Source organism: Neltuma alba, unplaced genomic scaffold, assembly GCF_004799145.2.
Source record: "Neltuma alba isolate B1F8T4 unplaced genomic scaffold, ASM479914v2 tig00011679_pilon, whole genome shotgun sequence".
Lineage (NCBI taxonomy): Eukaryota > Viridiplantae > Streptophyta > Magnoliopsida > Fabales > Fabaceae > Neltuma > Neltuma alba.
The window spans coordinates 159,042-228,106 of record NW_021636318.1 but is presented as its reverse complement, the minus strand read 5'-3'; the positions used below and the strand labels follow the sequence as shown (position 1 = coordinate 228,106).

Genomic DNA, 69,065 nt, shown 5'->3' with positions numbered 1-69,065 from the left:
CCAAATCAAAGGACCAAATTAAACTACATATTGTGTATATGAACAGTTAACTAACAAATTATATGTAATTCTAAGAATGACGATAGAGGCAACAAAAGATTTACTACATATGAACAAGCAACAAGAAAGATTTGACGCAGTTGCAAAATGATCTCTCTAATTAACTTATTTCCCCTGTTCAACATGTAAGCCTGATCCAAACGATTAAACAATCAAATCAAACTTTAGGTTTGAAAATGCGTAGCTTATCCGTGAAGCAAGATAGGATGGGTTCCAAATGTAAACATAAATATGTTTCCGCTAGCTAGTTTAATTGAAACTTGGCTATTGTCATTAATTGAATAAATTAACTCGGGTCTCACTTGATCTTTTGCTAGCGAGAATATCCAACAATTTATAAAACACTTGGCTTGTAACAAGCAACAACCTTTTTGGTTTAATTTTATATATGCTGCTTTTGAATTTGATTTAAAAAGAAAGAGGATCCATATTCCATACCATGGCAGAGAAGACATGGAAGAGAACAAGGAACTTGAGGACAAGACACCAACAAATGCCATTGAAAAGGTTCAATGTTTTCTCAACCGTGCATGCGAAGAATGTCTTAAAGGTCATAACGAAAAAGAAAATATTGTATGTGAGCGTTTGCTGCACCAAATTCTCCTTCACGTCTCCAACTGCACCACCCTCCGAGTCAAAAACTGTCACATCCCTCTGTGTCTTTTTCAGAGACAATGTGAAATCAACCAATATCGATCTACTATGCAGTAGCTACTACCTCGGCTTTCCTCTGACTTTTTAACCTCCACCCTTCTCTCTCTGCACTTTATTCATCTACAACGACTTCCCTTAGATCTTTTAGTTTACCTGTTTGGATATTCAGTTATATATTTACTCCTCGAGTAACCAGCACATGCGGATACAAACAATACGCACGCATGTATATATATCACATCCCCCTATATATGTATCTTCGTCTGTATATATACATATATAGGTAGGTTGATAGATTAGTGGAGCAATTCAAACAAAAAAATAGCTAGGTATATGACTGGCAAGGAATATTTGTTTGTACATTAATTAAATGCATTGGCATAATCAAATACTTAAAATATATTAATTATATATATTATTGTGAATTGAGTATTTAATTTTAAAATTAAAGTGAATGTCTGAATTACGTGCATTAATTTATTTTTTGTAAGATGCTTCGTGTGAATGCATGTTGACCTACGATACCCTTGTATACGAATAATTTCGTGGTATTCTCCTAAATATGAATAATTGCCAAAATATGTAATAAGGCCGCAGGAAATCCAAGAAGAGAGGACGTAATGAGTCATTCGAGGCCATGCAAATTATGACGAATGGGACAAAACAGCCTCGTTGCGTGCATGGAAGAAGTTCTGCCGACAAGCGCTCATTCGCCACGTGTTACGTAATCTGATGTGAAAGCTTCGTCCTGTTACTGATACTTTATTGCTAGATTAATAAAAAATTCATCTTGCAATTACCAATTTGTTCAGTTTATTTTGCATGGCTAGATCATCACATGATTCGCATCAGAAATCACGAAAATTGAACGATCAGACTGCTGGCGAGTCTATCGTGCTTTATATATGCAAATCATTTTTGTACCATTTTTTTATGCTAGCATTAGGTGCGTTTTCAACTATTAACTTGGATCTTTTTTTTTTTTTTATCGTGGTAATCATATATGTGTATTAATGTAGGAAACAAAAAATTGGAATTATAGTGGAAAGAGTCGTTAGTTGAGTCGGGTTTTTCGTTTGTATGTTTAGTGAACGGGGGATTACATATGTGATCTAAATTAAAGTTTGTGTTGTCCAAAAAAAATATGTGCATATTTCTCAAAATATTTGTGATTTCATTTATTCTATCAAAGAAATTGTATGAATGCTTCCATGGGTATACTTGTCAATTGCTGTGGAGGCGTGAAACTGCGCAGTACTTTATTAATCATATGGAAGTTTCCTAATATCTTTAATAAATAAAATAACTTTGAAAGGCAGGTCATTGACGTACGGCAAGAAGCAAGCAGGAAGGTAATTGGATATAAATAGTTCGCCCCAGCCCCTTGTTTAATTTGGTGGTAAATAGTTAGAGAGAGATAATCTAGCTATATACAGAATGGGAAGATCCCCTTGCTGCGATGAGAATGGCCTCAAGAAAGGACCATGGACTCCGGAGGAAGATGAGAAGCTTGTTCAGTACATTCAGAAACATGGCCATGGAAGTTGGAGAGCTCTTCCCAAGCTAGCAGGTCTGTCTCACTTAGTTATATGTGTGTGTGTGTGTGTGTGTACGTATTGATCCAAATTAAACTAAATCTCTCTGCATCTCTCTTTTTAGCGCTCCCTCATTTCCTCCTCTGAACAAAAATTTGCAGGTCTGAATAGATGTGGAAAAAGCTGTAGGCTAAGGTGGACCAATTATTTACGGCCTGACATCAAGAGAGGCAATTTTTCTGAAGAAGAAGAGCAAACCATACTGCATCTCCATTCCATCCTTGGAAACAAGTACTTCCAAGTTTTCCCTTCCTTCTTATTTTACCTTTAATTTGATCTACATTATGACCCAAGACTTTCCTTTTATCTGTTCGTGCATTCCAATGTTGCTTCAGTATCTATCTGTGAATTTTATTTTATGCTCAAATTTGAATTGTTATGACATATATATGCTCTTATATACGTTTGCTTCCTCTGATATAGATGGTCGGCAATTGCATCCCATCTTCCGGGCAGGACTGATAACGAGATCAAGAATTTCTGGAACACACATCTAAAGAAGAAGTTAATTCAGATGGGTTTTGATCCAATGACCCACCAGCCACGAACAGATCTTGTTTCCACCTTGCCGTATCTGCTAGCTCTGGTCAACATGACAGACATTATGGATCACCACCACCTTCCTGCTTGGGATGATCAGGCTGTGAAACTTCAAGCAGAGGCAGTTCAGTTGGCAAAGCTTCAATATTTAAACTCCTTACTCCAACCCACGACTTCCTTGAACACCACCAACTCCTGCGACCAAAATGGCTTCACCACAAGCATGGATACTATCAATTTGTTAAATTCAATGGCTGATTTGAAAGAGAACCCAGGTATGAACTACCCACAGTTGAATAATCCAGGCTCATTAGCTTCTCAACCACTCCACCATCACCCCACCATGTTATCTCACATGCCAGACCCACCACAAGTCCCTTTCCGCTCCCAATCATGTTTGAATAGTGATCAGGGTCAAGGTACAAACTTTACAATGATTAGTCAAGGGGATCATACGACACCTGATTTTGAATCTTCATCAATATTGCCATCTATGCCCCCTCTGGTTGGAGATGCCACCAGCAGCTCTTCTAGCTATGGAGGAATTTCCTCGTCTTATTGGTCTGAACTATTTTTCGAGGACCCTATTACGCATGAGCTATCTTAGTATTTCGTTTCTGGATCTGAGATATGCATTATGCTGTGTGTTAACTAGTACGTACGTACGTATGCCTTCATTGTTTGCTTATCGCAATACTTGCATATATAGACTTTAAAGTCTCTCTCTTTATGTACATACATATATATATTCATCTATATATATGTGAGCATACTAATGCATGTATATGTGAGCATATTAATGCATGTTTTTGTACATACAGCTTTCGGACAATTCATCGAGTTAGTTTAAAAGTCATTATCATTTTAATAGTGCGTCTTCCAGTTGAAATTTGGCTTTCCCTGCTTCTTACTTTTTCTCCCGTCTTTGTTAATTTCATCGCGTAGCCTAGACTCCTGACATTTCATTGCAGATCATTTCTAGGATCGGGATAAAACTGCCTAGGATGAGCAGGGAATATAATTACATGAAGGTTAAAAATATTGCAGAGGGGATCTGTATAATGGTTAACAAACTATCCAGGAATAATAGTTTCACAAACAGAGAATTACAATTTAATAATGTAAAGAGCGAGGCATCCTTCACTTTCATTTAATTTTCTAGTCATTGTGAACTTTCAGCAAGCCGAAGTGGATTGAAGGCTGAATTTTCTCGTAAATGAAACCCCGGGGAGGGGGGAAAGCATATTGAAGAAGTCTATGATTTTAAAAAATAAAGGTCTCAAGCCTGAACTGAATATGCATGTGGTCTGAAACAACAAAAATAATCGAAATACAAAAATCAGAATACATAGTCATATGCAATCAAAGGACCACGATGGTGTATTATACATAGGCCTTTTTGAGTTGAACCTGATCTTAATAATGTATATATTCCAAATCAAAATCTGTTTCATATGTATATGTGAAATACTTAAAAGTCATGAGAGTCATTGCTCATATAGAAGATAATGGCTACTGGCTAGCTGGAATAAAAATAATTTATCCCAAAGTTAGAATATCTATGCAGTCTATAGATATATATATTTATATACTGGGATATCTAAGAGTTTGTGATCGCCCTATATATATGCTTAATTAATGTTTGGTTATTCAGAATCAGAATCCTACTACTGGAAGGAATTGTTTCTTGCAAAAAGCTTTCCCTCCTCTCGTTCCATATTTTGAAGGAGAGATTTATCTGCAATGCAACCCCATTAATGATTTAATTGAGCTATACTATTATTCAAGAGCAGAAGAGTGAACCACACAAAGCCAAATATCTATATATCCCGACTTACAGCAGCATTATCCCCATATTCTGCGCGACCCCCCCCCCCCCCAAAAGAAAAAAAATTAAAATCGCGAGTAACGGGACCTTCGATTGGAGAAAAGAAGGAAGCTTGAAATGATTGTGGACGGATTTATATGACAATATTAGCTGGAAATACCAACAGTTCCAATATTCTTTTGTTGTTGCAAGTTTTGAAATATTTTGAATGAGTTGAAGAAAGAGGATTAGTACTTATTTCTATCATGAGTGGTTGGAGATTTGATTCTTTTTCCATCAAGAAGTTGACTGGTTAATTAGCCTCCAGAAAAACAGGTCGTTAAATTACAAAGTCTTCTCGCTGAAGCTGATACCCTACACGTCTATGCACCACTGGGATTATGCCATTATATATATCTACTACACGTACCTCTCTCTATAATATAAATAAATAAATATATATAAGCCTTTTGTCAAAGGTGCTTTAATAGTTCCATTGGTTGACATCAAAGTAACAGAGAAAATTAAGACGTGGTTAGGTTTCCTCTCCTTTATATTACGCCCTCCGCATTTTAAAAGGGAGATATCTTAATTTCACCACCTAATCCTTCCTCGCTGTGCCGCACATTACTAAACAATTCTTACGTCGCTGAAATTATAAATTAGATATGGTTTATAACGCCTGAAATAAGCATTCAAACTCTTGGTTAATTAGTGGTGGAGTGATATGATTACATGACAAGCATGTTCACATTAAAGCACATAATTATTAGTGGTGCCCCTGTGCTGTTATGACGACGTATCAATCGAGCGGAGGAATGTGATGAGATTATTAAACACTCAATCTTAATTATATTATAGTAATAGTTTTATTATTTGCTGGGTGTGCAGCCTCTGGCCACAAACGTACATGTCCATGAAAATTTTTCCTTACGTTAATGCTTTTTCTTAGAAGGCACGACACATTTCCTAGACCAAAACATTTTGAGAGTGACTGTGACGGAGTAATTAATTTAAATAATTATATATTGATTGGTGTTTTCTGGGAATTGGTCTAATACGCTGACAGTGTGCTTCAGCAATCACTTTGGGTTGGAGCTGTAACTTGCTGGATTTGGATGAAGCTCGTAATTAGCCGTCTAGTTTTAATACAAAAATTGAACTTTCGAAATCGAATCTTTTCATTGGAACAGTTTCTATCATCTAGATATAGGCCACCATGTATGCACAGATCATGGTTATGGCCATGTTCGCTGCAAAAAAAAAAAAAAAGTTATGTAATTACCGATGAGATTTCTCTTACTAGCTAGTGAAGTTAACGACGAAATATGACTATTGCCTTTTTCTTGCAGGGCCCAAAAGGAAAGGCCCATCAACGTATCTGCGAACTGCGTGCCGTGCTGCCTTATTGATCGCCAACTCGCGCCCCATCGCCTCGCGTGCGGCCTCCTAATCCTATATTTTATATTTTATAAATTATTAATTAAATATTACTTTTTGTTTTTGTTTTGTTTTTGCCAGCAATATAAATATTACTGATATTGATTTCCAAGTTCGGTGTGTGTGTGTGTGTGTGTGTGTGTCTATATCCAGTATCAGTTAGCGCCAAGGTCTGTATTTCTTTCTTTTTCGTTGGTCGTTTTTCGGCCAACAGCTCCAAGATAAGGGCCGAAAACTCAGCATCAATAACTTTGGTCTTCGTGGTAAGCCCATCAAGTGTAATTTGGAGTCTGGTCAAAAAAAAGAAGTGTAATTTGGAGGTCCCAAATTCTAAATACTCATCTGGTCCTTAATATAGGACTCAATTATTGAGTTAATTTTAATCTTAAATATAAGATTCATTTTTTATATTTATCAATTTTCTCTAAATTACCCTTATGCATACTCCCTCAATCATAATCAAGTAGAAGAGGAAAATGGGTATTAAGAAAAATGATTATGATATTTTAGAAAAAATGTGTCACATTTCTTATAATTAACTAATTTACCTAAATTTTTTAATCTAATCAAATTAGTTAAATAGGTCTTATATTAAAGACCGGAGGAGTAAAAAAAAAAAACTTGCCGTTCATTTTGTTAATGACTCCCTTTAACATGTCCTTAAAACGATAAGATTTAAGATACTTAGAGAGAGTGGAAAAAGGAGTGGCCGAACATTATGATTTAACAAAAAGTGAAGGATATTTTGGACCTTTCATCCGTCTCTCATTCCCGGCCAGTAGTCTTTACCTAAACCTTGAACGTAACCACTAACCAGTCATGGAAGAAAGTGAAATATTGATTCTAATCCGCTGTCTGCATCGCACATTGGCTCCAAACACACATCAGATATCCAAGCTATCCCGCGTCTGCATGTCGTCTTCTTTTCATCAACCGACAACGGACGAGGATAAACGGTTCGGTAATTGGGGTCGTTCACGTGTTAGACCCATTTTGAAGGCGGGTCGGACAAGCCGGATCACCTGTCCCGTGATGAGCTTTCGATGAATAATTACAAGTCGAAACCCAAAAGTCTCCTAGAGACGAAAAGGTGTGGCTGCAATTTGTCCATCAATTCATTTCATTGCACACCCCAGTTCAATTAATTAATCCCTCCCACTCAATTAGTTCCTGTGGGTGAAATTCCTTTCCCACGAGTTCGTATTTTGGTCCCTTCACCTTTTCGCAGCAAAAGGCAGTGAAAGAGTATGATAACAGACATGATATTATGGAGTTAAGGCAAGTATATGTGTGTTGTATAGTTTATAGTGTCCAGGAGAGGAGGGAAAGAGACGTTATATACACTCGATTCTGACAAGTAACGATTTGTTTTTTTTCCCCCTATTAATTTGTACATGTGAACAGATCCTGAAAGAGTTTCATTATGAGACTTCGCCCTAAATTTTGAAGCTCTCCCTACTCCCATTCTATAGAGGAGGTTTCCATCTTATGTTAGATTTCGATAATTTGAAATGAAATGACCGGGAAGGGGAAATAAACATGGTTTGGATGCCTGCAGATGCGTTGGACGCGACATTAACGGCTCTTGTCTCGGTCTCTCTCTAAAATAATTAATCTCAAACTGAGATATGAAATCGCGTGGAAAGAGACTGTGATTATCCCGATTAGTATTTGACAAAATACTCACCCAAGCTTGATGGAGACTGTGTTTGTTGGGTTGCAGGTAATGTACAATCACTCCATGGACGACGGTCTAATTAAGTTTTGACATGTTCGCCATTCTTTTTAATTATTCTCTCTATTCTTAATATAAGAGCTAAATAACTAATATACATCCTTCAGATTCATTAATGTGCGTTGAAGGTACTTAAAGTCCCGTTTGGTACGAAGAATTAAAAATGAGAGATACAGATTAAAACTGAGATTGAGAAAATCTATTAAAAAAAGTATTTAGTATGAGAGATTACTTGTTATATGAGATTAGACAAACTCATGTTTGTGGGATTGGAGAATACTATGAGGGAAGGTAATGTTTCCCAATCTCACCTCTATGGGTTTGCCTAATCTTATATAAGAAACAATTACTTATGTTAAATACTGTTTTAATGATTTTTCTCAATTACAATCTAATTCCTATCTCTCATTTTTAATGCTTCCTATCAAACAGGACTTTAGTTCTTAGTGAAAACACATGATATTATCAGGCGCTTGTCATGCAATAGTAGATATGGCCTATGGGCCATCGACATAGTTGTTCTTGGTGTTGACTATAATTGCAGCAATAATTCAAAGTGCAGGTCCTATAATATCGAGCACCCTAGTCAAATCGGAATATAGAATATACACGCGTCGTGAGGCAAAGTCACATGAACGGAGTCATCCCACTCGAATCGTAATCCGCGTTAATCTGCATGTTATCTGCAGCACACTTAGGTACTGTTTGAGTCGGTGGGATATATGTAAGAATCGTTGAATAAGGCGCGCTGAATTATTTAGCTCAAACTTCACATGTATGCACCATCAAATCTTTGCGGTGATTGCTGCCCTGACCATGATTATAACTTACTTATTGAATAAGACAATCAGATTGGTTAATGAATTGAATTGCATACGGATAGTGAAAATTGCGAAAACAATAATACAGAAACTTTCTTGTGATTTTCGAGTTGGCTTCGTCAAATTCAAATGTAGTCCTTGTAGACCTGGGTTTTGCTCCAGATCTGCCCAAAAAATTGCATGCCGAAAAAACAAATCCACGGACACACAAGTCCTAAAACTTTTGGGTTTCAAAGGGGCCTGGGTAGAAAGGTAAGGATGGGATAAAGAATGATAAAAAAGTGTTCTGATCTGGGCAAAAAAATTATGACAGTAAATGATCTCTTTATCATTTTCAAAGTTGTTAGGTTTTACCGGTATCCTTTTTGAAATCCTGACGCGCCCATAATTAAAATGACAAAACTTAATGTAAACATTACTTTAGGTCTAAAAGGGATAATTATATCCCAATTTGGAATTTCAAAGATGGTGTGAAATCATATAAGAGGGGAGGTTTGGCATGATAGAAGAAAAAAGGATGAGGTCCCCCATATATATGATAAATGAGTTTTGCAACAGCGACGCGTGAATGGAATCTGAGATTCGTGAAGAGTACAGAAAAAGACGTGAAGGAAGAAAAAGGCAAAATCCCAGTAGGTGCCTGCTCTTATCGTCCACGCTGGCCTTTTCCCTCCTCTCTGGGATATATCTTATAATATATAGTATGCCCCCTCATGCAATTAAATTCCATGATATTTCTTGGCCCCAAAGGGATTAAAAATTAATGGAATGCCTCAACCTCAACTGGCTCTATAGAAAGTGACCCCAGAATCAGATGCCCATTTATGATTGATTATAAAGAACTGCCTTAAATGATATACCCACCCCACCTTCAAATATACCTTCTTTTATTCGAACTATATATGTTTCCTTTGACAATCAATGATCCCGTACATGTAGGAATATATTTCTACTTCTGGCCCCAACAAATTGTCCTTCCATCTTGTTTACAGAACTGTGTGATTTCAACCTTTCCATCCCTGTTCATTTTTAATTGTTTATAATTCCTAATTCTTACAGTTTCAAACTCAATGATGCATTTTTTGGTTCTTAAAACTTCCTTTCTTCTCATATTTCCCTTTCTGTGAATTTGATTTCTTTTTTTTTTCCCTTTTTGGCCAGATTTTTAAAAACGAGTAATCCATTTCCTCTAGCAGGAGATAAGTTAGGTTGGGTTGGGATCTTAAGTCAGCAGGAAGACACCTAACATTGACAAAAACATCACCAGCTACGCTTTTAATATCTTATAATTGTAACTAGTTTTCAGTTTTACGTGAGAGAAGACTTGAGATTTGAGAACATACAGCATCAAACTAAAAAGCCAGATAGTTAACATGCAAGCACCCACAATTAAGAATACATTTCACACTTTAGATATAAATATAAGTTTGATGACAATGTAACTTCTTTTTCCTTTGTTTAGCCAACATTAGCTAACTTTTTGACAGCGTCGGAATTGAAAGATCATCGTCATCGCGTTGGATTTTGAGAAAGAATCCTCTCTTTCGATCACACACAAGAAACACATTTGCATGCACAAAGATAAGATTCGCAGAGAGGACCAAGAGACGATCGCAGTTTGACAGCGTTGGAATTGGATGGTAAAACCTCAAAATCCGGTGGTTCGATGCAACTGTTAAGACTCCGTCAATACTCAATACAACAAAAAGGTCTGAACCGGCGACTTCGAGTTGGAAAGGAAATGGTATGAATTTTTTCGGAAAAATTTCTGGAAAACATTTCACCATAAGCACACACATGTCGTGATAACTTTGGGCGTAAACCAAGATCACGAGTACATGTTATTGATTTACAATAAATTTTGTTAATATTTTAATTTGATTTTTTTTCAATTTTTTCCCGTCCTGTCAATTTAGCGAGGGAAAATTCAATGGATAGGATTTCTTATGCAATTTTTTCTTTTTAAAAAATCTGTAGAAGAAAAGTTGTGGCTGCAATTCGCCTGTCAATTCGCGGCATCCCCAATAAGCTAACCAGTCATCTTTACCGTGCCTGGCTGGCTCCTATTTCCATCTCTCTTCTCTCAGGCTTTTAGCAACAACTAGATTGTGTGAAAGAACCAAATTGCGAATTTACAGGAAAAGAATTTCATTCCTCCAGCAAAAAGTGGGAAAATGATTTAATGGGAGCAACTGAAAGAGCTAGAGAAGTAAAGGCAAGTGCCAAAAATAACCAACCCAAATATCAATTTTGCTTTTTCTTCTCTCTATGGCTCAAAATCCCCATCATTAAAACAAAAGAAAAGATAAGAGTAACTATACTTTCTTGATATGTTGGTTCGTCACTCGTATGGAGAGGGGGAAGTAGTGATACGGTACGCATAGCTAAGAAGGAAGGCGTGTGTGAATAAGGTGGGATTCACTCAGGTTGTGAGGTAATAAATCTGTTGTTTTTGGACATGTCTGGTGGGGGTTGTAGCATAGTGTGGTTCAGAAGAGATCTGAGGGTGGAGGATAATTCGGCCCTGACTGCGGGAATGAGAGCCGGAGCTGTGGTGGCGGTTTTTATATGGGCGCCTGAAGAAGAAGGTCAATACCAGCCAGGAAGGGTTTCCAGGTGGTGGCTCAAACACAGTTTGGCTGACCTTGATTCTTCTTTGAGGAATCTTGGCATTTCTCTTGTCACCAAGCGATCCACTGATAGTGTTTCTTCTCTCCTGGACGTTATCAACTCTACTGGAGCCTCTCAACTCTTTTTTAACCACTTATATGGTATGTTCATATTTCTTCCTCTCCTGGTTGCCGTTTAAATTCCCTTTTGTTTCATTCGCTTTATCTGTTGATATCTGGCAATACCCATGTTTTCTTAGGTTTATTGCTGAATAGCCAGCAGCGTCATATGGGACTGCAAGGTCCTTGATTCTATCAATTGGAATCTTTTTTTTTTTTTTTTTTTTTTGCCGTTATTGTTTGGAAAACTTTGTCCGAGTTGTGTTTTTAATCAGGTATTACTAGATTTTAGCATTCTATGGTTAATCATCACTTTGTATTATGGTGGTCTCTGATGACTTCTTTCATATGAGCCCTTTATCATCTCTCTTTTCAGATTTCTTTTTGATCATTTCAAAGGAGAAGTTAAGTTGTATCTTGGCTTCGTCATGTGATATGTTGCTTGAATTGATCAAATTCTAAGTCACGCCCAATTTAGGAGAAATAGTTCTGTCTAAATGTTTGCTTGTAATTTTCTGCATTTCAGATCCTCTATCACTCATCAGGGATCACCGGGCGAAGGAGGTGCTGACTGCTCAAGGCATAGCCGTACGTTCCTTCAATGCAGATTTACTGTATGAACCTTGGGATGTGAATGATGCACATGGCCAGCCATTCACAACTTTTTCTGCTTTTTGGGAAAGATGCCTCAACATGCCTTATGACCCCGAGGCACCTCTTCTCCCGCCTAAAAGAATTATTGCAGGTCTGCCTTTGTTCATCGTTTCTTTCTTTTACTTCAGTTCTCTTCTAAACTTTCTTTGATTAAAATGTACGCTGGTATTGCCCATTGTTAGTCCATGCTTAATTAAACCAAAATAACTTTTTTTGTTTTTGGTTATAGGGTTTGAAATTTATTAATAATATAAAATATTGATAATATAAAGAAGATGCGGATATTGTAGTGAGCTACCACCGAGGCTTAGATCAACTGGTAATGGAGTTGTTCTAGCTTAACTAGAGGTCTCAAGTTCGAGCCCTGGGTATGCAACAGCAATAATATATAACTCGGTGGGAGCAAGGTGCCCTCCATAGTGAGCTGCGATCCGTATTATTTGGTTGCCGAAGGTGCCGGATACCGGAGGTTATCACTGGAAGAAAAAAAAGATATTGTATTGAGCTAATAGTGGCTTTTAATAGAAATTTAAAAAAAAAAAAAGTGTGGTCAAGTCGTATGGCAACGGATTTTTGGTCTTTGGAAATAAAAATGAATTGATTTGGAGAGTACACGCATGAGTCGTGTTTAAACTGCTTGTTATACAACTGGTGGCGAAGTGGTGCAAAGGTAAAAGCATATTTTTCAACGAGATGTAGTTCATTTTCAAGTTCTAATACTGAGAAACGGAAGGTTGGTCTTGTGAAGCCTACTGTTGGGAACTTGCTAAATTCAAGCAATGTTCTTTTGAGCATTTATCAAATTCTGACTTGTGAATGTTGAAATTGACACTTGCCACTACCACACTTGGCCTTCGATATCGGATGATCAAATTTGATTTCAGTTGGCTGTTCTTCTCCACTGTCAATTTCTTTCAGGTGAGGTATCGAGGTGTTCTTCTGATACACTGGTGTTTGAAGATGAATCAGAGAAGGCGAGCAATGCACTTCTTGCCCGAGCATGGTCCCCTGGATGGAGCAATGCCGACAAGGCTTTAACCGCATTCATAAATGGCCCATTGATTGAGTACTCAAAAAATCGCAGGAAGGCTGACAGTGCCACAACCTCATTTCTTTCCCCTCATTTGCACTTTGGGGAGGTGAGTGTGAAAAAGGTGTTCCATCTGGTACGAATCAAGCAAGTTTTGTGGGCCAATGAAGGGAACAAGGCTGGTGAAGAAAGTGTCAACTTGTTTCTTAAGTCTATTGGTTTGAGAGAGTATTCAAGGTACATCAGTTTCAACCACCCCTATAGTCATGAAAGGCCTCTTCTAGGCCATCTCAGGTTCTTTCCATGGGTTGTAAATGAAAGCTACTTCAAGGCATGGAGGCAAGGAAGAACTGGGTACCCCTTAGTAGATGCTGGGATGAGAGAGTTGTGGGCCACTGGTTGGCTGCATGATCGGGTACGTGTTGTTGTTTCCAGTTTCTTTGTGAAGGTTCTGCAGCTTCCATGGAGATGGGGAATGAAATATTTTTGGGACACTCTGTTAGATGCAGATCTTGAGAGTGATGCTCTTGGTTGGCAGTACATATCTGGTACTATCCCTGATGGCCGTCCATTTGACCAAATAGATAACCCACAGGTGCACTTGCTTTTGCGTACAACATACATTAGCTAATTGCAGGTTCATGTCTTTTATTTCCGAGTCTGGATACCATATGTTCTGTTGCATAATCCTGTTATACAATGTTGTTGATAGTTATTACCTCTGCCATTTATTTCTAATAACTTGATGTATTGTATTGACCCGGATCTAATTTCCGTTATCTGGGGCTCTTCAAAGTAGGCTAAGGAATAAGTGCAGCGATGCCTTTTTTAGTTTTGACCCTGTTGGCCCTTTTTTGGTTTTATGTGCTAAGCGCCTCACCATTGGAAAACAGAGTCTTTTACTCTCCTATTGGCATAAAATAATCAAAATGCTCTTGTACCTTGGTTTGCCCTCTAATTTTTCCTATTAAAATACTGTAAAGTTTAATTTTTCCTATTAAAATACTGTAAAGTTATTTTTGCTTTTTATATAAACTTGAAAAAAGTTGTGTTTTAATTTTTTAAGTTTTAAAAGCTTAACTAAATAGTTTTAAATCTAGACTGCTTAAACTAAATTTAGATGGTTAAATCTTACTGCAATACCGATTCTTGAGATGAACTATGGATTTCAGGTCCATAATTATAAGCTTAATCAACAGTAAGTATGGTTGTTTATTCCCGGGGGGGGGGGGTTTACTCTTGTCTAGTTCTGTGCGTTACAACTGGACTGAACTTTGAGATGATGATGATTGTCAACATTGGTATTAAAATTTTGATCTCCGCACTCGCATAAGCTGTTAAAATGTTAGTAGCCGTGGAAAGACTCAAATCTGTTACTGGATTTTTACAGTTTCAGGGATACAAATTTGATCCAAATGGAGAATATGTACGACGTTGGCTTCCAGAACTTGCCAGAATACCCACCGAATGGATTCATCACCCATGGAACGCGCCAGAACCTGTGCTACAAGCTGCTGGAATTGAACTGGGGTCAAATTATCCTCTTCCTATTGTTGGAATAGATGCTGCAAAAGCCAGATTGGAAGAAGCACTGACAGAAATGTGGCAACAAGAAGCAGCTTCAAGAGCCGCCATTGAAAATGGAACTGAAGAAGGACTTGGAGACTCGTTTGAAACAACCCCTATTGACTTTCCTCAAGACATACAAATGGAGGAAATTCATGAACCTATTAGACGCAATCCCCCTCCTGTTGCTCGCCCCTACGAGGATCAGAGGGTCCCAAGCATCACTTCTTCCCTTTTGAGAGTGGAAGAGGAAGAAACTTCTTCAGATCTTCGAAACACGACAGGAGATAGCAGGGCTGAAGTGCCAATCAATGTAAATGTACGTCAAAATGCAAGGTCAAGAGAAACATTGAACCAACGGATGTTGCAGGCTGTTCAAGGAAATACCCGAGTACAGAATACTGCAGTGGAACTGAGAAATGCAGATGAAGATTCCACAGCAGAATCTTCAAGTAGTAGTAGGAGAGAAAGGGACGGAGGTGTAGTTCCAGAATGGTCCCCTCCAGCTTCTGGTTACTCAGAGCAAATTGTTGGAGATGAAAATGGTAGAGGAGCTAGTTCATCTTACTTGCAGAGACATCCTCAATCTCACCAACTTATGAATTGGAGACAGCTGCCTCAGACTGGGTAATTACTAAGTTCTATTTAATATAACACTGCGCCCACTAAACAACTTCATTTCAACTTTACTAGGATTGTAGGTCCATGGATGCTTGCATCTATCCATTTGTCAGGCCTCAGTGAAGTTTATACAACTCTCATCTTCACCCTTTTTTTTTCTCTTTCGTTATATTTTTTTCCTTGTGTATTTTTGTTTTTTTTGTTCTTGGTTGGCTTTTGTTGTTACATGATACATTATTATAATTAATTTTTTGGTATCAGGTAATCTATATCAAATATAAGCAGAGTTGGAGAATTCAGTGGCGCTCATGTGGGAAACTGGGATGAGGAAGCCTTATTAGACGGGGATCTACTGTGTTCATTTCCTGCACCTTTTACCAGTCTTGACATGATTAACGGCTGACTTCAAATGTATATGAAATATTTGATTCATGTAGGCCGATCATCTTCAGCCCCATTTGGTTTTTTGTAAAATATGTGTAGCTTGAGCCGTTATTGGATGTTTATCCTTCAGTAAACTAAGGCATGCAGCTATTATTAGTTACTAATCACGCTTCATTTATATTTTATACCAACACCCGCGCAAAATAAACTTGATGAAAAATACATGTTTATTGTCTGGATACTTGCACAAATTTTTTTAACGAAAAAAGAACCTTTTTTAAATTTCACCAGCTGTATTGTGGACTCCACAACTTCTATTTCGTGGAAAGACGAGAAGCGGATGCCATCGGTCGAAATGAACGGCAAAAAGAAACATCAACAGTAGTGATGTTGCGAGACATGCTTTGATTTGTATAACGTAAGGTCACAGCAGATTCTGAGAATTTGATCATTGCTGGGGGAGCTTATCCCTGGTGAATCAAAAGCAACTAAGTAAAGAAAACATCCTCATGTGCGGCTTAATTTTGGTGCGATCCTCAGGCTTTTATCTGATTTGGGTACTCTAAGGAGGCTGTAAACCAGACTTGCGGTGGTGGCTCCCATGATAGGGCTAATGATATAGATCCAATATTTTTAAAAGACGCCGGAGACAATAGCTGGGCCCAAACTCCTTGCAGGATTCATGGAAGCTCCAGTAATAGGCCTGCGAACAGAGAGCTCGGTTATATAGGAAGCACTTTTTTTTTTTTTTGGTCAAAGATATATAGAAGCACTTGAATAGAGAACACCACCGCTTTTATTTTCTTCCCTTTTCGCTCTGGGATTAGCAAGCCACTGACATGATCAAACCGTGAAAGAAGAGAAGATAGGCAGTTTATTTATTACCCAACAGCGATGACGTTGATAAGAACTGCCGTGCCTATTGCAAGTCCAGCGAGGTCTTTGCTCTGTTTCAATCAGCGCATGAACCAGAAAAGGGGATCAATTTTCCAACTTCAAGTGTTTTAAAAATAACTAATGACAGCAAAGGACGAAGCATCCAAAATGCAAGAAACACACCCCTCTGTGATCAGTGGCCACACCACAAATGGTGAACATCAGGATGAAAGTGGCCATGAACTCCCATGCAATAGCCTCAAGATGACTCGTTGAACCCGAGTACTGAGTCACCACCAATCTAATGTCTGCCTGCCCCTCATACAACACCTTGAGGGTAAGACTTGCCAGTGTAGCACCCATTAGCTGGCTCATCACATAGATAGGAACCTGAGAACCAGAAAATGGTGTGAATCGCAGAAGAGAATGTATTTGTATATGCATCAGTTTGTATTACAACACAGGCTTACAAGTTGAATGGAGTTTGCGAGCAACAGCAGCGGCTATAGATACTGCAGGATTGAAGTGGCCCCGGAGATATGACCAACTGAATATATGGCCACGTCAAAGAAAGACCCGCCGCAATTGCTACTCGTACTATATTGGGCTGCTCCGCCTTACTGACCAGCCCAGCCCCACATCCCACAATATGAGAACATAAGTACCCGCCAGCTCTGCTAGGCCCTATTAACACAAGCTTTGGATTAAACATATTGCTACTTTTGTACATAATCAGCAGGCATCGTTTTTGGTTTAGAGCTACCTTTTGAAAACTATTTGGTGAGGGTTCTTCGGCCTCTTGGGTACTTCTTTGGACGTCATCAGAGTACTTTGCTTCTCTCATAGTTTGTTCGAAAGATACTCCAAACTTAGGTGGCGGGGAATCAACTCTAACTGAGAGTGAATCAGCCATGGGTCAGTAGGATCCTGATAGGCCTGGGAGCATAAAGTGCACCTGAGAGTACGTATTCTCATATGCAGGCGAGGCACTCTTTGTCTTTAGCAGCGAACTGCCGTATTCGTCTCTCTTCTCGGGGAATGCCACGTTTATTTATAATAACAGCCGATGCACTTTGTTCTGATGTCATTGGAACTAACTTATTCAACAACAGAATGGTTATAAAATGCTCATATACGAAAGTAAAGCTGGCAGGCGTTGGAGTCTAGGACTGAAACGTCTCGAGTTAATATGGAAATCCCGCTTGTAGCTAGATAGAAAAATTTGTTAGAATGGCTGTGCAAGTCAGCAATGGAAGTCCCATCGCAGGCCGGCAAATTTTGAAACTAAAGCGGATCGGATCATTCTCTAGGCTTGTTTTGCAAGCATTTAGACGCATAAGGACACGGAAGAGGCAAGTCGATTGACTGTGGGTTTACGGTGATAATCAACTAGCGATACAAACAAACAGATTACGACTTATCACAGAATGAATTTCCTACGACAATTATTGCTAACAATCAAAACGCCGCGATGCCAAGAGATTCCTGTTTTGGAGCATACAATGGAGGGAGAGGTACAATATTAATAGATTTGTTGTGTTTTGCCGTTACAGAAAATCAAAATTGATGCGTTATTTGTTTGTTCCTTTTGTAATTTTCACGCGCATTTCGTACCAGTTCATCCTTCACCTGAAAAAAAAAAAAAAAGATGATGAGATAGGGATCCATCTCGCATTAAGAGATATAATTAACTGAATTTATTTATGACTTCAAAGTTGAAATGCTTCTATATAATTATAATTAATTAACCGAGAAGACAATTTGTGGATCCAAGTAGCCCTTTCCATTAACCAAGAAGACAAACGACGGAGAAATACGGTTGTTCAAGTTCAGTTGTTTTATAAACATTTTTTTTTAATGTTATAGGTAAATAATTGAAGGGTTCCCTCTTTTCCTTTTTTCTTTTTGGCCCCCTTAAAAGGTGAATAGGCGTCTAAGTTCTTGCCTGTGTCCTTCGTCACACACGGTTTAACAAAGCACTAAAAGAATATATATATTTTTTTAGTTTGCTCTGACTACATCTGGATTCGACCCGCGTGTGTACCTGGTTGTGGTGAGTGAGTTCCCAACGGAAATTTCTGCATACACTGAAGCTCGAACTCGAAACCTTACTTAAGCGATACCAAACCGTTTACCACTTGGACCAACCCCGTTAGTAAAAGAATATTCTATTCACATCTAATGCCATGGTCTCTTTTGTATCATTTTTCCCGGTAAACGGTCTCTTTTATTTGCTTATTTTTAACAAATAACACACTGTATATTTTGTTCTGTGCCTGATATCATATCTTTTAATTTGAAGTTTATGTCAATTAAGTCATGGGTCTAGCCAACTCAATTATTTTGTGCTTGTGTGTGTATGATATCAGTAACATGTCTTTTCCCGTATTACATTGAATAGATGTTTCTTTAACTGTTGATTCTTTTTTCATTATTTGGTACCTGCGGTCGATGAGGGTCAATGCCAGTGTACGTTTTAGTAAAGATGCTTTCCAAAGTTGGGCGATAACCCAAAAGATTAATCGTTAATGGTCATGAACATTAATAGTGGTGGCTGTAACGCGCTTATGACATCAGGATAGAAACTTTTCTTTCTGGAAGAAAGATCAAATATAATACGAACTCATTTGAAAATTAAATTTAGTCATAAATATAGATCCTCAATTTAATTTGTAGTTTAATTAAAATGATACTTTAAAAAAATTAACTCATAGTTTTCTTACAAATAACTAATTTAACTAATTTTCTTAATATACCTTAATTAATTAGGTAGTTATTATATTAAAAATTAGAGGTAGTACAAGATACAAGAGAAGGATTCAGTGTTCCAGGCGAAAAGCTAAAATAATGAACATTGAAATTTTCCTGCGAAATGCTATGACATCAAAATTACTAAAGTTGCGGAGCAGATTTGAAAAATCAATGACCAATTAAATTGACGCTACAGGACTTTTAAAAGCCAGCAACTGGGTTTAATATGCAAGATTCAAATTTCTAAATAGCGTCTTCTGACTTAGATAAAAGCGTTACCTCCCCATAAAAGTCAGACGATGTCTTCTATAAGAACCCACTACGATCATGCGTTGAGATTTTTTTCCATGTATATGCTCGTAAATAGGGTAGGAAAAGAAACCTTTCTTATAAATATGTAATTTTAATCTTCATTTAATATTGTGTTCACTTTGTAATTCCTATGACGTATAATGCATATTAAATAAGAATAAAATTTGTTAAATTTTAAATTAAATTTAAATTTTAAGATTTTTCTTAATATATTTAAGATATGTTTGAAGTGATTTATTTGATTAGAGGGGTATTTTTTTTCCCATGATTTTGTAAATGTTAATTAACAAAGACAAATTGATACTCTTAAAATTCATACAGTAAGTTGTTAAATTCATGTAAAAGCATCTTTTACATGCTTGGAGATAATTTTATTTGGTCTTTCTTCAATTTGATGGTAAATAGAATAGATATTTTCCATTGATTTGCCATTATTGTGAAACTGTACCATCTTTAAATCAGTAGAATATTAAATTTTAGGTCAGGGCAAAATAGAACAACATCACAGCACAAATAGGTTAAAAAGACGAGGAGTAAATTCAAAGGAATAATTTTTGGGCCACGAATAAAAAATTATCCACTTATGTTAGAAGCTAAAATGGGAATTTCATTTATTATATATGTTAGGACAGCTAATGTTAGGAATGGAAGACGTGGACGGCTTTGACTTGTTCAATGATTTCAAGATGTTAAATGAGAAAGATCTTCACCGATCAGTGCCCTAAACATGGACCATGCTAAAAAAAATCTTGTTTGAACCAATCACATTTGTGTGGAAGGCCTGGGTATCCTTCTCACGCAAGTAACGTGTGAGGAGTCCAGATTATTGACCAATTCAAGTTGGTGGTCAATCTTCCTGCGGCCTTCATGGCTCCATTATTCATTGAAAGCTTGCTCCAACCACTCGATGAGGCATCACAACTCAGTGTCCTTTTCCCTTTAAATTTCCATTATTCATTTATTTGATCGTGTTTCTCTGTGTGTTTGTATGTGTATTTCCTACCCATGGATGGTCGCTGGCCTAGCCAGTGGCTTTCCCCTAGTATTCCAACTACTCCACCTTTTGTCCCATAAAAACACAGCTTTATTAAAGTAAGATAAATAGATTTCGTGGTGTACCAATAAGTTGTTGATTGAAATTATAAACTGTCTTATTTCGTAAAAAAGAGAACATAAATTCAAATATTGATAGAAATTAGTTTTAATTTCGTGGTCTACCTATACTTGTTAAAAATTGGGATGGTTTTAATTTTAATGTTCTCAATTTGATAGAGATTAGTTTTAAGTTCAAAATGTTGAGAATAGTATGAATTATACTTAAAAAAAAAAATAGAGAGACTCCACGTTCCATGTTAAATTATTTGTTAATCCTAAGGGCTTTAATTTGTAAAATGGTACGTTTCACGGTTTCAAACATTTATGACGCTGTTTAAAACTTGTATTTTAGGATGTTACATTGCCACAAATCCGAGAATGATCCAAGAATTTGGTTAATTCAGGTTTCATATCTCAGTTTGTATGTGTTTCTGTTCATTGTATGTCGTTGAATGATTATTTTGGCGTCACTAATCGAGTATGAACTTAAGATGGTACTCTATTCTTCGGGTAACATAAGAACTTACCGTCATTTTCATTTTTTTTATATTTTTCTTTAATTGGTGTTTAGTGACCAATTTCAAATATTCAAAATAATCAAATGTCTCCTGAATATTGCAAAATAGCATAATTTTATATAAACTTGACAGCTGACCAATCTTTTAGAGGATGATACATAAATGTTTAAATGAGCTGAGAGTTTCTCGAGCTCAAATCTTTTTATTATTCTAGTACTATCAGTATGATCATCAATATGAGTATTAATATCAAATATAGCAATTTTAGGAAATTGTATATTTTTTTCACAAGTGATTTATTCATATTGAACTTTATACAAGCACTCGATGTAAAATATAAAAATTCACTGTTTTTATTTTTTGGCCTGAAATAAAAATTCACCGTTAGTGCAGTTCCAGTTCATTTCTTTTGGGTTCTCCACAAATACATCGACCCACTCGCTTTATTTTCAAAATCTGGTTTGAGGACGCGAGGCAACTTTTTCTTCTTGTTTTTGTCAAGGACTTGAGAAGACTCCGAAAACGGTTTCATAACAGAGCATTGCGTTCTTAGGTTCCTCTCACGATATTTTTCTCCCCCTTATCATTTGTGTTGAAGAAAAGTTTGTACATGTTTTGCCCCTTTTATGGTTTTTGAATGTCACGCGTTTAATTAATTTCATGTACAAACTGATTAGGAGGGGAAAGAGTAGAAGAGAAAGAACATGAACTATTCAACTAAGGAAAACCCAGTCGAAACCTTATCTAAATTTTGATTGGACCCGTAAGATGAATTTCTCTAATACTGATCTGTATCTCCCTTGTTTTTTGGATTTTGTTGTGGTATGTATCTTTCTGGGGTTTTAGGGTTGTTTTTTGAAGGTTTTCATCTACCTTCTCTTTATCGATTGGCTTTCGGTTTTTGATTGTACAGCTCGTGATTCTGGAAAAGTTTTGTGACTGCGGCAGGTGGGTCTGCTTCGAAATTTTAATTCACGCTGTCAATCGAGTGGTCTATGTTGACAACTAGTTCAAAATTTGAACCAGTTGTTCAGCTTTTTTCATGGATAAATTATGCTGTTTTAAGTCTTCCTACTCTCAGGTAAGAATGCAATATTTTCCCAATTCGTCTCTTTCTCGGATGTTCCTGCTTTAAGCATTGTGTTCAGCGCATTGAGTCTCGAAAAGAAATTTGATTTTCGGTGGGGTGATGGTGAATTTGAATATCCATTTCTACATTCTTTCTTGTTATTGGTGACCAGCTTTGCTGAAACCTTGAACTTCGAATTCTGAGATGTGAATCATGCGGTAACAGTTAATTTAGTCGTCATCATGTTTGAAAGGGGAGTTGCAGGAAGTCTCCAATTTGCAATTTGTATGCGGAAGCATTTTGTTTTGGGGTATTTTTGAACAGAGTCTCCGTGTAAATGCTTTTAGAAATCTGAAGGCGCTGTCTTCTTGACAGGGAATTTTAGCTGGTTATTTATTCTGGATGGTTGGGAAATGAAATCAAATGCTTTTTCTCGCTTAAATATATCTGTCCCTAGACTTGCAGGACTTTTTTCTGATTAGTTTTGATTTCTTTACAGCTTGTGGCCTCACGTTCTTCATCAAGCACTGGTAAGGGGAAAAATAATGAAGGATCAATAAAGTATGGTTTTTGCCTAGTAAAAGGGAGAGCTGATCACCCTATGGAGGATTATCATGTTGCCAAGTTTGTGCAGATTCAGGGAAAAGAGTTAGGGTTGTTTGCTATCTATGATGGCCATTTAGGAGACCGCGTACCGGCTTACTTACAGAAACATTTGCTTACTAATATCATAAAGGAGGTGGATTCATCCTACCTTCTATGCTAAATTTATTATATATTAGACCAATAAGGTTAAGTTCTGATACTTGATGTAATATTTAGGAGGAATTCTGGGAAGACCCCACTGGATCCATCTCAAAAGCTTATGAGCGAACAGATCAGGCAATTCTAGCAAATAGTTCTGATTTGGGCCGTGGTGGGTCAACTGCTGTAACTGCAATATTGATCAATGGCCAAAGGTTGTGGATAGCTAATGTTGGAGATTCACGAGCAGTTCTTTCAAGAAAAGGTCAAGCTGAGCAAATGACTATAGACCATGAGCCCAACACAGAACGGGGCATCATTGAGAACAAAGGTGGTTTTGTTTCCAACTTACCAGGTAATTATGCTACAATTATTTCATTTTCTGGTTTCTGTGCCTCCGGGTGCCAGTTTCTTGAGAGGTTCTTTTTTCTAACCTGTAGCCACCTTTCCAAAGTGTTAGAAATGTATGACTATGACGAGTAGTTTGAAATGAGTGTGCTGGCTACTTGTAGGCTGGGCTTGCACCAGTTGTCCTATCCTTGTATTTGACATGACTTGTTACAAATGAGCACGGGGTAGCTTGACTTATGAAATTAGCGATCCCATTCAAATTCTTCGGTCATTCTTTTCCATTAAAGTGGTATTGGAGCTTAGATTACTTTAGCAAGCCTTCAATAACTAGTTTTTTTTTTTTTTTTGGAGCTTCAACCACTTATGCAGGAGAGTTCTTGTCCCATTTCTTCATCGTAGCTCCAATATTAATTTTCCAACCTTTAACTAGTGAGTGAACCATTTTTTAGTAGCTAGAATGTTTTTCACTTGGTTCCTTTTGAAGAGATACTTGACTCCAGAACTATAAGAACAGCTCATATGGTGCAATTAGACACACTTGTGTCCACTAATGGCTGAACGACCTTTTATGTCCCTTGAGGCCTCAATATGGTGTAGGTCATAATATTCATAGTGTTGTTGTTTTTGCCTGGGCTTTCATAGTGTTTTACTTTTTTTTTTTGGTAGTTTCCTAGTATGAATTAAGTGATGTGAGGTTTTGGTCTGTCCTGTGGCCCGAAACCTTGGTTGGGAAAAAAAGAGGGAAATGGAAAATTTCAGCTCTAACATGTTGTTTTGTCTGGTGACTTGTGTAACTCAAGTAGTAGAGATTAGTTTGAACAATCTTCAATTTAGGAGTGTTAGAATAGCGTGAGAGTGTGATGGCTTGGTTAAGTGTAGTGGGTTGATTGCTTGAATGGCCCTTGTACTTGGCCTAATTTAAGATTGTTGATGGACAGGAGCCTGACTAATAAGGTCAGTAGTCTCATTCAAATTCTTGTTTCATTTTTTTTTTCAAGTTACGTCAAAGCAATGAACCACGTTCAGGTTGCTTGTGTAGGAATGTATTGGTTATTGCATGCTTATGTCGCAAATGTATTATTTTTATGATGAGAGTATGCCGTTGAGTACGTATGAACATATATACAAACCCTAGTACCCTACCATTAATGATGATCTCTGCTGCATCTCAGGTGATGTGCCTAGAGTAAATGGACAGTTAGCTGTATCACGTGCATTTGGAGACAAGAGCCTCAAGTCACATTTGCGGTCAGACCCTGATGTACGGAATGCTGCTATAAATTCTGATATTGATATTTTAATCCTGGCAAGTGATGGACTTTGGAAGGTGAATTATGGCAGCTCAAACCATTGTTACCAATTAGAAAAGTCTATGCTTGTTTCAATATGTCTTGCATTTAAAGTTTTTGACTATACAACAGGTTATGTCTAATCAAGAGGCAGTTGATATTGCTAGAAGGATGAGAGACCCACAGAAAGCAGCTAAGCAATTAACGGCTGAAGCATTGAAAAGAGACAGTAAAGATGATATATCATGTGTTGTGGTTAGGTTTAGGTGATGACATCTTTCAAACCATCTTTCTCGTTGGGTGCAGTTTATACAAAGAATAAATAAGGTTATCTTTGCAGGGCTTGCCAATTTATGATTTATGAATTGGAGTAAACAACGTATATAAGACTCACACACACTACATACTCAGTTGGGTTAGTCTTGACTGGATTCTTCTGAATCAGCAACTCACCGAAGCAAAAGTTAACAAGGGTTTGTTGAACTGTAAAGCTACCTGCTTTGTGAGGTTGTAGGGCTTGAGATTGCTTGATTTCTGTATATTTTGTTCGTTTATTCGGCACAAATGACCAGTGGGCTGTGTAGATAAAGAATATGCGTCTTATGGGGATTGATTTTTTACAAGTTTGTTTGGAGATTGATTTGAAAATGAAATGGAGAAGTCATGGATCTTTGATTCTTCTCTTTGTTGCAGTATGAGGAGTCTTAGCTAAAGAGTGGCAAGTTCCCTTGTATTTTGTATGTAGAGAAGCAAAACGGTATGCTAATATTCTAGCTAGGCGATAATGATTTTCGTATTTTTAATCGCTGGGCGAAGAGATGGGAGATGATGAAATGATGATGTGGATTTTTTTAAAAATATCTTTTGTAGCTCTATCTTTTGAATAACGATTCCCATCCAAAGAATGGTGGGAAAAAGGGGGAGGGGTGTCCAAAGTCGCGTCTGGTAGTCCTCCGCCAATCATACAACCGATGTTGTTACTGAAGTGCTTTTCCTGAGTTGATTTTCGTCGAGTTGTTTTAATTCGGTCGAAAGGTGGAGTGGAAGATCTCTCTTAAGCCTCCCTGAGATTTGGAGGGATTATTAAAATTCCTCCCTTCCTGCGGCAGCTCTTTCACTGTTCATATTTTAATAAGATAATAAATTTTAAAGTAATAAAAAAAAAAGGAGCTAATATGAAGGGGGCGGGCGCGCGACATAATAGTATCAAGATAGAGATCCCAATTAGGATGAAGAACAAAAGTCGGGTTGAATAGTTCAAACTGCTGGGGGTATTTGGGTTTTTTTTTTGGGGGGAAGGGGGGTTGTGTGTGTTTCAACTATCAAGATTTACTTTTCCACTTTATAAGAGGTGAATTGTTATTTTTGTTGTATAATTTGTAACATAATTATTAGTAAAAATTGATAAATTTTGTATCCAATGCTCGCAACATGCATAACAAAAAAAGAACATTATTGTGTTTTCGTTCAGACCAAAAAGAGATTTTAATTTCCTCTTTTTTTTTGAATGAAAATAAAGGGAAAGTAGTGACTTCTTACAAGGAAAAATGACATATAAAGAAGCTTGAAAATGTGAAATATCAATTTGGAAAGTTAAGAAAATATAATGACAGAGAGGGAAATCCTTCATAAATTAAAATTTTGAAATTCAGTGAAATAACAAAAATGCTCTGTCTTTTTTTTAAAAAAAAAACTCAGCCCCTCACCGGTGGACGCAGTTGGCAGCCGCCGCCGGGCACCAGTGTGGTGGCTGCTGGTGAAGCTTTTTTATCACAATATATATATATATATTTGGACATGGGAGAATATGGTTCAAAGTGGCGGGAGTGAGATTTGATCCCACAACCTTTTGGCCATTTGGGCCAACAAAAAAGAAGATGACTATTGGGTCATCAAAAATTTCTTAACTTTATAATGGAAACAAAAATATAAGTTGACTTTTTTACTATGACTTAAACCCGTGACAACAATTTATTTGAGGATGACAAGTCTTAATTGAAAAATAACAAGTTTAAGTTTGATATTAACAAAACAACTTTTCCTGGCACATCACAAGAAGCAGCATGTATATTAATTAAAAATAACCATAATTTATTTGAAAATGACACATCTTTACTAGAAAATGACAAGTCTAAACTTGAAATTAACAATGTGGCTTTTCCTGATACATAACAAGAAATAGCATATACATTAATTAAAAGTAACTATAATTTATTTGAAAATAACACATCTTCATTGGAAAATGACACGTCTTTAGTGAAAAATGACACAATTTATTTCGGAATATACCTGTTATTTCTTGTTATATATCAGGAAAAGTTGCTTTGTTTATCGTATCGAGTTTAAACTTGCTATTTCTTGTTATTATCGCAATTTTAAAACTTGTCATTTTCATATCATTTTCAAATAAATTATGGTCATTTTTAATTAATGTACATGCTAATTCTTGTCATGTATCAGGAACAGTTACTTTCTTAATATCAGATTTAGACTTGTTATTTCTTAATTAAGACTTGTCATCCTCAGATAAATTGTTGTCACGGGCTGAAGTCACAGTAAAAGAGTCAATTTATATTTTTGTTTACATTATAAGATTAAAAAATCTTTAATGGCCCAGTGATTATTTTCCTTTTTATGGGCCCAAATGGCCAAGGAATTGTAGGATCAAGTTCCACCCGTGCCATTTTGAACCATATTCTCTCATGTCCATATATATATATATATATATATATATATATATATATTGTGACAAAAAAGCTTAACCGACAGCTACCACACTGGTGGCTGGCCCTTGTGCCCGTGGCGGCTGCTAGTCGTCGGCAGTGGCTGCCGGTCGTAGACCACTAGTGAGGGGCTGGGGTTTTTTTTTAAAAAAAAAACAAAGGGTATTTTTGTCATTTTACTAAATTTTAAATTTTCAATTTGGAAAGAGCTTTTCTCTCTGTCATTACATTTTCTTAGCTTCTCAAATTGACATTTTATATTTTCAAACTTCTTTATGTGTCATTTTCCCTTCTTACAAAGCAATTTTTTGTGAAATTTTTTGGGCCATTCCTTAGGCCCTGTTTTATGAACATGGTCACACCAAAAGAGAAGAGGTCCATGTTGGCCGATTTTAGGGTTTCATATCCTCTATATATGCTCGCCCGGCGTTCCTTTTTCTTATCTCTCAACAGGGTGACGATGCTCTTTTAGCTTAGATTGCCGATTGCTTTGTTCTGTGCGTTTTTGTGGCGGTGTGTGATTCTTGAGGGTAAACAGGAGCAAATAACATTGGTAGCGTGACTTTGCGTGAAAGTGATTTGCCTCTCCTTTCGGCTGCAAGGGCTGAGATCTTATGATCGATTTCTTGTCGGCTTTGTTCTGGAGGCATACATCCATTCTCTAACCAAACTCTCTGAGGGACTCGTCTATATCCAGATTGCGCGTTTCTCCTCTTCTGGATTTCCCTCTTTGGTTACATTTCCTGTTTTGTCCGTTCTTCGAGTTCATTTCTACCGAGAATCAGAAGAGTTTAGATCTTTGACATATAAAATTGCCGGTTATGCTTTATGAGTTGGTTTGCGCCTTTGGACATTATTAATCAGTTTTTCCCTGTGCTTTTTCATGTGTGCTCGCCACCTCTTTTGACTAATACCTCATCTGCTTCAGACAAAATGTTTTGCTCCAAGTCTCTTCTCATCTCCATATAATACTTTTGTTAGCAATTATCCTTAAACATTTAAGTACAGGACATGTGTGTTTGTGTGCTATAAATAGACAACCCATCTCTGATCCATAATTGATGCCTTTTAGTCGTATGAAACTTCTTCCATCCTCACTTTTTACTCGATCAGCTCATGTTTATCTTCCCTTCGCTCTCCATAGTCAAGATCTACTTCCTGGCCATAGTGACAGGGTCAAGGATCACTGTATTGAAGCTTCAACTTTATTTTTACACTCCTTTCAGTGAGTTGTGAAAGTTTTCGACATTTAAAATCTGGAAAATCGCCATACTAAAACGGTCAACCTACAATGTCATTCTACAAATTTCAAAATCTCACTAAGGGGTGTTTGGCTTTTTTTTTCCAAACCATGGTTTGGGAAAAAATTACCAAACACCTTGGTTTACGCTGAAGCAGAGAAGTAAAAAAGCTCCCAACCGTGAAAAAGTCTCTTTTCTCCCATTCGAAGGCCTCTTCTCCCATTTCTTCTCTCCCATTCCGTCGCCCCTTCTCCCATTCCTCTGAAAATTATGAGATTTCATTTTAAAATCTTTAATAAATAATATTTTTTATTGGCAAAATAAATTATTTTTCTAAAAACATATGTAATTATTTTATATATATACACATTAATTATTTATATTATTTATGTCTTATTTATTATGTTGTCAAAATATATATTATTAACAAATTTATTACTTCAAATAAACATATATTATGAAATATATGTTATATGTAATTATCATTTAAATTTATGTTCTTTGTAGTAATTTCAATATATAAAAAAGCACTTCTGACAACAACTATCAAAACACTCTCACTTTATCAAAATTACTGTTTCAGAAAATCTATTCTTCTCAAAATCTATTTTCCAGAAGTTATTCTCCAAATCATGGTTTGAAGTTATTCAAACACCCCCTAAGGCATCCTGCACAAGCTGTCGGACTTGTGAACCCGGTCCAAACCGGATGTGTCGGTTTAGCCTGGAAAATCCCCACGTTGAGCCGAGCTGCTGATTTAGAAACTTAACCCGATGTCTAGCCAGTTTAAGGGTTCAATGCACCAAAATGATGATGATGATGATATGGAAGTTGCGAGTTCAAGGCCATCCCGACTGGGATATAACCCTGCATGTTATCTATAATTAATTTATAAATTTATAAATATTAAGTAAATTTGTTTAGTTTTTTGTAATATATTTGAATATTGTATTCCCAGGGAAAAAAGACCCTAAAAATTAAAAACTTGCATATAGGGACTTGTCATTTGCTTATCAATTACAATTTTTTATTTTTAAGGTATATTTAGAATCAAATAAAGCAATTATTTTTTATTTTATGTTTTTGTTATATACAATTATGTTGTTTATGTCCAATTCAAAACCCAAACAACAACAAACCTCTCCAACAACAACCCACAAAATCGATAACAGAACAGTTGAAACTGATTATTCAATTTGTTTTATTAGGCTTTTTATTTTTTCCAATTTCAACTAAATTTATAACATAATTTATGCACATATGCATCTAATTTAATAACCGGTTGAACAATTTAATCATATGGGACTATAGAATTATGGATCAGGGCCTCGACTGCCTTAATGGTTAATATGATTCTTAGTACCTCGCTAATACACTAAACCGACGATACTAAAAAAATATCGGAATGAATACTAAATCATAATTTTAAAAATAATTTTATAATATATAAAATAAATATATAAAAAAATTTGTTTCGATTTGCAGAATTTTTTTTTTAAAAGTAGTTTTTTAGTTACCCAAATACCTCCTATCAAAATCCTCTATCAAAACGTGAGCTGCCAAGGCAACAATGCGAGGCCAGTTCTTCAGGCAACTCAATCTCCAATAAGAGTTGCTCATACTTTTTTTTTTTTTTGGAGGCCAACAAGAAGATGCTCATACCTTTCCTACCATTGAGTAACCATTCCTTGCTTCAAATTTTGCTGCTCAGACAGAGCATCAACTATTAACGCCTCGCCAAAGCATACGCATTCATGTTTCTCAAATAGCCATCACGAATGACCTTTTGCCACATCCCATTTCTTTCAGGAGGGAAAACTTGGTACCTGGGAAGAGCACTCCCTTCGAGATGGACACTCACTAAACGTACATGATAATAAGATGTCTCACAAGAGAATTGCTCAGAACTGAAGAACGTAACGTAAGTCAGTACCATCGGATTTCAAAAATTCAAGCCCAAAGAGCTTTGTAGGGAAACGATGTTGCATTGGTCACTGGTATACGAACCAATTTGCAGATAAATAGCCGGTGGTCAGTCTCCGTTTGTGCTGGAATCTACAGCATTCAGGTCATGATGGGCTGTCACGCTGGTTGTACAAGTTCCGTCGCCATATCAGCTAGAAGAGCCTCCCTGTGCAATACCCAATCGCTCGAGGTCATTCATCTCAACTTGGCTCATTTCAAGACCGAGTTCAACATCACAAATGCAGTCCTGAGAGCAAGCGTTTTTGGTCATAGTAGGAGGAAAGCACCAGTGCTGGTGCACGAGACGTTCTTTGATACCAAAGATGGCAAAAGTGCACAAATGGCAAAGAGGAGAGAAACTTGATGCAATTTCAAACATGCTCAACAGCCATACAATGAAGACAAGACTCCTATTAGCATCATTGCATGAGTCATTCACGTGGTCCAACCCCCTCACCAAACCGATTTCCCAAGTTTCTCACTCTCCAAGCAAACTAGTTGCATAGTGCCACCTAGTACCTGATTTCCAACCTAGCACTACTTTATTAAGAACATTTTACAACTACCTCCAATGACCACACAATCGCGACAGGAATCGTGTCTTAGGTATTACTATTTTCCCCATATTCATAATATTGGCTCAGTACCTGAGCATCTACTTACTGAAACGATTTACATTCCAACTAGAATTAGAAATGCAAGAAGTAAATAAAATGACAGTATTGTAATATCGAACCACTAATAGCATGCTTAAACAATATTCATAAGCACTTGCAAATCATTTCTCCAAATATCATTATTCGATTATTTGCTTTCTTTTTCTTTCTTTCTTTATTAAATGCACTTTCATCATCTACAAAGCCATCCATGTCCTTAGAGGGGAGAAAGTACCACGGGATTTGTAGGTCAAAGCCTACTGTAAACATTAATCATTCCCCCATTTAATGGCAGCACTTCCACAGGGCTGATCCCCAAATCATAATAATGATGATCATGATATAGTAACCATTTTATTATCAGGTTTTGTGGCAGCAAATTTTGAGATAAAAATCACTAAATCGTGGAAGAAGAAAAAATCAATCTTCGTAGATTTTATAATCAATCCCAACAGATGCGTGAAAAAAAAAAAAAAAAGAATTCCTGGAAAACCACCAGCTCTTGTGCATCAAACAATTTCCAGCAGTTATCCAGGCAATCTTACTGTAAATTAAGATAGAAAGATTACCTTTTCCAGGATACTATCCTTGTTAGTGACTTGAGAATATACAAGCAGAGGATTGTGGAAACCAGTTCATTCTGCAAAACTACTATCCATCGCTTGTTTAAACATTCTTCCACCCACTGCTTGTCATATCAACACCTGACTCAATCTGGTTGCGGCCAAATGCTAGTAATGCCTCATCGTTCTCACATACTTCAACTTGGTCACCCTTAGCCACCTTTGTTAAGCAAAATTTATCAGCATTATCCACTCCATCATGACCTTGCCCCTCAAATTTATTTTGAATACTGCTACTCAAAGGACTAGATACACGGCCACCAGACCTTCCCATTATCATGCTTGTGGTACTATATGCATCTGCTGCGGCATCATTATTGCAGCACACAAGGTCTAATGGAGGGTTCTTGCAGGCCGCTTCAACAGTTTTAAGTGTATCTAAGGTGCCAGAGAAGGCAATATTTGAATTATTATCAAAAGCAGAAGGGGGTTCATCACCAGCTGGCATAACTAAATTTTGTTCAATGCTTCTGGCAAATAAACTGTCAATTTTGCAACCAAAACCTTGCTCCTTCGAGGAACTCGTTTCCAGTGCAAAGCTTGTCACAACACCCTCATTATGAGGAGTATGATCATCATTAAAATCCTTAATCACCTTGACATTAGGATCAATATCTAGTCCACCTATCCTTTTCACGCTATTAACAGAAACATCTTTTAGCTCAATACGGGAATGGGCAGCCGAAAAGCCTTCTGAACTACCAGCAAGTTTAAAACTGTTCAAAACATCTTCAGTTTCCAAGTGACAGTTGCCTGAGTTGGTGAGCCACCTGTCATTCTCAAATAGATTTCCATGTTTAATATTCACATCTTCCAATCCATCAGCAGCACGTCTTTTCTCTTCAAAATTTGGAGGAAGCTTGCCACTTCCAAAATCTATCTGCTCCCCAAAATCCTCCACCAATCTTACAGGAAGCTCATATCCACTGCTTTTGAAAACAAATGGTTGCGCATTTCCACAAGAAATAGTTTCAGGGCATCTGGTATTTCCATCTTGATTAACAAAATTACCACTTCCACTTTTCATGCATTTGACAGCATTTATTTCATCAATGAATTCACAATTACCATTACTCTCATTATTGGAGAAATTTCTGGCGTCCAAATGAGCATCAGGTCTGGAAGCAACATCATGAACCTCATCCAATTTCTCATTAGCTTCATTACCGACTTTACCATCCACAGGAGAACATCCCTGAACTGCATTTTTATCATTCTGATTAGCCTTCAAAGGTCGCTCATCAATAAACAAACTTCCGTGATGGTTGAAGCCAGTAAACATTCTGCCACAAGCTGCACTATCTCCTCCTGGTTTAGTACCTGAAACCAGATCTTGATTGACATTCTCATCAGAATTTTTTTTCTCACCACTTCCAATTGATGATGATAGGGTGGCCTGATTTGCATGATCAACGGGTGCAGATGCGCTAGGGATAAGCAAATTACTTGAAATATTCAAGGCCTTCATGTCACTCGTAGGGAGCAAACCAACACCCTGCAAGATGAAAAATAAATAAATAATTCCTTTGTTTATCTTCATATTATCAAATGAAGAAGCATATAATACCATAAAATATTTACTTACATTTTCAGGCGCCATTTTACCCAGAAACTGCAGGCTTCCATCGGTATGACTAGAATCTAAATTGCTTATCTCTTGAAGTCCAAAACAAGAAAGCAAGTACGAAGAAACTTCCTTGCATGACACAAACTGTCGCCCATCAGGGCTGAAGGGTACCAAATTAAGATGTATAAGAATATCATAAAAATAACCACAAAATAAATAATAAAGTACTGATATTTCTATCCCAAAAACTGAAATGCCACACAGCAGTAGAGATAAATCCTTCCGTCCATAGCAGTTGAATTGAACTAACAGATGAATGTAGTGAACCGAGGAGAGACAACAGCTGTAAACTTTCTAATTCTAAAGAAATTAAAAGTCTTAAATAGGCTGATGATGTACAGAAGAACAGCTGCATAAATGAGGATAAGACATCAAAACGTGACTTCCCCAAGTTGAGAAATGAATCCTTTGGAAACTTGCTACGAGAATATTCACCAGAGCTTCTTTTTTTTTGGGGGGGGGGTGGGGGCGTATACCCATGAGAAATGAATCTTCAAAGGCTACAATTAGCTGAGCTGCCAATAGACTTAGCTTATCACAAAAAACGTGGTATAGATTAGGGAATGGTGAAAGTGATGACAAGAAGAATTGAAGAATGATTTATTTTTAAAATTTCATAACCATGAATTCTAGAATGATCATGTTTCTAGCAATGAATGATTAATTTTAAGAATCGAGGTTTCTAGATGGCTGTCTAGGCTAGGAAGGAAGAAGTTAAGATGGAGGAGAGAGATGCTCAAAAAAATGAGGGTGTTATAGTCTTCCTGTTTTATAATTATTTTCCATACATTAAAAAAAAAAAACACACACACACACACACAAACACACACAGAGAACAAACAAAGTTCTTACAATTATTCCATTCACTTTCCTTTGCATGCCAAACATAATTTTGAAAGCCCGTTCCTATTCTTGGTCCCAATCATTTTTCCTATTCCAATTCCCATCTAAAATTGTATGCCTTCAATTAGCGTAACGAGTCTCATTAAATTTCAAAATTTTTGAATTCATTCATTTCAAAATCTATCAAAGTCTCACTTTCTAAATGAAACGGTTGGTTTAGTGCAACTCATAAATTGTAGAAGAGCAAAAAATTTCAACCCATGCTTAATTATTTTCTTGCCTGTTTCCTTCTCTTTTTATCCTTCTTCTTCATACATATACTCATATTTTAAACATCATAATATGGGGATCCCTTCCCTTCTCAACATTAATTAAACATCCATTCTTTTTTTTTAAAAAAAAAAAATTATTAAAAAAAACCGCTCCTATATTCCTTTATGAAACAATCTTTCCCTTCTCCCTCAAAAGGGCCAAACAACGTCAAGGCCCAGTGCGGGCTAGTCAAACGACGGAACGCTCACCAGTACTATTTCCAAAAGATCCCATTCATCAATGACTACCATAGTCCTTGCCATTCTGCTCTGTTTCGTGCACCCAAATGAATAGTAGAAGTAATAGATGAAGCCAAATTAAGATAACGAAACGCACCAAGAGCTATAACAGGAGTAAAATGACGCTAAGCATGTACATGACCGACAAGGCACACGATGTTCCATAATAATCAACTCTATACATGACTGCAAGCTCAATGCAATGGTACAAACTAAGGGTATCAATTTTCAACTCTTGTAACTTGTGTATCAGGAAAACAAAACCAGAAAAGAGAGAAAGCAAAGGCGTTCACTTAAAAGATATTATATTAAAATAGAGAAAATTGAAAACCTTATGTAACGGCGACAGATTATCCACACGTGACCTGCTCTTCTCTTGAGAGAAAGCATGATCTTCCATCCTCTGGGCAAAAAGTCGCCAAAATAGCCAGCCGGCACGATCCTCCTTCTCTTCCTTTGGCTTGCCCATTCTCCATCTAAACTTCCCATGAATTCCAACAACTGGGACTCAGTCTGCAACCCTTGAGTCCTCCTCTGCAACTCCTCCTCAAATGGATCGTTCACCAAAGCAGCTGCGTTAACAAGAACATCATTGTTGTTAACTATTATTATCGCCTCCCCAGAATCCTCTTTTGGTTTCTCTTCCATATGGATTCGTGCATTCTCCTTCTTCCGCGGCCGCCCACGTTTCCGCTTTCTCTGACCACCAGCAACGACGTCAGTTGGAATGTTTTGCAAGGCGACGGTCGAGGACTCGGTCTCTAGGCCTTGGGTCCTCCTTTTTAACTCCACTCCAAACGGATCCTCCACATTAACCGAAGCAACCCCGTCCACAAGAACACCGTTGCTATTGGCCACCGTCATCACCTCACCGCCCTCCTTTCTTAATTTATCTTCCAAGGGTATTCCCGCGTTTTCATTCTTCCGCGGCCGCCCACGCTTCCGCTTGGTCTGACTGACATCAACGATGTCAATTGGAATACTCTGAAAGGCAACGGTCGCGGATTCTGGTAAAGGGTCCTGAAACTGAACCTGGACCGGAACAAGGTTATTATCACCATGCTTGACGTCACCATAAGACTCGACGCCGAAGAGTTGTTGAAGTAGGCCAATGATTTGGGTGCTGTCTTCATCGATGGGCTCGGAATTTTGGCGGGCAATTTGAATGGGGACGGCGGAAACAGAAGAGATTTGGTTGTTACGAGGAGCGAGGCGGAGGCGAGAGAAGGTCTGCTTTCGGCTGCCGGCGGATTCGTTGAAAACGGAGCGGTCAATTTTGGGGATTATCGCGTCGTCGTCAAGACGGCGAAGAATGCGGGAAGAGGAGCAAAGGGAGAGGGAGTAGAGTTCAGATTGGGAGAGGAAGCGGAGGTCGACGAGTGGGAGAGACTCGACGTGGAGGAAGTGGTGGTCGGTGGAGGAATCCTCCTCGGCCATGGCATTGCGATTCGCCTCCGTCTGTGCGAGTTTGAAGAGATCGGCAGCGGCGAAAACAAGAGAGGGCAGCTTCAAGTTGCAGTACAGTTATGTTCATACATACACATATATATATTAGCCAATCCCGTGTCTTTTATTTCTCCAATCCCCGGTCTTTTATTTTTTTCCCCCCTTTATATATAATACTATAAAATAAATCTTTATAAAATAGAGGATATGAATATGATCATATCTCATTCATATATAAATGGTGGCCAAAAAAAAAAAACAGAGATAAGGTTTAAATGTAATAACATGATACTACCTCTGATCCTAATTATAAGAGCTAGTTGACTAATTTGAGAAGATTAAGGAGATAAGTTAAGTCAGTTATTTGTAATAAATAGGTGTTGTCTTTCTTAAAATATCCTTGCTAATCAAGTGTGTTAATTAGAACTACCATTATTAAAAAGACTATCTTGAAATAAAATGCATAATATTAAAGACAATGTGAATTGGAGTTTTATATTTAGGACTAAAATAAAAATTAGACAAGATGTTAATTAAGGATCGGAGGTAGCATTAGAAAGGCTTACGAGGAGGGTAAGTAACTTCTACTTTAATTAAAAAAAATATTGTTGTTGAAATTCTTAAAGGTTAAATGGGCAGATAATGAGAGAGGAAGGATTTGGTATGAGAGTAAATTGGAAAATAATTTTTATCTTTAATATAATTTGGACTTAGTAGATATTGTTTTGAAGTCCATTAAAATTATTTATTAACAATTGAAAAATAGGACTAAAGCAAGGGCTTTTGGAATATATGAAACGTTTTGTAGTTAAGGTTAAAAAAAGGGTTCAGATTATTTTGCTCTTGTTATTATTCATCTATGTAGTATGCTTTTAACAACCATTAGCCATTTGTATTTCCTATGAGATGATAGGGTAAAGGTTCAGTTTTTTTTTTTATACTTTTTTTTCAACTTTGAAATTCTGTGCAGCTTTTTAATCAAGTTTTTTCCCAAGGCTCCTGAATTTAGCTGAGTCTGGCTCATTCTAAAATCAATACAAAGATGTGAAGGATTTCAATTGGCTATATCAAGGATTCTCTTCACATCATTCTCAACCACGATCCATAATTTTATAGTGATTAATTTTGTGTAAAAGAATTCGAACAAAGCTTCTCATTGAGTGGTTAAAATAAAAGGTGGAAAGAAAATAAAGAAGAAAAAACTAAACTTGAATGCAGTTATTGGCAGATATCATTAGCAATTTGTGAATTTTATCTATACACATCATTAGACACTTGCCAACTTTATTTACACGGCCCATCCTCCTGGCATTGATGGCCCCTTCTCCTTTGAAAGCAACTCCTCCAAAGTATGAGAGTGTGGAATAGGAGTGGAAGTAGACTAGGCCTCTATCGGGAGTTTACGGTTTGGTTTATTTTAAACCTAACCTAATCTATTTAATAAATAGGCTAGGCCTATTTTTATAAGACCTAGCCTACAAATCTACAGGCTTGGTCTATTTAGCTTTTTTAAAAAAAAAAATTACACTATTATATAATATAATCTAGATTAATTTTATAAATTATTTATAAAATTACTAACTTAGTCATAATCCTAAGTCTCACATCCCATCATTCACACACAAACACAACCCTTTCATCAATCAATCTTTCACCTTTACATTTCTTTTCTTTGATCACTCAAGATGACTATGTTAGCTCACTCCCTTTTCCCTGACTTACGTTGTTCACTAAAGCATAATAATTATAATAAGTTTGTTTTAGAGATGCCTTAATGAAATATTATAATACTGCCAGAAAAGCAAAAGGTAAAATCTAGTTTTAATTACATGCCACTTGTTAGGTTTGGTTGATTTTAGAAAATATATCTCCTTAGTCAACATATAATTGGTTTTTTTTATTCATATTTATTGGAACAATTGTTGTCACTAAACATTCTTTTTCCTTACTAGACTTTTATTATCTTATATTATATGTAAGAATAGATCCTAAGCTTTTAAGACATAACGTAGGCTTTAAAATAGGTTTGAAGAGTTACACATAAATTTAGACACGTGTTTTTAAGCCTATTTAAATACCTAAATTTTAACTAGGCTTTTAAAAAAGCTTTCAGGCCTTTTGAAGGCTCAGGTTCGAACTTAAAAAAAAACCTACATGCAGGCTCAGACTTTAGATCTCTGATGTGGGCCTAGGCCTATTTAACTAAAGCCTAGCCTATTTCTAACCCTAATGGGGAATGAAGAAGTGACTTTTATTTGTTTTACATAAGAAAAATTATCCATAAGTCCTGATTAAAAAATGTAAATACAAAAATGTTTCGGAAAATTCATGTTTATAAATCAAGTTGCATATTTACAAGTAACACTCAACAATTTATGTAATTATAAGTCAAACGTTTATATTTGTAAGTTAACTTACGTGATTCGTAAGTTAAATTTGCAATTAAAAAAACCTTAAATTTGGCACTTTTTTCAAAAATATTTTTAGATTTCAAATATCTATTTAATGACAGTTAAATTTAGAAACAATATCAAAGTTACCAATTGTGGGGGAATAATTGTAAATTACGCTATATAAAGTCATAAATAGGGTGAGTTGCAAATAATTATTTAAATACTGGGCTACTATGAAATTATTCTTTTGGACATAACTGTCATTCCCCCTTTTTCCCCCAAACACATCATGCATCAAGTCATTAACTACTTAGTACAATGGAAAATGACAATGAAGAACCTTCACTTGCCCCCACAAAGTAGAAATTGCATCTTCTATCATTCTCATTCAGCATATTCCACAGAGCTTGACGCATTGAGTATACTGATACAGCATATGCCGCCAACATTTATTCTGGGAGTGGGAATTCAAAAACCATTTCTCTTACTGCGGTGCATCATCAGCATTGCTTTCAAGAGTGGCATCGAAAACAAATAAACAAGAGTCAAAGTATATATGGAATTATGATTTAAATGATAAATATGGGCGATGAAGAAGACTGAGATCCTACATTTAAGATAAAATAAACTCTTTAACTAGTTTTTATATTTAGGATCAAATGAAATATAAATTTTTTCTATATTGAGTGAGCAAATTCTAAACTCATTGTACAGATAAACAAAGTAGAGAGATTCCGAGTCATTAGCAAAGACTTGAGAGTGCAAAACATGGATGTTTCTCTCAGTTACTCAGCTCTTAACCATGTTTAGGGCCTCAGGAAATCAGATATGGGTAGCCTGTCATGTTTTCTGGGAGCTATGCATTATCTTCAAAGTTTGGTTGTATACCTAGTATCATTTGGCTGGGATCATGCCTGCCAAGTTTCAAGACAGTGTTATCTGAGAATTTCCCAACTATACAGTCTTCCGAGCTATGGTCGGTCTTGTTAAGCTTGGTTTACCTTGATATTTCCCCGACTTTAACATCACTCGCCCTATAAATGCTGTGATGTGCAGACACTTTACACACTTCTTCATGTGTCTCACTCTGAAATATCACATCATTGTGTAATAACTAGTCAATTGAAAGACCTTCTGTCTTCCGCGGAATTCTTAAGTTGCATCATAGATCGAGTTCAAGTTAGATAAAACTTTGGACGGTATTTATCAAACTAAAATGTTCATACTTTGAAGTTTTGAACTCTCTAAAAGCTGATTCTGAAGGCTTTGATTATTTAGACTAAATTCCACACAAGCTTTGGATTAAAATGCCAAACTAGTAACCTGTAAAACAAATGAACTAAATAGTTCACGGAACAGGGATTGATGAAATCTGAGTAGAGATGTAATATTTAAACCTTCTTCCTTTTTCCCCCTTTGAATATGTTGAATACATGGGTACGCTTCGATCGCAGAAGCAGACTCTGGACTGAGATCACCATAGCAACCCTCACTCTCTCTGTCATTCTACGCGACATTTCGCGTATCTCCAGTACTATCTGGAGCACTTCCCAGCCTCTTATTTATAGGTCTCAATTTTGAGAATTCTTCTCAGCCAAACTTAGTTACCACTAGAAGATAATTTAGAAATTACCTCCTTCAAAATTACATACCCAACTGGACATAGTAATAATCCTCTAAAATAATTAATCTTAATCTAATTTATCTTAAACTTACATTTCGAATTTATTCCTTTACGCGCTGATAAATGCAACAATTCAAAAGAAATGAAAAATAAAATACATCGACAAATTTATATTGCTTGCTTGAATTTCAAATTATCCAACCACATCATGCCCGGCGAGGTTTTTACGGGGCCATCAGCTTCAGTTCCAAACGTGATCATCGACAAATTATCAAGTAGAGTACTTCCCAAGCTTTTACAGAAGACGGAAGAATAATCTATAAAATGGGGGCAGAAATATCTGCGTATGAATTAACCGCTGTGCATTGTATACACCGAGGCGACCAGTAAGAATTTATTCTATTATCACCTTCACAATCTTAATCATGAGGCTGTGTAACTGTAATAATATTACATTGAAAGCAAAAAATCTACCAGTATACTTCCTCGCCCGCTCTGCACCTCCTTTAGTAATTACAGGGTCCTATGCAAACCTTAGGACTGCATAGGATTTGATTTGTATCATTCATCACGATCCACTGTTTCCTCTATTGTTTTTTTTTTCCCCCGGCTTTCTTCGGTTCCCAAAAAAAAAAAAATTCAATCCCCACTTTCTATGGAGCTGTAAGTAAATGAACATCTAGATAATGAAAATGAATAGTATGGTCTCTAAAACTTCAGGTCCTCTCTTCAATTGCTTAGTTTGCCTGTCTCTTAAAGAACGGTTTCTGGCAGATCAGGAGTCTCTGATCGCTGTCACTTTCAATCTCTATGACTCGCGCATCCCACTTCAGCCGTGCTGTTAGAGCTCTTGCTGTTTCTATTGACGGAACTGTGTCGCGGATTATAATCCAACCCTGCAAACATCAATAAAATTCTTACATATTAAAAATCCTCCAAACTAACATAGAAGAACCAATTTACTGATGCGTTTAGATTTCTCTGTCTCTCAATGTTGACACTCGACGATTTGGGTCAGACCCAGCAGCCACATGGCAGTGTCGGCTGCTGTCAAGTGCACATAACACATTTTTGAGACCTTGTTGATGAACTGCTTCACTCTGGGTTCAGTTTCAATAAGAAATACAATCTACAATATAATTTGACTAGATGATTAGCACAACTCTCGGTGAAGGGGGGTTAATGATCAAATGATGCTGCAATTCAATCATGTTCCTGAGCCAAATGGAATCCAGATGATTCCTCTCAAGTTCTAACTTAAGGGGGCCCAGTTCAAAAAGGGCAAAAAATTGCCTCATGTCAGGCAGAAGTAAGAAAAAGACTGTCGCCCCAACGTCAGTTACAATCAGTTATTCCATGAAACAAAGCGAATAAAAATGCAAGCGAAGAGATGGGCCATGTACGCAAAGAAATGTTGAAGTATTTAGCTTACATACCTCCGGACGAAGTAATCTATCAATCTCAATGAAGAGGTCAAGCATCGTGCATCTATGCTGCTGAGCAGTTCTTTGGGAAAGAAGACCTGCTGCATGCACCAAGTCAAAGGTTCTAGGGTACGTTGGAAAGGCCTCACACCTAGATACCATGAAAGATCGTTATTGTATGACAACATGTTGAAAGACGTAACAAAAATTGTCATGACTAGCTCATAAAGACTCAAGTATAACAGTAATAACAAACCTTAAGATTTTCTATAATGTAACTCATAGCTCTTACTGTAAAATGAATGCATTAGGAAAACCTTTAGTTTTCGCTGTACAGCACTCTACTGAGCAATATAGCCTTTTTTTTCAATACTCTTTCTTAATTCACTTTTGTCTGACAAAACTACATTGACATTACAACGTGAATTTGGATCATCCAAGTTTCTCAATGAAATTAAAGGGTCAAACTTGGAAGAAAGCAACAAAGTTTGAGGCCCTGCAGATAACAAAGGGACCCCAATCGGTTTCAAGCAAGAGATCCAAATTGAATTTATCTACGCTGAAGCTTAAATCTATAAAGAAACCAAGATCAAGGCTTCAATATTAAGGTTTTACAAAATTAAATTGGAAAAAACCAATAATTTTATGCACTTTGGTGGAATCATGACCAGGAAAAAGAACATAGCACATGGGTTTGGATTTTATATTTGACCAAGCGGATATAACTGACGGAAACAAAGAATTGTGACACGGCCAGATAAGAACAAGAGAAAGGATAAATACCAATCATGCAAAACACCGACAAATCCCCTGTCCAGGATCAATGGAAGGTAGTTTGGTCCGCTGGTTGGAACAACATTCATTACCCACACAGACTTTCTAGCTCGTAACAATGCAGAATTGAAACCACCAAAATGAGCATTCATGTCAAGCACATTTCTGAGCATGTTGTAAGGAGGTGGAGGATCCTCTTCACCAGGCCTCTTTGGATGATCAGAGAATATTAGAGGCGACAGAAGAGACCAATAATTCTGGACTGCAGTTCTCCAGCTTTCAGAGTCCTCAAGAAATTCTTCAGATTGCAACCCTGACAAATGTAAATTTGGACAAATTAAGATAACCTATTGGGTACAGAGTTTCATTAGGTAAGCCATGACAGTGCAATTACTTTCATTAAGAGATTTACAAAAAATTGTTTTAAGAATCTAACAATTACCATGGATGCTGAGTTCCTTCTTGTTCAAGTTAGCCCGAGAAGGCCAAGTTCCCCTCTCTTCAATAGAAATCCAGCGGCGGCTGTGGGTTCCTCCTATGCAGTTTTGCAGTTCCCGATAATATGGGGACTCCACATCATGACTTTTCATACACAGAGAGGGCCCAGAACCAGGCTTTCTGATTATGAAAAACAGGTAATGCTAAAAGTCAGAGGTACTTCTAATTTACCATGCAGCAAAAAAAAGTTTCTATGTAGTCTAGACGCAATTCAAAAGAAATCTGATTTGCAGGTTTTTTTTCCCCCCTTGCCGGGGGAGGGGAAGCACATTTTCATAACATATGCCCCCAGAAGCTCTACCTTGAATTATAGCAATCTCGATTACTAGTTTTCTTCCACACAACTGTTTCATCCTGCTGCGACAGCATTTCCCAGCAAAGATTTTCAGTAAAATCATGGATAAATATCCACCGTTTCTGATTCTCTTTGTTACGAGCATTTGTAAGTGGCGAAGTCCAGACAAAGTAGCCGCCTGGTTTTAAAAGTCTATCGGCTTCAACCAAAAGAATGCCATCTATACCATGTATAATGAATGTATGGTTAACCAACAAAAGTCAAACATGAGAAAAAATAATAAGATACATCCAATTGGCGGTTCTAAAGCTCAGAAATATTTTGTCGGGTGCTAAGTTTACTGTTTACAGAATTACTAAAAGAGATCATAACACGATGGGTATTCAAGTCAGATGAACAATTAACTCCAGTTTGTTTGCTTATAGTATGTTAGCAACTGTAGCCGGACATAATGTACAGCTCCAGTTGGCCACAAGATATCTTCAAAATAAACAGGAAGCCTTAATGCAGTCACTACAAGCAATTTCTTCATAATGAAAGCTTGGCTACCCAGGACCCCCAGAGAAAGGGTGAAAGAGATGAAGATTAATGATAACAAGAGCAATATTCAGCTTGCCAACTAAAGCAAAAGCCTAAGCTACTTAACATACAAAGGCTACATAGAGAAGATTAACACAAATAAGACATGACAAATTTTCTTATGCTTTCCAAAATTATATTTACATGTCAGAAACAGACAACAAATGCATAGTTTGACTGTAAATAAGCTTTGTGGATTTTTTTTCTTTAAAAAAAAAAAAAGAAAAGAAAAATCATTGCAAGTGATATAGATGGTTCGAAGATCCATAATGATCACAGTGGGAAAGGTATCGAAGAATTTTCAATATTGTAAAATCATTCCATAACAGGGTCAACTGTTGAAGGTTTGGACTGAACAGGGAAAACAATGCTTAAGCCAAACCCCACAAGTCCAACATATGAAAGGGTGTATACAATAATTACAAATTTGTTTCTTTGTTCATGAATCTCATTTCTCCTATAACGAGTCTATTTGTGTAGCACGTTTGCAAGGACAATAGTAAAGACAAGATTTTGCTGAATAGAGCAGAAGATGATACTACCTTTCTGGTCCCAATCAATGCCACATCTTGCACAATGCAACATGTCGAAGGAAAGTGATGGATATGGCAACTGTTTTGAAGTGAAAGAAGCAATCATAGCGGGGAGACCTCTCTCAAGTGTAAGCTGAATTTGGCTGCCTGAGGGCTCATAGTTTGCAATGCACATCGTTAGGAGTTGACTTTGATAGAGATGGGCTCCAAAACTACCATATCCACATCCTATGTCCAGTATGGTTCTAACCTGTAAATTTTAGGATGAAAAGATGATCAATCAAATTACAGTAGAATCAAGGAACAATACAGTCAAATAAGGACTCTCTTCAGATTCAATACCATTTTGTTCTACCAGAGAATATATTAGAAATCCATCTTGATGCAAGGCAAAGGTAAAAATTAAGCATATAATTGATGAATGAGTAGATGTTGTATGGACAACAATATTGAGCGCCCATGTACAATAGATCAACGGATTCAAACTATTCCAAAAATGTTACCAAAAAAAAAAAAAAATCCAATAGCGCCATCATTCATGTAATTTTATGACATCTTTTCAATATAGACATGGTGTTTAAACAAGCTCTTCGAAAAAAAGCCACATCCTAGGAACGATTCAATGTGTCCATCAATAGTTTGCTGAAAGGACGATGCGAATGTTATGTGTGCGCACGTGCGTGATCAAGCAAGTTTAAAGCCAATGCATACACCTCTCTCCATCGAATACAACTAAGCAGAAATAAATATGCTGACCATAAAATTATCATCAACAAAGTGAAATATAAAAATATTAAATAAAGATTAAGCATTTACATACCCCAGCTTGTATGAAGTTTGATTCATTTCTAAGTCCAATCATTTCTGCAATTTGATGCGAGTAGTCTTCAACACCATCAAACATAAGAGAGGCTGAACGAAAGGAAATTTGCTCCTCATCCAGCATCATCATCCTGTAGTCATATGGTAAAATGGATGTGTTAGAATGAAAAGATATTGAAAAGGCAGCAGGTAGGTGAGACATATTCAGCTGCCTGCTTACCTCTTGGTTAAGCTCCCTGAAGAAAGAACCTCCTGTGCTGTGATCTTAACATTGGCAATCCATATAACATCTCTTCCAGTAGGCCACCTAAGTGGAAGTTTGTAATTTGCTGGCGGGAGAACTAAACAACTTTGTCTGAGCTCATGGCCACATTGCCGGTCAAACTCATTGTTGTCAGAATAACCCAAAGCTTGATTCTCAGAAACATTATAGCAAGGAACATAGTTTTCAAACTCCTGAGAACAGAATTCTAATTCTTTCATCTTTGATGGACCACGGGAAAACTCTCCAACATCCAACAGGTCAGATACTAGTTTCTCTTGGAGTCTTCTATAACCATGGTAAATGTGACCTCTTGATGAGGTAGAAATTGAGATGGACCAAAAAGACCCAGTAAGAGCGAGTATGACTATAAAAACTAAACTCATTTTCAATAAAAGCACCGCCAATTTATGGCGATTTCGGGGAGTGCCAACAAGGAAGGGATCAGATGTAAAACCATTCTCAGTGATACCGTATTTAGAGTGAGAATTTTCAGTAAAAAGCAACCGCAGAGGAAATTTCAAACCCAAAGGGCTGTGATCTGAAGAACCCCTTCTATCCAAATCATCTTTTTCTGTTTTATTTTTGGATTGAGAGTCCAACGAATCATGATTGTCCTCAGCGATCCGAGATGCACCTCGATGGAGGGGCCTGGACATTTTCGGAACTGGAAGGGTGCACGAAGTAACAGGATAGCCACGAGTAATCTATTATAACACCAAGAATCCAATATTGAAGTGTTTTTCTGACATCAAAGAAGCTGGGGAGGAAATTTCATCGGAAGAACTCAGGCTTCAGTTCTGCATTTGAAAATCTGTTAAAACAAATACACCATGTGAATCTTTGCACCAAAAAATGCACCATATGAATCTAAATTCTAAATGACCTTCATTAAGAACAAGTTCGATTCTTAAGATATTTTAAGTGCGAAGAAGTGGCTGGAAGCAACTTAAATAAACAAATTCATAGTCAGCCAACTGACTATTCACTCAGAACAGCAACAACAAGCGAGTAGCATAAAGGTAGACCCTTAATTGTCACCGCATCAGATTCATCAGAGACCCAATTTTGAAACGGGTATATATGCACAGGGGCTAAAACTTCACTGGTGACTGGGAATTGCAAACGTAAAGCCCAAAAAGAAGGTAGTAGGGAGGAGAAGTAAGAGTCGAATAAGTAAAAGTTGAAGAAAAGCAGGTAATCAGTGGGTAACAGAGCAATCAAATCGCAAGAAGGTGGCCTAAGTAATAATAAATCGGGAGTGCATTTTCGGAGAAAAAATCACGTTCACCGGGCGTTTCATACCAAAATCCGATCGAAACCCAGAAGGCACAAAAAGATACTTGATTAGATCACAATGCTAAGGCTAACTCACAACCCAGATGAAAACCAGTGAGCGGAAAGCAAAACAACGAGTGGGCAGTTACAAGAGCGAAGACTACCTCCTTTATAAAAGACGGAGCTGGGAGAGAAGAGCGAAGAAAAACAACAACTAAAACCGAAAAATCACCGTGAACTCATGGGTTGGTTGTTTACTGCGACGCAATAAGAATTAAAAGAACTCGTCAGCCTTCCTAAGCTCAGTCTCTTCTCTCGCGACCAGCTCTCCTCTCTCGATCAGCCTGTTCCTCTCGCTACTCTCACTTTCGTCAAATGCTATGCTTAATGCTCGTGAGAGAGTGAGAGATGCACTCACAGAAGCATGAGCACACGGAGAATTTGTACTGATCCGATCACGTCGCTGCCCCGAGCGCCCAAATAGAGAGTAGCATGATCATAATAATAATGGGAAAAAAACAGAGAGAGAGAGAACTCGGTTCGTAAAAGTAAAAACCTGAAATTAGTTTTTTTTTTTTTTTCAATCTTATAATGTATAGTAATCGAGCATAGGGGTTACGTTCTTACAATTGATGATTAAGATCTCGCAAGACAGTATTATAACATGAGAATTCATAAATTAAGTGTAGTCACTCGACTCGGGTAACCATACCGTGAAAATAGTCATAAATAATTAAGATCTGCTAGAGTAGCTTATACCTAATTTTTTAATCATAATTTATATGAGAAAAGTTTTGTTTCTACTTACATAAAACATATTTATAAATAATTTTCAAAGACATCCAAACAGGCCCACAGTAGATCCAGGTTGAAGTGTTCATTATTTGAACTCCCTGATTTATCTGCTCAGCATAAGAAATGGGCAGACGAAGAGAAATTCCCATAAAAGTCACTAGTTACCTTGATAATGATCAATCATGTGCACCTTCCGTTTGACATTTCCGCACAAAATGCCACCCGACCCATTTCTTCATCGCACCTCATGGAGTGTGGAGAATCTTTCTTGGTAAAGAAACAAGCAGAAATGGCAGATCTGAAAAAATAAAACTATGCAACTCCCCTGGCTTGTATATATACACACATATATAATATATTGTTCATAGACATGATATTTGACTTGAGCCGGAAGTGGCGGACGCTGAGCCACAGCTAATTTTAATGGCCACCATCCATAAATACGAGCACCTCGACGCTTGCCTGAGGTCCCGGCTCGGCTCGGTTAATATGGCGCCAAACTTTTTGCCGTTTTGGCAGAGACTCACAACCTAGTGCGTTAGGAAGCAACCCATTTTTGTGCGAGCGGGGGAAAATTCACCAACACGGGGGAACGTGGCCGAAATAAAAGAAAATTCCAAGTGCGCTTGGACTATTTGCGTAACTTGGACGATATGGTTGTCGGTGAAATCGATTTATCTTTTGGGTTGGGAGGACATTAAGGTTCATTATATTTATATTAAACGAGCCAGACAGATTTTCAAAGCGTAATTGTCGATCACTGTAACCAGTAATGTGTAATCATAGTGCGAGCTGAGGCCTGGCTAAGTTCTACAGTGTAAAGTAAAATGTTGAGTGCAAAAAGACAACTCACAACCTGCTAATCTTCTATTTTTCCTTTTTATTGTCTAAGATTCTCCTCCCAAATAAAATAATAACATGTATCCTGGTCCAAGCAGAACAAAAAAAAGAAAAATTGAGTACTCGTCATGGCTTGCATTTACATGTTATGTTCCCACGCCCCGTTTAGAACTTGGTACAGAGTCTAACTAAATCTTTTTTTTTCATATTCAAATTTTGACGTCACAATATAAAATATGTTGGAAATTTTAAAATGTGAATTGTAAAAATGAAGTATTTGTACGGTGTGGGTAAATGAGCAGCGTGCTGGGTCGAAATTGGTGGCTGCCAAATTTGTTTTGTATTGGGGTGAAGGACACCATGATATGCTCCGCCACTGCGTTCTAGTGGTGGTAGGTGGGTCATGCAAGCACAGTAACGCTGCGACTTTCTGAGACCATAATCTCGGCTCAATCAACATAATGGCAGGTTCGTTATAGTATAGGTCAAAAAGGGATAAGAAAGGTGGGAAAGGATAAGATTCTGATCTTAACTAAAAAATGTTTGATGTAGGCAACTAATAACATATAAATACAAATCATTCTATCTGATTTTAAATATAAGTGCTGATCATAAGGTTTGTTTTAATTTTATATACTACGAGATCAAAACATATTTGATTTCTCAAATTTATAATTTTTTCCTACAACCTCCATTAAATGGATATATTAAGAGGATTTTTATCAAGTAGTTCAAATAACAAACAAAAAATTAAAATAAGAGCACATATTTTTTTGAATCACTCTATCTTATCTTACATACTGTTGTTGATTAGAGGGTTTATTCTGATATGAAACATAAGATCTAAATTTATTTGTTTCTTAAATTTATATTATTTATAAAACATTTTTATCGAGCAAATCGTCGAGTTCAAGTACACATAATGATTAAAAAAATCAACGCACATTTTTTTAAAAAAGATCATTAAGTTAACTAATTTTTTTACTTTTTATAAATTAATTATATGACTTATATATTAAAAATGGAAAGAGTATTTTTTTTCAGAATAGGAAATGAAAATAGCAGCAAAATGCGTTATAAAAAAATTACGGGATGCGTACGGAGAAGCGTCCCATGTGATGTGAGAGAGGCGAGTCTATTTTCGAGTGCAGGAAATGAAAATATATTTTTTCAATTTCAATCGATAAATAATTTATAAGGATACAGAATACCGCGTCTAGTAGAATCTAGGTATATTCTTAAATACAAGATATATTTTATAATAAAATTTCTATTTATAAAGTAAGTCTTACATTTAACTTAGGATGTAATATTAAAAATGCAAAGAGAGGGGATGAGAAGCGGGGGAGTGGGGTGGAAGGGGACGAAATCCATCGGTGGACTTGTGTTTCCGCTTGTTTGTTTGTTTCTGAGTTCTGAAGGTCTGCGTTCGGGTGACTGCACTGATTGTCGAGTGCTGATGGACTTGGGGAGCGTGCGAAAGGGTCACGGGCTCCCTTATGCCTGATGCTCTTCCAACAGTTTTGAGCCACTTGACGCCATTCTTGGTTACCCCTTCAATACGCAAAGTCTTCAGCTCCCGAGTGAAGATAGACATTATTGTTTGTGCTTTCAGGTTTATCTAATTTTAGTTTTAGTCAATTCTTAATTTTCAATCCTATAATTTCATAAGAGTTTCATCTGAGTTAATACCATTAATTATAACAAACAAAAAGTAAAATTAATTAAAAATGCAGGCTATGGGGTCATTTTTAACAGTTTTAATTTTCGTCTTTAATTATAAAAACTAAAAATCACAATTTAAAACTATAGAACGGAAATCAAAATTTGAATAAAATCATAAGGACCAATAATATTATCAGCCCAAAAATTAGTGAAATAATTAATTATTGGTTGTTAATATAAAATCTAATGAATTGATAAATACATGGAAAAAATAGAGCGGCGTTTAATATTTATTATAAAAATCAATCTAAAATATCTTATTCATTGCTGGGTGTTCTGCGCAACAGGAACTGGATATGTTTGCAGAGTTCATAGTTCAGAATCTCTGTGTCTCTCTGGTGTCAGTGCAGTGCATTCTTCTCCTACGGACTGCATGAATTTCAAGGCAAATTATATATTCCATTATTCTACATTAAAATTATTCGTAAATTGTCGTCCTCATCCATACGTTGCATTCTTTTGACACTCTATATCTTATCTTCTGCCTTCTCATTAATTTTAATCAGAAAAATTTTATCCCTTTAAAGTATTGAGCTCCACAAAATGCGTGGCCAGAGGAAAATGGAGCCAATCACTCAAGAAAATTTCCCTGCCAAGCCCTTCGTGTCAATGCAAACTGATTTCTTTCCCGTCTGGCCGATTGCTGTAATAAAAGCTGCTCATCCTATTACCCGATCACAAGGATTTTTTTTTTTTTTTCAATGTTGTAAGTTTTAATTATGTCATGCACAGCTAGAACGATGATATTTTAAGTATAAAAATTAGTTGAATATTTAATTTAGTCATAAATATAAAACTTCAATCCATTTAATCTCATATATTCATTTATTTATTTTAAATAATCTCTCATAATGATTACTTTTTCTTCAATATATATTATTAGTAAGAATGTTTTAACAAAGACAATACTCTTTATTATAAATAATTAATTTAATTATTTTTTTAATATTTATAAATTAGTAATTGAATTCTTATATTAAAATAAATCAGTCCCGAATGCCGTCTTACAATTTTTTTTTTCCTGGGTCAAAGCTCGCCTTACGTTTATAGCGTGTTCTGCGTTTTCAAATGACAATTCACCTAAATAATTCATCATTAAAAATTGTCAGGCCACAAAAAGATTCATCAAGTTTTGACGCACGCATGTGATTATATTTGATAAAAAAGACCCCACTTTACACTATAATGAACAACCTTACTGATTAGTGGGGCCCGCCGCCTCTCCCTTATTTTCCTCGTTCATTTGTAAGGATTACAGATTTCCCCACCCTGCACCCAGAACTTTTCTTTTTTAAATTGTAACCTTTTTGCATGAATCCGCCATGTCCCGAGCTCCCCTCGCAAATCTGCCACTGTGCTTTAACCTTTTTATTTTTTTGCGGCCAACGCATGGTGGGGCTTCATAACAAAATATTAGATTTACTATTTTAAACATCTTTCCCCCCCCCTCTTCTCCCCCCCCCCCCCCCCCCCCCCCAAAAACATATTACTCACATTGATAAAATTCCTGAGAAATCTAGTTTTTTAAAAGAAGAGTTCTTTTCAATCTCGCGGCGTTCGGCTTCTCTCCTGACCCACCCCACTTTTCGCCAGCTCCTCTGCCATGCCAAAACGGCATCGGTTTGGTTAGACGCTTCGCTCAATATGTAAAACACGTTGGATTCCGAAACTTTTGAACCACAGGGATCCATTGAAAAACGAAGATAAATTAGAAGGAAAATTCTTCTTCTTCCGCCGCATTTCCAAACCATTGGTGTATCTTGCGTGCGTATAATTATGTAAACTCCTGGGTCTACGTGGTTGTCCGGTGCTGAAACCAACTAATAAAAATCCATGTCCGCCTGAAAAACCGGAAGTTATCCCATCACTTTCTTTGGCCATTCTTTTAAGTTCTATCTCCAATCACGCGCCTGCACCATCCAAATCGGAAATTTTTTGCAGTATAATTGAACTTTCTTCCATCATGCTTGCCACTCCCAATCTCGGAACCTTAATGAGGGGATATTGTGAAGTAACATCAATATTACACATCCGAGTGAATAATTAATCAGCTGTTTGGAAAACTACTCATCTTGCTTTAGATTAATCATTTTCAAACCTCCTTTTTGAGATCTGCGATTCACAATTGCTGTCATATTTATATTATAATCAATGGGAAGTACTGGGCACTTGCTTCATCATTGACGTTACAGAAGTCAACAAATTGGCAAAAGTCTAGGTGGATCCGGAACCCTCATTGGACGCCGGTGTTTGTGCCAAATCCACTCCTCCACTGAAATCAATAGACACTAGCTTATAACAAATTAAAGTCGCCTTTAAAAGAAAATGGACCTCAATATGTGATCCTCCATAGATAACAAGAAATAATGTCAAACAATTCACGTGAGGTCGGCGTCCTCCCATCTTGGTTTTTTCCCTCTGCTTTTGACTAACGCCTGGCCTGCTAGTGGCAGACCTATTATTTGCAGCCGAGTAGTTATACTCACAGTAATTTACTGCTCATATTCTTTTAAATAGAAAGAACAGGGGGGGAAAAACCACCCAATTACGAGAGACATGAAGAAAAGACATTGTGGTAATCCATGATTAGCCCACTAAATTATATGATGTTTAAATCATGATGAGCTGGAAGTGGGACCGATGGAAGTCCTGTGGGTCAAACTCTGTAGCTCCGAAAATGTGACAGTGTATGTTGTGAAAACTGAATAGGACTGCCACTAAGCAAAGGATTAGTTTTGGATGGGAAAGGGAGATAGGGAAAGATACCAAACAGAGCGCTAGGAAATATTAGCACGAATTGAAGCGCATCACAGAAAAAAGAGAATCAATCAATTTCATAAAATTATGAGAAGAATAAGGTATGGACTTCATTTATTGGCTGTACGGTTTTGTTTCTGCTAGCTGGTGTGATGATCAGAGATAAATACTACTTTCCTGATCCTAAATATAAGACTCTCATACTAGTGTGTACAAGAGTCTTATATTTACGACCAGAGGAGTATTATTTAACATTCAATTTGTAGGGAAATGCTTTGGATGCTTATCCCGATATCATATCATCATCAGATATTAATGTTTCTTAAATGGCATTATTTGTTAGTTGAGATATTAATATTTTTCCAACACCATGATAAAGTAAATTAGATCCTTTCCATTTGGAGAGGCTCCTTATTGAGAAGGCGTGGGTGAGGGCTTGCTGATGAGGTAAATTTCCTCAAGGGTGACCAGCTCTTAGCTTGGGAGCTGGATAGCTAAAGCAACAATTAAATACGACTTTATTGTGGTCACGGCACAAATAGCAAAATCCAGCCTTTTGAAAGACGTCAATATTTGGTCCCATCAAGCAACTTTGGTCACTGAGATTCAAACCTCTCATACAGTTTTATAAACAGCTGAAAGCTACGCTTTTATTAATGGCTAACTACCCGTTTATCTCTTATTTTTACTCCTTTTTTGAATCTCTACAGGTCGAATTGTTCAAACAAGATCAGAATCACTAGACGTAATTTACCAGGGTATATTTCATTTATTACTATTGACCCAAACGGACACCACATTAGGCCAACCTTGTCAAGTGTCATTGAGCTAATTCTACACTCTACCGTAGTCCACTCCACATCTTATCCTCGCAAGCGTGCCTTGAACTATCGTTTATCAACAGTACCGAGTGCTTTATAAATGGAACCAGACAAGAGTGGCTTGTGTCTTCTTTCACAGATTAATCATTGCACGAGTTGCAACCAAAGTTTGTCACCTTAAGTTGGGTACCAAGGAACATCAGGACCCAGCACTACATGTGACAACCTTGATCACACGTCTCTCTCCTCAGCTTCTCTCATTTGATTTAATGGCTTCGGTGACAAGGTATTTGAGCTTTCATCTCATGTAACATGGCATAAGAAATACCACTAAAACCATTTTAGTAAATAGAAATTTGAGGAGTGGATTTGGAAAGAATAAGACTGACAGAGAAGGATCATAGAGGGAGGGAGGGAGGGGCGGAAGTTGAATAATAATTTGAACATTGCTGTGGTCGCCATCACTGGATTAAAGCATACTGATATGTGTCATGGTCACAAAAAACTGAGGGCTATATTAAAGCATGCTGATATCCAAACACAGGGTATGAATAAAAGAGTGGAGTGGGTGAGCTGTAACATTTAAAAGGGTATCATGGTGGATGAGTGGGGCAAAATAAATGCAGCTTCGCCAAAAGGCATAGGAAGTGGCATATTCTCATAAACCAGCAACTTATAACCGTTCATCAATTTCAACTCAGAAACGAGAGAGGCTCTCTTCCCGTTTTTCCAGCATCTATAGGACTAACAGAATCTTTGAGATAAAGCGTAAATGTAAAGACAGTTGCAGTTGGACAAGAATTCAGCAGCCATTTCTCTCATGTGACGGGGGAGATTGAAATGCATATTTTTTCTCATCCATCAGACCTAATTTTGGGTCATCCCTCTGCATCATCCTTCAGATTCCAACAAGAAATTTCGAATCCTCAATGGAAAGACATGTCATGTGAAAGTAGGATAAAAGAATAAGAAAATATTTATTTAATAGGGTGAACTTCCAAAAAGACATTCTGCAGGGCGGTCAAATCTTCTCTGATCACGGGAAGGATCAAAGCACGCTCAAATTTAAGAAGTTGGCGAGATTCTTCGAATTTGGACATGATTTATAGGTACAACCATTCAAGTCCCATCTGCCACAGTGTATGTATCCAGGTTATCTAAAGTTTCTTGTACCTTATCAAATGCTTAAACAGTCCTGTAAATTGTACAAGATGATACAGTAATAAAACTTCGAAAGATTAGAGCACATAAAACTGTGTGGAAATTACGCAGACACCCGGGATGAAAAAATTTCACTCATGGTACAAGATGATAAGGTTATAAAACTTCGAAGGATTAGAGCACATAAAACTGTCTGGACATTACGCAGACAAGCGGGATGCAAAAATCTCACTCATGGGGTGAGAGAGGCTCGAACTCTCGACCTCAGGATAACTCAGAAGCTATGAGACCTACGCGCTAGCCAACTGCGCCACCACCCCGAGTGGTCGGGGACCTTAAAAGATTATCTATTTTTTGGTTATCGAGAAGAGGATTAAACTCCTCCGATGTCATCTGTATAGATGAGAGAAGGTCGGGAATGAAAAGCCCAAAATGTGATTGATATGGAATATCAGTACAGTAATGTTGAATGGCATTTTTGACGGGCAAAAGCATTTAAAATAAAAGAGTGAATGAATGTGTCGGTGGGTTCATGCTTCCCCCCACCACCAACTCCACGACTGTCCTCTACTTTTGTTGGATCCAGTGGGTGGGACAGCTCATCACTACCCGCATTTAAAAGCTGATTTGGTTCAATTATACTACAAGTGTGACATACTGCGTGAATTTTTTTTTTTTTTTCTTTCTAACTATTGTTAATATGCACTACATAAGTTATCCTCGCTATTTATCGCTATAGTTCATGGTACAAGTTACTACATAAACTGTATATATAAATACAAGGAAGCTTTTTTTAACATGAAATTTCAGGTTTAAACTAGCGCAAGTCAATTTTTCACTGCAGACGCAAACAAGTCGACAAATGAAGTTAGAGAAAAGAAAATAATGATTATATGTGAACCTAGGATAGATAGCCATGGGACATGGAGACCACTTGGATGAGTTAAAAAAGCACTCGTCTATTGTGTGTAGAGAACCCCTAATATAAGTTAGAACTAGGTTCTCTTTACCAATATAAGAGGGAACTTCTCTTCGGTTTGGACTTTGATTGTCGAGATGAGGAAAAGGAACTGGAGTATACAGTTTCAATATACACCAAGAGATACCAACAAAGTTGCCGATAGGCTTGCGAAGGATGGCCTCAGTAGGGTACATAGTTTTGTTTTTATTGATACGGTCCCAGACTCGCTGAGGGCCCTTGTGCACCAAGATTATACGGGACTTCTATCCCCTCGTGTGTAGTTTTTCTTTGTAATGGGCTAAGCCCTCCTCTTTACCAAAAAAAAAAGTTAGAACTAGGTTCCCTTGGGCAAGACTTGAATCCCAACATTAGTAGGCCCATTGACGTCCAACCTACAAACGTTCACACGATTTGGGGCCCATCTCGTGCTATTTTCTCTAATTCCATAGCAGCCGAATAACACAGATTTGGGCTTCTCAAGAATTCGTGCTCTCTGAACACCACGCCATAAATGGGCGGTGTTGGCGGCTTCTTTCCATACTTCGTGGACGGTTTTCGTATCGGTCGAGGTGGGGGGGCCTTCTTACGTTTTCCCGGTTATTTAAAGTAGAAGCTGGGGAAGAAGAATACGAAGGAATGTGAACCAGTCAACAAATCTCAATCATGTTTGTTCGAAGGGAGGAGGGGATGCCCCACGTGCAGAGGACTTCATAGTAACAGTAAAGAAAGCAGAGGAAGAGAGAGGGAAGGGGGAGGGGTCCTTGTAGCTGGCAACCAGCATAGATAAGGGCTACTTGTGGGGTGGATGAACTGTTGGGCTCAGCATATGTAATAAATAGATGCTGTCTTTTTTTAAAATATTTTTATTAATCAAGTGTATTGACTAGAATAACTATTATTTCAAGGACTATCTTAGAAAAAATAAATAAATATGAAAAATAATAAATATGAATTTATATTAAAATCAAAATAAAAGTTAAATGAAGCTCTTATATCAAGAGGTAGTATGTATTAATCACTTTGGATTGAGACAATACCAGGCAGCTGTCACTCCATGCTACAAACACCAAAGCTTACCCCTACCTCACACATGCTCCATGCCTTTTCTTTTCTTCACTTCCTTTTTATACGTTCTGTTCCAAACAGCATGAGATGACAACACAACATCGACAGGGCCAGCAATTGAAGAGAAAGAAAGCCATTACTGCGTGTACTGGTAGAGCTCGAATGAATGATGCGATGGCCAATCACCCACACTACCGATCCCAGTTCGGCGACACCACATTAACCAAGGTGTTCGTGGGAGGACTAGCTTGGGAGACGCCCACTGAAGAATTGCATAGATACTTCGAGCAGTTCGGTGATATTCTTGAAGCCGTTATCATCAACGATAAGCATACTGGGAAGTCTAAAGGCTATGGATTCGTATATGCCTTTTACTCATCTCCTTTATTTTCTATGTCTTGAAGACCAATTCTCTGCTCATCATCTGATTGGTTGAAGTCTTATATTTTAATTACTGTTTATTTAATTTATATTATGTCGTCCAACGAGCAGGTCACTTTCCGTGATCCAGACTCAGCAAGAAAAGCTTGTGCGGATCCCAAACCGACAATACATGGTAGAAGAGCAAATTGCAATATTGCTTCTCTAGGACGGCCTCCGCCCCCACCTTCATCTCCTCGAGGTCTCTTCATTTTATACTTTACTATCATCATGTTTCAGTTATAGTTGTGGATTCTTTCATTGACGTTGAAGTTGCATAACAAGGTTGGATACTGATAATGCAGGAACGAACTTATCGGTGCAAGATGGTGGTAAGGAAGGCACAGTACGAGAAAAGCCGGCCTACAATGGAGTTCCGGCAGCGGCAGCGCCACCTTCTCTGATGTACTCAGCAGCGTATAGGTGAGTGAATTAATTTGATTCATTAAGTGGCAGAGTAGTCGCAGGCAAACGACTGGTCCGTACTCCACACTACCACATGGATGTCACCTTCAAATTCACTATATACTAATATCATAATTATTTTTTAAACCCAGTTTCACCTTCATATCATACTACCACCTCCTGTATTTAATATAAGAGTTAGTGACTAATTCGTTAAATAGACGTTGTCTTTTCTAAAATATCCTTACTAATCATATGTATTAGTTAGAACTACTATTTAATTAAACCTTTCACACGTGTAATTAGCTCCTTAATAGGATCAGAAGTAGTATAAAAGAATATTGCGTCAGTATATATAATTTTCATATATTCTTAGAGAGAAGTATTGATATATAATTAGTAATTCCATAATAATTGTAACTTAAAGAAGGCTGAGGACGCGGTTACCTCACATTGTAATGCATGCACGTGTAGATCGCAGTGGTCCTGTGTCAATTGACATATAATCTCAGGATCATATCTCTCGGCTATCTGTACTTTTTATTATCCGTACCAACAAAGTCATTTTCCTCCCAGCTATGGCACTGTCTGATGAGAATGTTTGGTAATTGAAGAGCTAAACAGGAGCTATAAAGAGAATTATATTAACACTCGAGTTTCAACTCTAATGTTCTTTTTTTTTGGGGGGGGGTCAATTCATTCTCTCTTCATCAAGTAATTTACCTAAAGATGTAAAACAAAGTTTTTGCCAAATAATTACTGTGAATAAATGTAAATATTACCAGACGCGCCTCCTTTGACGTTCCTTTTTAAACTTCGTTTCACTTCATATGATGTGTACTACAAAAGGAAGTCCTCTACAAAGTAGCACGCTGGGTCACAATTATTGAAGCATAGGGACAAGCACGCTGCATCATATTAGCCATCCACTCAATTTGGGAACCCACCACAACCTGCAGCTTTACATCAATATTTAATGGCTACTTATCCTCACTGTTGTACAGATCCAACATTATATATATATATATATATATACTCCTCCGGTCCTTATTATAAGACCCAATTTGACTTTTTATTTGGTCCTAATTATAAGACCCAATCCATTTTGTCTCTTATATTTATGCATTTTTTTCCAAGATAATCCTTCTAATAATGATAGTTTTAGCCAATATACTTAATTAGCAAGGATATTTTAGGAATAACAACACTTATTTATTATAAATAACTAACTTAACTTACTTCCTTAATCTCCTCAAATAAGTCAATGGGTCTTATAATTAGGACCGGAGGAGTATATTCTTCATTACACAAGTCAATTGAGTTATTTGCTTCTCTAAGCATGAATATTTCCTTTCACATTTTCTCGGTCAATGTTGCTTCACCTTGTGCAGCTATCCAACCTACACTACTGATTACGGGTATCACCAAGTGGGATCTTTGTTATCTCCTGTTTATCTTATCAGCAACTTAAGTTTTCTAAGATATAAATTATCATCGATAACAAACGACAAATATACTAAGAAGATATATGGCATATATTGTGCACAGGTCATGTTGTCCAACCCACAAGTTCAACAGCCACGATACTATCAACAAGTCTATGGACAATCACATTCACATTACTATGGGTATTCTGTTCAAACACCAACGGCTACATTTTTCACTCCCCCCCGGGCAGATCGCTTCCCAGCTGGTGCCTCCTATCCATACTACCCTACACCCATGCAAGGCTATTGTCCTCCTCTACACTTCCTTTCCCCTACTGGTACGTAGCTTTCTGTTCTCTTAATAATTTATTTTACCTTTTGATCAGTTAAATTCGCTTTCTTTATGTGCATGTACTCTCCCCACAAAACAAACGCAAGAACAGATATTGTGATGCATTTCACTGATATGGGGTTTGGCTGTGACATGTGGCTGTGGGGGTCACATGGGCAAGTAGCCCAGCCATGAACCATGAAACTTATAATGCATAATGGATCAGTGTGAAAAAATCATGATGGGAGGAAAGGGTCATCATAAAGCATAAAGTAAAAGAGCCTGCATGTGGTTTCAGTTTAGAAAATGGAGTGGTTAGTTCTTTATAGATGCAGTCAAAAGTGCTGCTATATTCATTCCCCCCCCCCCCCCAAAAAAAAAGCATACTAGACAGATATACATACTGCCACACTTCGATCTGTCAAATTTTAGACAAAAGTTGGCCTTTCAGCAATTACCAGTCTAATTCTTCGGGCTAAACTTTCTGTTATGCTACAAACTTTATTTCTTTTATGATTTGGATGGAGGCGAATGAGGCAATCAAGCAGAGTCAAGAAATGAAATACTATCTCGGGCACTTAATATAATATAAGAGTTAATTAATTAATTTGAGTAGATTAAAAAAATTAGTTAAGTTAGTTATTTGTAATAAATAAGTATTATTTTTTAAATTATCCTTATTAATCAAGTGTATTGGCTAAAACTATCATTGTTATACGGATTACCTTAGAAAAAAATAAATAAATATAAGAAATAAAATAGATTGGGGTCTTATATTTAGAATTAAAATAAAATCTAACGAGCTCTTATATTAAGACCAAAAGTGGTATAATCTTGTATTTATCTAAGACAAGTTTAATGTTGTTGGCCCCACAGATTCTCGGACCCAGCAGTGAAGCTCCTTGGAGACAAAGCTGGAGTAGTTATAACTTCAGAAAGTGCCAATGGCCGGGGGAAGAACTGATAAGATCAGATCACCCATATGCACATTATTATATCTTAATGTTTTCGGTCCAAAGATGTAGCCTTAGGCCTTAGCGCAATAAATAGCAGAGTCAATAAATGGCTCAGCAGATCATTACGCATATTTTCTACGGCTATGGGACTCAAAAAATGGACTAACTTGACTTCAGATTTCAGACAATCTTCGTTCTCTATTCCTATTCTCGCAAGTAATGTATGTTTTTTTACTAGTTAACTCCTTTTTCACATATTATGTAAAGACGTGACCTGATCTTAATGAGCATGCGCTATTGTTGCTAATTAACTCAATTTCCTCTTTTTCATTAATAACAACATACACTGATATATGCTTAATTCATCATCATAACCTGATTTTCTTCAAACATTATACTTTACTAACTAGTGATTTTGTACGAACAATGAAGCTTCAATGCTTCTGCCAAGATTTCTTATCGACGACTTCGCCTTTCAGGCCTCATGTTTAAACAAAGTTGAACCATTAGCAAAATTATAATGCCAGACCGAAAATAAGGCCACCGTGAACTACTGATTCCATAATATATCAGTGAACATTCACAACGAAGCAAAGGAGGCGCAAGTACACTGACCAAGAGTTGGTATGATAGAAGGAAATAGAAAAATAAATATCCAAATAAATTACATGTCACTGGATATATATGATTGTGGCGGCAATAATTTAAGTTTTCTCGGTTTGTAGAGGGAAGCAATGGTCAGGGTCTGGCCCAACGTCACATAGTCCAGTCCACGTCCACTGGGCATCGTTCGTCCAGCGAGGGTAACATATCCCACGGTAATGGTGATCCAAATAAGGTCTCGTAGTGTGCTATGCCTTCAGTTGTTGATTTCTAGTCTGTTCTCCACATCACTTGTTTTTCAGCGCACCAAGTGACACGATCTTGGTGTCTAATCAAGCTTAAAAGAAGCAGAGATGGCATGATCAATTATATTTCTCAGAGAAATATCTTATCGGACAGGAAATCTATTTTAGACTAATCCCGTTTTATATTGTCGATCAGAACTGTCTGAACTCACGCTCCCAGTCTCTCTTATATCGTCATCATAGCGGCAAGCATAACAGTGATCCTCAACTACTGAAGTATACGCAGCATCCAATCCCAAACAAGAGCAGTAGCAGTGACCAGTAACCAAGTTGAGATCAAAAGCAACCCCAATACTAATAAGGCTGCATTATTATTAGATAGACCATGACGGGAGCTTCGTCCTGATCTGTTATGAACCAATAGCCTTGTTGACAATTTCATGTGTTACGGCAGTAGTAATCGATATGAGCTCCGTTAGATTGGAAACTGTTGGTTCTGATGAAACCAAAATATTTGATAACTGATCATTTCAAGGTCTCCTCAAACTTAGCTTTTCGTCTTAGTTCCTCATGATGCCGGAACCAGCTGACTCGAGTATGGAACACCTTGTGCATTTGGGGGAGCGTTCTCGTGGTTGTTAAGAGAATCCGTCCATAGGCTAGGGCCGCTTCTCTGACAACACGGTTAGTAGAGATGCAGACATTTGACTAGTGCTTGAGCGGTCCAGCATGCTACAACCAATAAGATAAACCCTTTGGGGCTCTTTCCTACACAAATGAAATTAACATGTTTAACACTAGGGTGAGACGAACCCACACAAGACCAGAAATTTAAATCACAACATATATGAAGGGAAAAAATCATAAATAATTATTTAAAAAAATTAAAAGAAAACACACACGGATTTTGACTAAACCCAGAAGTGAGTGGGCAGGAAGACTGGGCACAGTGGAGTAGTCAGAAGATGGGCGCGTTTACTGTGAGCTGGCCAGGTCATATGGGGCGGGAGGTGGTAAGTTTATTATCAGACATACCATACATACACTTAATGCGTACATATCCAGAGAAGAAGGCGGGGAATAGACTCATACATGGTATGCGCACCCATATTCCTTGGTAATAATTAGTGCAGCTGTTTGTTTATTTTGCAAAAGCGGATGGTAATGTAGGTAGGGGGGAGCCAGATATGGGTCATGCATGCTATGCAGGGTCGGCCCTTCAAAGATGTCCGGCCCCACCATGCTGTTTCCACCTCCATTCTGCATTTAAAATTTGATGTACGTACGCAATGGTAGTATTTAAATGAGCGTAGCTGTGTATGGGACAGAGGCGCCGCCATGACCATGCCTCGCCCACATATTTGAAGCAGCGCAATTACACACGCCCTTTGTTCTTAATAATCCCAATTGTGGACTCACCCTCTCTAAGATACACCCTTGTTTCTTCTATCTGCTTGACTCTAGACACGCTGCGTGCTCCCCTCCTTCATGCTCCTACTCCCCGCTGGATTCTCCAAACCCACGCTTTCCCTGCTTATTCATTTATACCTCTGAAATAATTATTTGCCATGTGTCATCTCCTCCCGCATACGACTTCACCCCGTCACAAATGCGGAGCAGTATAAAATTCGACGCTCTTTTGCCACCAACTTTTGAAGATTACACGAATCAAATTAATTACAAATTTAGGGACCCGTAATTCAACGGCATCACTTTTCATCGCTGACTTCGTTGTAATATGAGAATTAAAAATAGGGGACATGGGGTACTAGTAGCAAGTAGAATGATCTCAACTGCGCATGAACAACTTGGTAAATTACGGCTACGTCCAGCCTGGCTCTTTGGGTTCGATCGATTCTGGCTAGTTGTATCGTAGCTGTGGCAAACAGGCAAGTTAATTGACTTATAAATCGCACGCGAGGATGGGTGCATCATTGACTCCAACGTCCCCTATGCTTCTTAGAAGGTTCCCATCAATCCTCATCCGTATACATACAGCGGCGACCCACAAATTAAGGAGCTCCAAAACATGGGCAGGCGCAGACTATTTTCCCTGGGTCTCCGTTGAAGCCCAAATGAAAAATAAGCAGCACTACTATTCATCATTCCCACCTAACATTCATAGCTACAGATTAGAGGATATAATGGAACTCAGCAGCCAACGCGCTCCGTGAGTTCCAGACACAATCCAATTATATATGAATCGTGTGTTTCAGTCAAAGCCCCAAGATTCCTAATACCAGTTGGAGTAGTTTCATTTGATTCTGAATTAATCAAGGCCTGTTTGTCTAAATCACTTGTAAGCATGTTCTATTCAAGACAATATTCTTCTCACGTATTTAACTCGTATTATTTGTATACTTGCCTCGTATCTAAATCATAATTAGAAGGTTGCTCGTAAGTTGGGTCTGAGTTGTGAAAAGTTTGAAGAAATAATTTACTGCTATTTTGTAAGGCTAAATTCGTGGGGCCAGGCAGAACTGCCACATATTATATTGTTCTCTGTGTCTGGGACTTGGAAACAAGGCAGTGTAAGTCCAGAGGTGAATGCACCATGAGAGGCGCTGTACTTGTCTTCTCTTGTTTACTACTACCGGGATGTTTGGCCATTGTACGCGGACGCCCCGCCCGCTTTTTTTAATGCTACGCCCTCCAATCCATTAATCAATTCATTATTTTAATACCCCATCGCCTCGTGAATCCGACTTCCCTTCAGATGGTGATTAACAAAATATTCTCTTGATCTTAGGTTTTGGATATATGGCAAAATATGTCATCAAATGCATAAATCTGTCATAAGGTTATAATTAATTTGACAGGTGCAACGCATCTGTCCATGACCCATCAAGTAATTTAGAGTCGGATTCTATGCTATGGCAACCAGGAACAGCCGTCCCGTTCTCCCCGCCAAAAATTCTAATACCACGGCATGAAGCCTCTTGTATAGTCTGCGACAAGTAATTTATCATTATTATGCACGACAATCACTTTCATTCCCATATACATACTGTGATACTTTTGCTTGTTCCGTTGTAACTGGCGAGGATTTTATGATAAGGTGGATCAGCCCAAGTTCTTACGATATGTTCTCATATGTGTGCGCTTAAATTCATTGGCACTTGCAATTAACACTTGGGACTTCACAGAATTTTTCCTCAAAGAAAGTGTTCACAGAATAAAGCAACTCATAAAGCCAAAGGGGGATGACAATGAGTCAAGGACCGAGATCTATTGACATAAATACTCGTTAGATTTCTGCCCCGGTTTTTGTCTCTCATTAATATGAGATTAGATTATGGATCCAAATAATCCAAGTACGTACGTGGGCTCAAACTGAACTGAAAAGTGATATTCGGTGTGCCCAGCCGTCCAGGTGGGAAAAGAATACTAATGAGCTGGAACGAAATCACGTGCCTGGGGTGGGGGGACAGACGAGGGGGGCGCGTGATATCACGTGCTTCCTCGGATACCCTTCTGAACCCCCCATTGGGTGACTGCCAGTTGGATACAATCCCTCTTCCCAATAAAATACACACCATCCAGACTGTCATCTCAACGTCTCTCCCTCTCTTTCCCGGCGTCCCCCCTACGCTTCCGCATTCTTCATTTAAAATTTCATTATATCCATCATTCAAAAAAAAAAATACTGATCTGAAAAAGAAAATTATTTTTATAATGAATTCAAAAAATTAAATTTAAATTTATTGTATTCCTGATTTGCAATGCGTTCATTATATTCTAGCCTCGGACGTGGTGGTCCCTGTTGGGAAGGGCATTGTGGAGAATGAATGCCTGGAAACATCCGAACTGGACATAAGCTGGAATGCTTTTTGTTTGGTAGCGACCACGAGGAAAAATCACCTCACTCATTCCCACAAAAGCTTGCCCTTTTTTCTTGTGCTGTAAGCCCACCTCCGCTTTTCAAAAATGCCACTCCCAACTACTCCGCGCATTTTTATAATGGTTTGACTCTCACGCTCCTCCTCGAACTGTATTCACCCTTCATTGTTCAGAGCGTGCAATCCACCCCTCGATTCTTGACTTGGACTTCTTAGTCTCGCCACGAAAGCGTTTGAATAAAGAAACGCGCTAGATAGTACCGTCTGGGGTCCCTCCTCAACTTTTCTTGCCTGGCAAGTCCTGGCTCGGAAATGCCCACAGCGTTAACCCATGTCCATTCACAATAGCCAGCAGCTAAGTGTATATCACACTAAACCCAAACCAAAACCCCGCTTGTGCTGGCACCTATATATATAGGGCTCTTCCCTATCATCTCAATCCACACAAGTGAACTTTCGAGCTCTCTCCTCTTCCTCTTTCTTGCATCTTCTACAGCTCCGCCCCCGAAAAAAGAAAGAAGCCTATTGGCGACCCTCTGCTTTGGTTCTGTTCACAAAACAAAATGGCTGCCCTTGTTTCTTTTCAATGCTTCCTTAAAATCTTTCTGTTGATCTCAGCGCTTCAGCTCTCTCTCGCGTCCAGGAGGCTGAGTGAGCCGGGTCAGGATCAGTCCTCCCAGCTGCTCCATTACCACAATGGCCCTCTTCTCTCTGGCAAAATCTCTATCAATCTCATCTGGTATGGCCAATTCAAGCCTTCCCAGAAAGCCATAATCTCCGATTTCGTTGCCTCGTTGACATCTTCTTCGCCTGCTCAAACCTCCCAACCCTCCGTCGCCACATGGTGGAAAACAACCGAGAAATACTACCATCTCACCAGCAAGAAGGCTTCTGCTCTTTCCCTCTCTTTGGGCCAGCAGATTCTGGACGACAACTACTCCTTGGGAAAATCGCTCACGAGCAAGCAGCTGGTGGAACTGGCCTCCAAGGGTGACCAGAAAAACGCCATCAATGTCGTCTTGACATCAGCTGATGTCGTCGTGGAAGGTTTCTGCATGAGCCGATGTGGGACTCACGGATCCTCATCTGTGGGACACGCGAAGGGCAAGAACTACAAGTTTGCTTACATCTGGGTTGGTAACTCGGAGACTCAGTGCCCTGGTCAGTGCGCTTGGCCTTTCCACCAGCCTATTTATGGTCCCCAGAGTCCGCCATTGGTTGCTCCCAACAACGACGTTGGCCTTGACGGAATGGTGATCAACCTGGCTAGCCTTTTGGCCGGCACCGCCACGAACCCGTTCGGAAATGGCTTCTTCCAGGGTCCCGCCGAGGCACCACTGGAAGCTGCTTCTGCTTGTCCCGGCGTTTATGGAAAAGGAGCTTACCCTGGGTACGCCGGAAACTTGTTGGTGGACCGTACTACTGGTGCGAGCTACAATGCTCATGGTGCTAATGGCAGGAAGTATCTCCTTCCTGCTCTGTTTGATCCTTCTACTTCCACTTGTTCTACGCTCGTGTGAAGATAGATGCGGATTAGCCATTGTAGCTGCGCGATTAGAAACACGGAATTAGTAGGCTGTATAAGCATATAATGTGTAGGATGTATTCATTCATTTGTTTATTTCTTTTTGTTGTGCCCATTGTTGATGATATATAAGCAAATTTACTTCAGTTTGCTTCAATTCATTCTTCCGATCAGTGTTTCCCTGGAAATTCCTCATTCCTGTCTTCCGCTTATGCGCTTTGCTGAGTTTAACAGAATTTCCAAGCCCGCATAGTTCGTTAAAGATGCGATTTTTTCGAATGATTGAGATGAGAACTTGGGATAGATTAACCTATGTCTGCATTCGCAAATAGAAAACCGCCTGCGATCGCTAAGCGCGGAGTTTTCAAAAACCAGTAAGGAAAAACGACAGGTAATTCACAAAAAATCAAAGTTAAAAAAAAAATCATGTTAGACTGTGTTAAAAGACATTTGAAGTTTTATTTTTAAACGCAATTCTCATTTTATGACTGAAATTCACGCTTGATAGTTTAAATTAACATTTATAATTTGCTTTTGAAATACTAAAAGAACGTTAAAAATCTAAATTGCCATGAATTTTGATTTTATGTAATTTAAATATCATTCCTCCTATGAATCAGGGTTAGACGAAATTAATGAACTCGATCCATCGACACTACGTATATTCGATATTTTGCGAGTCAAAAACTCGAAACTAACAACTCAACCGATCTTATTGGTTTGACATTGCTTCTTTTTTCATCGTCCGCTTTGCTCAACGCCCTTTGTCTGGATGAATGGCAATCATGGGCCCTCAGTGCCAAAATTCTAACCATAATTGGACACGTTTTCTTTGTTTTAAATTGCTTTACAGCTCGACAGCAATCATAATAAAATGGGTAATTTGTTTTCATGCTGTACGACTCTAATAATCCAATAACAATTATTAATAATAATGACGCACTAAGATTCCGATGAGATTGTGCAACCGCAGACGATAGGAAACCATGATTCTCAAGCATTGCAAAAGAACAAAGATGCGCTGCCCGATTGGGGGCATTACCCAAGAATGCTGCTAAACCAGCTTTGGGTAATGGTGGCGGGACATGGACTCGATTAACAATATCAATCGAATTTGTCCGTATTAGCATCATCAACGTCCAGTTGTTCTAGTCGGGTATTGGGTTATCCTTAGCTGGCCATGTCCGCTCCATGAGGTCCCATCGAACCTTAAAATGGAGCCGATACAGATGGGCGCCAATGGGATAGATAAGAAGAGGAGTCATAATGCAGCCACCTCGTTGATTTACTGTGCCCTGCCTTCAATCCAATTGTGACGTTGTGTCTTTCGTGGACCCAATCCCCATTGTCCTTCTCCTTGCTCCCAGCGGCTACACATTTGCAGTAATGGATCATGTGGAAAGCAACCGCTGAGAGAGAAGCCTGTACTACCGCGTCAACTCGTGAATCAAGTAACTCCCAAGTGTGTTATGCATTGTGATATACTATGCCATACGCTATATGTTTGGTATAAGATCTATTTTGATTTTTAATTTAATTTTAAATATAAGATTCTGATCTATTTTATTTTTTATATTTATCTTTTTTAAATTGTCCTTTTAGTAATTTTACATGTTAGAGATTTTATCAAGTGATGATTTTAGCTAATACCAATCCATCTCTTGTTATAAGATCCTTTTAACTAAATTGCGAGGTTTAAGAAAATAGTTAAAACTAGTTAAAAGCAATTAATATGTAGCAAATGTTATTTTTTTCAAATATACCCCTATATATAAATGAGTAGGTGTAAGAAAGTAATAGTAAGATAAATGAAGAAAGAGAAAGTATTAAATGGGTCATCAATAAAAAAAAGTATTAAATGCATTAAATTATGAGTAAAATGACTAATAATGTATTAAATGTTTAGACAAACTCAAAAGGGGTCTTACAAAAAGGGACAAATCTGGTCAAAAAATTGAATCTTGTAATAAGAGACGGAGGGAGTATACTTGATTAACAAGGATATTTTATAGAAGATAAAACATATTTATCATAAACAACTAATTTAATTGATTTTCTTAATCTACTCAAATTAGTCTATTAATTCTTATATTAAAAAACCAAGCTATAACATATAGTCTCTGGGATTTTGAGTTTTTTCATATATAAATAGTTCATATTCAAATTTTAAGTCATGGGATACGAGAGTTATTTTTAAATTCTTGTTCCTTTAAGAATTATTGGTTTTTGTTCGATAGTATTTATATTCATAGCTAGCCAGCGCCGGGCGCGTAATCCGCAGGACTAGGATAGACACGAAGCCTTTTAGTAACACGAGAGAGGGAATTAACTGACATGACATCTAACATGCAAATGACAAGCCACGCCAATGCTGAGGGGAAATAGTAGCAT

The 69,065-nt window shown here is 37.6% G+C and overlaps 8 protein-coding genes and 1 non-coding gene across 20 annotated transcripts; 5 read left to right on the top strand and 4 right to left on the bottom strand.

Moving 5' to 3' along the window:
• Positions 1 to 2,135: 2,135 nt before the first annotated feature.
• On the top strand, positions 2,136 to 3,695 carry LOC114716560 (transcription factor MYB93-like). Its single transcript, XM_028901579.1, has 3 exons — positions 2,136 to 2,284; positions 2,411 to 2,540; positions 2,733 to 3,695. Exons 1-3 carry the CDS (start codon positions 2,152 to 2,154, stop codon positions 3,454 to 3,456), a joined length of 987 nt encoding a protein of 328 aa, XP_028757412.1. The 5' UTR covers positions 2,136 to 2,151; the 3' UTR covers positions 3,457 to 3,695.
• A 7,057-nt stretch (positions 3,696 to 10,752) lies between these two features.
• LOC114716534 (cryptochrome-1) lies at positions 10,753 to 15,923 on the top strand. Of its 2 annotated transcripts, XM_028901529.1 has the most exons (5): positions 10,755 to 11,423; positions 11,908 to 12,126; positions 12,954 to 13,660; positions 14,456 to 15,258; positions 15,514 to 15,923. In XM_028901529.1, exons 1-5 carry the CDS (start codon positions 11,111 to 11,113, stop codon positions 15,515 to 15,517), a joined length of 2,046 nt encoding a protein of 681 aa, XP_028757362.1. In that variant the 5' UTR covers positions 10,755 to 11,110; the 3' UTR covers positions 15,518 to 15,923. The 2 variants fall into 2 exon arrangements, with proteins under 2 accessions (XP_028757364.1, XP_028757362.1); XM_028901531.1 differs by lacking the exon at positions 15,514 to 15,923 and having other exon boundaries at positions 10,753 to 11,423; positions 14,456 to 15,262.
• Positions 15,924 to 15,941: 18 nt separating this feature from the next.
• Positions 15,942 to 17,706, bottom strand: LOC114716537 (nodulin-26-like). Of its 2 annotated transcripts, XM_028901541.1 has the most exons (4): positions 16,983 to 17,706; positions 16,696 to 16,902; positions 16,522 to 16,583; positions 15,942 to 16,339 (listed from the first exon to the last, which is right to left on the bottom strand). In XM_028901541.1, exons 2-4 carry the CDS (start codon positions 16,885 to 16,887, stop codon positions 16,270 to 16,272), a joined length of 324 nt encoding a protein of 107 aa, XP_028757374.1. In that variant the 5' UTR covers positions 16,888 to 16,902; positions 16,983 to 17,706; the 3' UTR covers positions 15,942 to 16,269. The 2 variants fall into 2 exon arrangements, with proteins under 2 accessions (XP_028757374.1, XP_028757373.1); XM_028901540.1 differs by lacking the exons at positions 15,942 to 16,339; positions 16,522 to 16,583 and having other exon boundaries at positions 16,801 to 16,902.
• Positions 17,707 to 21,635: 3,929 nt separating this feature from the next.
• Positions 21,636 to 25,336, top strand: LOC114716535 (probable protein phosphatase 2C 10). Of its 8 annotated transcripts, none has more exons than XM_028901538.1 (8): positions 21,636 to 21,741; positions 22,137 to 22,269; positions 22,757 to 22,787; positions 22,892 to 22,996; positions 23,080 to 23,356; positions 24,525 to 24,679; positions 24,774 to 24,907; positions 24,982 to 25,336. In XM_028901538.1, exons 2-8 carry the CDS (start codon positions 22,184 to 22,186, stop codon positions 25,013 to 25,015), a joined length of 822 nt encoding a protein of 273 aa, XP_028757371.1. In that variant the 5' UTR covers positions 21,636 to 21,741; positions 22,137 to 22,183; the 3' UTR covers positions 25,016 to 25,336. The 8 variants fall into 8 exon arrangements, with proteins under 8 accessions (XP_028757371.1, XP_028757366.1, XP_028757368.1 ...); XM_028901533.1 differs by adding an exon at positions 21,866 to 21,951 and having other exon boundaries at positions 21,638 to 21,741; positions 22,102 to 22,269; positions 22,757 to 22,996; XM_028901537.1 differs by lacking the exon at positions 21,636 to 21,741 and adding an exon at positions 21,749 to 21,951.
• Positions 25,337 to 31,548: 6,212 nt separating this feature from the next.
• Positions 31,549 to 36,381, bottom strand: LOC114716552 (uncharacterized). Its single transcript, XM_028901568.1, has 3 exons — positions 35,202 to 36,381; positions 33,435 to 33,576; positions 31,549 to 33,344 (listed from the first exon to the last, which is right to left on the bottom strand). Exons 1-3 carry the CDS (start codon positions 36,305 to 36,307, stop codon positions 31,893 to 31,895), a joined length of 2,700 nt encoding a protein of 899 aa, XP_028757401.1. The 5' UTR covers positions 36,308 to 36,381; the 3' UTR covers positions 31,549 to 31,892.
• A 4,299-nt stretch (positions 36,382 to 40,680) lies between these two features.
• On the bottom strand, positions 40,681 to 47,831 carry LOC114716555 (probable pectin methyltransferase QUA2). Of its 3 annotated transcripts, none has more exons than XM_028901574.1 (9): positions 47,759 to 47,831; positions 45,479 to 46,334; positions 45,257 to 45,389; positions 44,446 to 44,686; positions 43,331 to 43,544; positions 42,974 to 43,149; positions 42,541 to 42,844; positions 41,770 to 41,908; positions 40,681 to 41,229 (listed from the first exon to the last, which is right to left on the bottom strand). In XM_028901574.1, the coding sequence occupies exons 2-9, from the start codon at positions 46,177 to 46,179 to the stop codon at positions 41,071 to 41,073; spliced, it is 2,067 nt and encodes a 688-aa protein (XP_028757407.1). In that variant the 5' UTR covers positions 46,180 to 46,334; positions 47,759 to 47,831; the 3' UTR covers positions 40,681 to 41,070. The 3 variants fall into 3 exon arrangements, with proteins under 3 accessions (XP_028757407.1, XP_028757405.1, XP_028757406.1); XM_028901572.1 differs by lacking the exon at positions 47,759 to 47,831 and adding an exon at positions 46,963 to 47,304; XM_028901573.1 differs by lacking the exon at positions 47,759 to 47,831 and adding an exon at positions 47,031 to 47,304.
• Positions 47,832 to 55,132: 7,301 nt separating this feature from the next.
• Positions 55,133 to 55,217, bottom strand: TRNAM-CAU (transfer RNA methionine (anticodon CAU)). Its single transcript is given in 2 exon segments — positions 55,133 to 55,168; positions 55,180 to 55,217. It is a non-coding gene; the product is annotated as a tRNA-Met (tRNA).
• A 1,818-nt stretch (positions 55,218 to 57,035) lies between these two features.
• On the top strand, positions 57,036 to 60,470 carry LOC114716528 (probable RNA-binding protein ARP1). The gene is made up of 7 exons (XM_028901525.1): positions 57,036 to 57,283; positions 57,416 to 57,545; positions 57,649 to 57,766; positions 59,140 to 59,176; positions 59,297 to 59,513; positions 59,619 to 59,682; positions 60,383 to 60,470. The coding sequence occupies exons 1-7, from the start codon at positions 57,086 to 57,088 to the stop codon at positions 60,468 to 60,470; spliced, it is 852 nt and encodes a 283-aa protein (XP_028757358.1). The 5' UTR covers positions 57,036 to 57,085.
• A 5,120-nt stretch (positions 60,471 to 65,590) lies between these two features.
• LOC114716530 (protein EXORDIUM) lies at positions 65,591 to 66,839 on the top strand. Its single transcript, XM_028901527.1, has one exon. It carries the CDS (start codon positions 65,713 to 65,715, stop codon positions 66,667 to 66,669), a length of 957 nt encoding a protein of 318 aa, XP_028757360.1. The 5' UTR covers positions 65,591 to 65,712; the 3' UTR covers positions 66,670 to 66,839.
• The last annotated feature ends 2,226 nt before the right edge of the window (positions 66,840 to 69,065 follow it).

What these genes read in the sequence shown, in the direction of transcription:
- LOC114716560 (XM_028901579.1), top strand. Translation starts at nt 2,152, where the DNA reads ATGGGAAGATCCCCTTGCTGCGATGAGAATGGCCTCAAGAAAGGACCA. An exon ending in AGCTCTTCCCAAGCTAGCAG is followed by an intron (nt 2,285 to 2,410) that starts GTCTGTCTCACT and finishes AAAAATTTGCAG; the next exon opens with GTCTGAATAGATGTGGAAAA. An exon ending in CATTCCATCCTTGGAAACAA is followed by an intron (nt 2,541 to 2,732) that starts GTACTTCCAAGT and finishes CCTCTGATATAG; the next exon opens with ATGGTCGGCAATTGCATCCC.
- LOC114716534 (XM_028901529.1), top strand. Translation starts at nt 11,111, where the DNA reads ATGTCTGGTGGGGGTTGTAGCATAGTGTGGTTCAGAAGAGATCTGAGG. An exon ending in CTTTTTTAACCACTTATATG is followed by an intron (nt 11,424 to 11,907) that starts GTATGTTCATAT and finishes TCTGCATTTCAG; the next exon opens with ATCCTCTATCACTCATCAGG. An exon ending in GCCTAAAAGAATTATTGCAG is followed by an intron (nt 12,127 to 12,953) that starts GTCTGCCTTTGT and finishes AATTTCTTTCAG; the next exon opens with GTGAGGTATCGAGGTGTTCT.
- LOC114716537 (XM_028901540.1), bottom strand. Translation starts at nt 17,425, where the DNA reads ATGGCTGATTCACTCTCAGTTAGAGTTGATTCCCCGCCACCTAAGTTT.
- LOC114716535 (XM_028901535.1), top strand. Translation starts at nt 22,231, where the DNA reads ATGGATAAATTATGCTGTTTTAAGTCTTCCTACTCTCAG. An exon ending in TTACTAATATCATAAAGGAG is followed by an intron (nt 22,997 to 23,079) that starts GTGGATTCATCC and finishes TGTAATATTTAG; the next exon opens with GAGGAATTCTGGGAAGACCC. An exon ending in CAAGTGATGGACTTTGGAAG is followed by an intron (nt 24,680 to 24,773) that starts GTGAATTATGGC and finishes ACTATACAACAG; the next exon opens with GTTATGTCTAATCAAGAGGC.
- LOC114716552 (XM_028901568.1), bottom strand. Translation starts at nt 36,307, where the DNA reads ATGGCCGAGGAGGATTCCTCCACCGACCACCACTTCCTCCACGTCGAG. An exon ending in ATCTGTCGCCGTTACATAAG is followed by an intron (nt 33,577 to 35,201) that starts GTTTTCAATTTT and finishes GGTACCCTTCAG; the next exon opens with CCCTGATGGGCGACAGTTTG. An exon ending in GTAAAATGGCGCCTGAAAAT is followed by an intron (nt 33,345 to 33,434) that starts GTAAGTAAATAT and finishes TTCATCTTGCAG; the next exon opens with GGTGTTGGTTTGCTCCCTAC.
- LOC114716555 (XM_028901574.1), bottom strand. Translation starts at nt 46,179, where the DNA reads ATGTCCAGGCCCCTCCATCGAGGTGCATCTCGGATCGCTGAGGACAAT. An exon ending in CGAGATTGCTATAATTCAAG is followed by an intron (nt 43,150 to 43,330) that starts GTAGAGCTTCTG and finishes TTTCATAATCAG; the next exon opens with AAAGCCTGGTTCTGGGCCCT. An exon ending in ATAGATTACTTCGTCCGGAG is followed by an intron (nt 41,230 to 41,769) that starts GTATGTAAGCTA and finishes TGATGTTTGCAG; the next exon opens with GGTTGGATTATAATCCGCGA.
- LOC114716528 (XM_028901525.1), top strand. Translation starts at nt 57,086, where the DNA reads ATGAATGATGCGATGGCCAATCACCCACACTACCGATCCCAGTTCGGC. An exon ending in ACACTTCCTTTCCCCTACTG is followed by an intron (nt 59,514 to 59,618) that starts GTACGTAGCTTT and finishes ACGCAAGAACAG; the next exon opens with ATATTGTGATGCATTTCACT. An exon ending in TGGCTGTGGGGGTCACATGG is followed by an intron (nt 59,683 to 60,382) that starts GCAAGTAGCCCA and finishes TTGGCCCCACAG; the next exon opens with ATTCTCGGACCCAGCAGTGA.
- LOC114716530 (XM_028901527.1), top strand. Translation starts at nt 65,713, where the DNA reads ATGGCTGCCCTTGTTTCTTTTCAATGCTTCCTTAAAATCTTTCTGTTG.